We start from the raw sequence: 60,948 nt of genomic DNA, 5'->3' as shown, positions 1-60,948 counted from the left end.
CTATGCAGCGTGCTCAAGTGAAGTATTACTAAGTGCAGGCTATAAAGTAGCATACCGATTAGTAGATTAATAACAGAAATATCTTTCTTGCTGGAAACAAAGATCCAGTCAGATATACATACAATGCCGGGAGCGGATTGCCAGAAAAAAAGTATCCTTCTTTAGCAACCCTCCTACAGCTAGTCTATATTATCAAGTTTATGCGGCAAAAGCCAAACAAGAACTCATACTCACCGTCTTGAAGATGTAATGCAGCACAAAAGGGAATACTTTCAACCGGAATTTAACTTACCAAACAGTTTCTGTCGTCTTTTGGTTGATTGCATCCGATGGTTTTCATTAGCCCAATGAGGGAAAAGTTTGCGCTAAAGCTAATGAATAGAGATACGGAAGGCAAAGGAAGTAGGAAGGGCCAAGCATTCGCTAGAGATGATTAGGATACCCATTACATGGTTGAATCTTATTGTTTGCTTACATTTTTGATGGTTTATTCAAATATATCAATATGTATTACACGAAAAGGAAAGGAAGCAAAATGTATACCAGAAAGGGTCAGTCCTGCTACAACTCACAAAATCAAATTACCAAAGCGAATATATTCTATAAATATTAATGAACATCTGAAATAAAAACAAGCATCGTTAACTTTGTTATCATTCCATGCTACGAGGGTGTGTGTTTGCATCTATATTTGTGTGCTATTTTTATCAATCTTTACTGACCATCCGTACCGGCTCCAGCACTTGGCCTTCATACTTCCAGCTCATTTATCACCATTATCAGTCAATTAATCATGGCCATTGACAAAACTTTTAACCGGGTGTAATGACTTTTCCCATTGGCGAACCTACGCAGATTGTTCCTGCCACTAGCGTTTTACACTGGACGAAAAGTAGGTTCACTGTTCGCGTTCACCATTGCGTGGATGAGGCTGAACGTAGAATGTATTTACATTTACATTGCTCTGCGATTACAAAATTATCGATAAATCAAATTGACGTATCGTTCCGTACTATTGCAGTGTAATCTGCCGCCAGGACGACCAACATCAAATCAACGCACACGATAATGAAGCTGTCATTGGTCATTAGTGAATTTAGTTTTCTGCATGCCGTTGGCGTGGTGGGTTTAGTTGTAGTTTAAAAAAGTAACGATACTATTGGCGACTATCGCTTTGCTATGCTTCGGTGCTATCTTACAGAAGAGATTTAAAATAGAAACAGTTTATTTTTCCCTTATTCCGCAATAATTCATAGGGTTGGATTGATTTATTGAAAACAAACAAAAATATGAAAAATGAAGAAATTACAAAAGTATTTTACATAGTATGTTATGCTTGCTATCCGTATTCTTCAATGAGTTAAATGAATATTGTTTTTATCTATATATTTAAATTATATTTAAATTATTTTAACTAAATCTAAATTTATTTAAATTATAATTATATCTTCAGCATTATTTGGATTGTTTCCATTTAATTAAGCAGAATAAATTAATATATTTCAATTAGTCCAGCATTGATGCATTGGACCACCCTTGAATTCATCCTATCAAAGGTCTGTGTTAGACTGATCGTCTCCTTTGAAAGTAGAGAGACTCACAGTGAACAGTAAAAACGTTGTATACGCAATACAATATGGTTCCCATATATACGGTGCTGTCAAATACAAAACTGATTTGTTTATTTGAATGAAGATATGCCTAGTTCACGTTAACATACTAATGCTATACTTCATTTCACATAAACATCCCTCTTTCATAGTGTCAGATAAAAGCTGACATTTCAACCTATCAGTAGAATAATAGGGCCGGTTCCGTGGTACAGTCGTCAACTCACGCGACTTAACAACATGCCCGTAGTGAGTTCAAGCTCCGTACAGGCCGTGCCCCACAAACGTCGTTAGGACTGAATATTCTGCTATGGAACTTAAGGGAAAGTAAAACAATATGCATCATCAGGTATGTATTTTCCATACCCAATTGGCATTTGCGTTTGGCTGTATGGAATTTCGACAGTGTACAAACTAAGATACATTTCAAACTCGTTATGTTATCCATTTTTCTGGTTGGACTTGGAATTATGGTACTTTCTTTAATTAAAAACTCCATTTTGTCTTGCCCGTCTCGAAATATATAAATATGTTATATAATTATAAGATAAGAGGTTGCGAGCTTTAGTGTCATCGCTTTTCAACGCCAAGTTCAAATTTGTCAAGAGATAGTTTGACTTTTTCATTTAGATTTAAACAATGTAAGGCTTTTGCCATTTGTTAACTTAATCTAGCTTAACATAACGAAAAAATAAATTATGAACTATTATTTATATCAAAAAGAGCTCTTAGAAGAATGAACTCAGATTTTTGGGGGTTTTCTTTGATCCGTTCGGTAATTTCATATGCGATTTCAGTTAGAGGTTTAGTACCAGTTGTATCATACAATTCTTCGAGCCTCATCCAGCGTGGGGCATGGTAAAAGCGATGAATCAACGTTCGCCTACATTATTCTATGGCTTAAATAATTTATGATGATAACCTTATGCAACAGTTTAATATGAGGTTTTATCTGGAGTGTTGACATAATTTCAGCCGCAAACTGTCAAACTTCATGTACAGTTCTGGCTAATGTCGTGAAAGGCCCCAATGTTAGTTTTATCGCTAAAACAACCTTGGACTAGCAAAGTCCCGGAAGCTATGCAATATGCCGTTTAATTTAGTTTAAATGTTCCCCTTGTAGATCACAATTGTACATCACATTTGCATTATTTGCATGGTTATAGCATTCTACCAACAGCACGTACAAATCCTCATACTTTTCAGTGCTATCTTGCAGCTGCAAACATGAGCTTGCAATTTGAATTTACCACCGACTGTGCAACATATTTTCATTTACATCTACATCTGCAACGCTATCTTAAGTTCATTTACTCACCAAATTACATCGTTAGAACAACAAGCTCCTTCCTTCCGTGGATGAACGGCGGCTTTGGTAGCACGCTACGACCAAAATGACTTGCTACTGCTACCAGGCAAGAACCTGCTCCTGTCTGTGCTTTGCGTGTTAGACAGCTTTTGGTGACAGCCTGCTTAGAATTGTTATCATTCCATTAAACTGGAAAAGATGCTACCGCAACGGCAAAGCACACGTCTCTTTCAGCAAAAAAAAATTTGCCCTTCTACTTTCCCCTTTTTGCACCACATCGCGTGCAGGACAAAGAATGCATGCAGCTCTGTTGATGGAAGGTGAAAAGTGATCGCACGCTGTGGAAAAAGTTTTTCCTTCCTGCTAGCCTTTCACCAACCCGTGAAGCTTTTCACGTTCTTGCGCATTGCTTCTTATCGTAATGATTATGTGAACGTTCGTTCACTTGTATTCGGCGGCCTGAGTTTGCAATGCAAAACATCGAGATGCAGCGGAAAGTAGTGCAAGCGCAACTATTGTTAGAAACATCCCCGCCACTTTGGCACGATAGTTTGCGATGCCGTAAACCAAATGGTTCGTTTCAAAAGTCGTCCTTGTTTCCGGTTGAACTAACGGTAGACAAATATTCACATTTCAATTTCGCTACCGAAGAGCGGCCAGCTGCAGGGGTGGCGAGGAAATTCGCAATATTAAAAACTTTTTTCCACCCTGTCAGACAATGTCACTAAAGCCCGGCCCGAACTGGCAGCTCTGTGCTGCCGGCGGTACAAAGTTGCACACGGGTGGGCGAAACTTTTTGCTTCTGACAAATGTCATCAAAGCTGCCGGTGGAATCTTTCCCCGCCCACTGTAGAACGGCAATTATTAGTTAATCGAATGGAATGAATTTCAATGCCTTAGGTGATTTGTCGGAAGCGATATCGAACAATATTGCCTGTGATTTGGGTGGCGGCATGAACTACTCATTTCAATTACATGCACTCAGCATTAACCCTTTGTGCACTCAGCATTAAAGATGAACATTGTTATAAAAGGTTATAAACGCGTGATTACGATCGCGTGAGAAACTACACTAGTTGATTGAATTTTCATCCGAATATTGCGTCGTAATTGAATTAGAAATCGAAAAGTTATAAACCCTCCAAATGCGCTGTCTACCGGTTGCTTAGAATATGAATATTACAATCATTAATTATAAAAAAACACAGGTCTCCAATGAAAAAAATGATAGAGTAAAATTACTTTACGTACATAGTCTTATTTCAAGTCAATCAGATTCATAAAATCGAATAAATTGATGTTGCCGTGCATCCGGTTGATTTGAATAGGGTTGCAGCTTTTATATGGTACATTACCGAGTGGGGCCTGTAGTCCGTGGAGGAGGAAATAAACGTTATTGTTGTTAGCATTATTTTTCTATATCCTGTTTGTAGTGCTATACGGCAATACTTCACTCAACCGGAACTGTGTCTCAAGCCTCTAGAAGGATAACAGACGTTCTGCATTACTTACCAATAAGTATATATTGAACATGTCTATCAATAAGTCCACGTGTAATATATCTCTCAAGCAAGACAAACAGAAGGAGAGCTACTAGTGGCAACGGCAGAACAGAGGATGAGGTGCCTCAGCGTCTTTGCCAGCGTATAGAAGTTGCCAGCGTTGTCAATCGTGAATTGCTACAAATTAACTGGCAGCGATGGTCTGTCGGCGGAGCTCTTTAAGATGCGTCAGGCGAGACTTACTCGCGTAAGTCATCTAATGTATCATCTGATCGAGACCAGATCTTCTCGTAGAAATATTTACCGGAAGAGCGAATGATTAATGTTATCCATCCAGACGTATGTATTAATAAATGAAACAATTAATGAATATATTCGTCACAGTTTTCAATCACATCCACTCAAACAATCTTGTCTCTTATAATGTTCTGCAGACATGATACTAGTGCTTCTCTAGAAATACCGAGAACTCCTGATCTCAATCAGGGATGAGTGATTTGAATCTCGAGTCGAATCTTAAAAGATTCATTAATCTCTAAATATTCACGAATCTTCAAAGATTCATGAATCTCTAAAGACTCACGAATCTTTAGAGATTAATGAATTTCTTGAGAAAATTAAAATTCATGTATTTCCATTGATTCATGAATCTGAATCAGATTTACCCAACACTAATCTCAATGCACCACTTGTTCAATGGCATTAAGGCGGGCTACAATATCATAGATCGAAACGATGGCTTGTTGGATGCCAGTATGAATGAGATGAGAGAATGGTGTCCGATTTGTTCAAAGTGTTTGAGTAAACGTGACGTACTCTCCTCTCTACTCTTTAACTCTGCAAGGTGTCAACAAATTTAAGACATCCTCGACAACGCATTAGCGGTAGGCAATATAATATATCCGCAGTTTTGCGGATTACATCGAAATAATCGGAAAGAAGATTTCAAAGGAGTGTACAATGTACGTCCAATTGAAAGAGTTTAGCTTGTGATAGGATCCGATTGAGCAGCAGTATAGATTTGGTCGAAGATTCGCATAACAGCGCATTAGCAGGAGATATTTCGGAAAACGCTTTGTTCAACGAAATCGAGCTACATTTATTGAAGGCTCTGGGAGTATTTGTGCGGCTCATTTACCGGAACAGATTTGGCAGCTTGCTACGATTGATAGTGATCTAATCATCCTGTCGGTCATCCAGGATGGATGGATCGTGAAAGTGTTTATCACTGAACCTTTCGGATATCAGGAAGATGCATCGGAACTATTGTTGCCCTGACCATGTCAATAATGCACGTGTCTGAACAGGAATAGGAAAATTGAAAGAGAGCAAAAGCAAGAGAGAAACACTCAATTCAACTTTCTCTCTCTCTCTTTCTCTCTCTCTCTTTCTCTCTCTCTCTGCCTCTCTCTCCCTCTCTCTCTCGCTCTCTCATTCTCTTTCTATCTTTCTCACCATCCATCTCTGTTTTTTTTTCTCTCTCTTTTCTGTCTTACTTTGTGTCTCTCTCTTTAAACAGTATTATTGATGCCGATTGTTAGGAAAATATGCATTATTCAGATTCCCTTATTGATGCATGATTTTCATTATCACTACATTACATTGGATAAAATGCATGGAAAATGCATCATTAAGATTCCCTTATTGATGTATGATTTTCTCCATCGCTACATTACCTTGATATTATCGATAACAGCTTTATTTCATATGATTACGTTAAGGTTCAGAAGTGTAAAATATATCAACTGATAAAGAGCAATTATTTTGATTCCTCACTGTTACATACTGTGAACATCTCGACAACCTTATCTATTCGGTGGGTGCAATTAAGCCGCTCAGTACAAGAATAAAACAAAATTCTTTGGATGCAATGAAATATGTGCTTTTTTCCACCAGATAGTTCGTACAGAAGATAAAAAGAAACCAATTCTCAGATAAAGTAAAACGCGTGTGACTGATACATATTCATTTACTCTTATCGAAACTTTATCTGTACCGCTGCACTGTGATGTACTTTAATGTTTTTCAAAGTGCCTATTATGGGACACTTTTACGAGCATTTTGCCACAATGATAATGGTTTACATCCTGTTGAAGATTGAACTCTATCTACCTTATGGAAATGCTGGTTTACCGATGATTTTGAATCTTTTAGATCTTTTCTACGGAATGATACTACTGTACCTGAATGCTGTCTAGTGTGGCTGTCTGACACGCGTTTAAATAACAACGAACTTACTTTATGCACATACATGATAGCTTATCACGATGATGTGCTGGATTGGTGTCGCCAGTAAAGTATGACACTCGCGATACTGTTTGAACAGATTGCACTGTGTTGCAAGAAAACAAATACTAAATGGGATTTCTTGTGAAGAAATGATACATAACAACTCTGGTACTTGGAACTGTATATAGATCTTGTACGTGAATCGATCACAACGAGATTGTAGACTCAAGTCTTTTGCTACAGAATTCTTGAAGAAATAGGTATTCTCAAATAAAATAACAATACTTTAACTTTATCTTGGTATTTTTTCAGTGTTTATCATCTCGAAAGCTTCCGTTACAGATAATTTAAAGATTTAAACAGTTCATGCATGATTCTGCCTCGCACACGTTTCGACCTTGTTACATCAATGCCTACGGAATACATTTAGATAAGAACGCATGTGGGAAGAACATGTTGAAAAGATACCGTTTATCTGTCCTCTTCACTCCGTCGCAAATTGATAACATGCAACAAAAACACACAGACACACACGTCTATGCATGTATACATTTTGTCTCAAAATTCCTCTTCTTTTTTGTGCATGTCTGCCCTCATACTGGCTCCTGAATTCTTCTCTTGCCATGTTGTCCTTAGCGAGTGAGGCATGCAATCCCGATCCTTCGTGTTGCTACGCACGCGATCACGAAAATAAGAAAACATATCACACAATCATCAACCCGACCATCTTACTCCGGAGCGCTCCGGTTTCCCCTCTGCCCGACCCGATCGGCCGACGGTAACCGACTAAATATTGTTGCGTACGATCGCTCATATTTAGTGTGCCGACGGAGCTCGTGTTTGTCGGATCGGCACGCCGCGTTAAACGGCCACACAGGCAAACGGCAGTAATAGGCCAGTTTTGAATGCTTTTCTTCACAAAAAATAATTTCTTGTTTAAGTTTGTTAATCCTGCCGGATGCAAGCAGCTTATTACTACTCTTAAATCGATGATCCACGAGCAGTAGCATAAGCTAGTGATGCTGTATATTTCATCATCGCTAAACGAACACGATCGCGTCCAAAATGCCGTACTAGACTGATCAACTATACCGGTTGGCGTGTGCAGGTGCTGGAAGCAATACATCATCACGTGAGTAAACGAGTCACTAAGGGCTGTGATTATGAAGCCCACGGGGCACGGAAGGTGTGAAAGTGGTTAAACCTTGCAACCAGTTTGCCCGAAATCGGCTGGAAAGTGATGAAGAGGAAGTAAATGCGTTGCAAAAAAATATGGCGAACAATGCTAGTGACCTTAAACGTGACCATTGCCTCCGGTGGCTCACAAACACGTTGCAAAAAACTACTAAACCACACGATAAAGTGGTAATTTGCTGGAAGATTACCGGCAGCAATGATGCATTACGTTGTGTTGTGTTGCTTTGTTCGAGTTACAATGCGTGTCAATTTTTTTATACGCTTGCGTTTGATTTCAACAATTCGGAATGTGTGCGTGAATTTGTGTTCTAACCTGTTTGCTTTGTATGTGAACTCAAGTTCAAAAGAGTGTATGTATGTGTTGTAAGTGTGGTTTACAAATCATTTTCAAAACATGTTTATTCACCAAAACTGCGCATGTGAGCCGATGCGGGACGTCTCATTACAGTGTTTTGTGTTGAAAAGGAATAAAACAAGCTGAAGGTAGAAATAAAAACAATCGTTTGTGTGCCACTCTGTGGAACTGAAGCTGCAAACGTAAATCGAAAATAGATCACACGATGCCAATGCCGACCGATAGCAGGATGCGAAACGTAACGCACGCTTCAGCCGGTATGATCTTTTTGCTTAGATACGCGCGTATCTCTTCCTAGAGAGGGGAGAGGCTTTACACCTAGACGGTTGAGAGACACAGACCACAAGAATGTAGCAAAATGCTCCACTCTTCTCATGTTTCGAGGTTAAATGTCACTTACGCAAATGGTTTGCCCACTTAGCGCTGCCGAAACGAGGCTTTTCCAAAGATCCATCGGCAGATTGTTCGGTTTTCTTTTTAACTGCAAACGCACAAAAACAAAAACCTAAAAAACAAAACTAAAATTGTGAAACAGTAAGCTGTGCTCCCGATCGTTCCATTTGTCATCGGAGCATGGGGACACGCGCAACGACCGGCTGTCGATTGAAAGTTAATTATATCCATTTTCCCGCTCCTGGGACGTTCAACCCTCGGCTTAGCTGCTTGCCTACTACCGAGCTAGGTAGTACAGTGGTCGGCGAAGTATGGTTTTGAGCCGCATGCCATTATTTGCTTCCTAAAACCATTATTCATTTTGCTGATACCATGATTGATGATGATACTATATTACTGTATTACAACTTGAAGTTTATCATTGTAATGATATTTATTATTATTATTTGATGATATTTTGCATGGCCGCTATTTTATAGATTTATACACGTTCTATTTCATAGTTGTCCACCACTGAGCGCGTGTATTGGTGATCAGTTTGTATCATTGGCGTATTTGCGTCACGAAAACACGTCAGAGACGCTACAGGTGAGGAGTAAATTGTTTACCGACTGTGCCTAGTGAAGTGTTTCGACTGCGAGAAAGTGTTTGAAACGAACCGACATCGACATAGCATGCGTTGCAAAAAAAAGGTAAAGGCAGGAATTTTGTAAGCACGTGACATTGGCGACAGTGAAAGTGGTTACAGCGAACGACGAAACCACGTGGGCACGTTTTGCTACGAAAGGCAGGAAATAATTCCGGTGTTTAAAAGCAAATAGAGATAACAATTACCACGTGCATTAGGTGTCATTCATGGAGCACGGTGTACAATTATTGGATTGTCTATTTTTTGTTTCTTCAATAAAAGAAAAAAAGTCATACTCGTGTCTGTCTGTGGATTTTTTTGTTCGCAGCTAAATGTCGGAATCGATTTGAAATGTGCTGCTAATTAAAAATCTTTTCATGGTGAGGTGTGCATGTGTATCCAAAGAACAGTAATCCAACGATACGAGCTTTCAAAGTTAAAGATTTTAGTGGAAAAGCTACGAGTGGAACAATACATCTTCAACAGAATCATTACGTTCTATTCAAAATGTACAAATGGCTGAGCAGAGACTTTAGACAGGGAAAAATCTACATTAAAATATAATAGTCGGCAATCATCTTTTGTTCGAAACACAATTGCTGACACAATAATTCACACCCATCAAATGTTTCCACGTTCAACCAGATACAATAGGACAAAAACATTTAATTTGCTATTATTTCCTTAAAATCGTTAATGCATGTTCAATATGCTTTTAGTTTAAATTCTGGTGAATTTTGCTTACTTGACTCATCTACAGAAATACGTTTTTATCCATTATAATAGAAATTACTTAGCTTCCGCAACGTGTTTCAAACTAACCGTTCGATAAGTAGTATCTCTTGCGAATAATTATATTCATGTTATTATAGAGAACTGAGCTCCTAAAAGACTTTATTGAAATAGTAGCTGATGGCAATTATTGAATGTACTTGTTTTTACTATAATATTACTTTTGTCATTTAAAACTAGATTGGGTTGGTTGTTTCCTTTAACCTTTTACGAAGTTTGATATCTTATTTTACAGAACGTTGCAATTGGCCATCATTATTTTGCTATTCATTGCACTTTACAACGTTTTTTTTTGTCTTAATTCATCTTATTTCAGTAACTACATTTACCGTTTTGTGCTCTACTTTGTGCATATCATCACAATGTGGAGGCAATTTAGCTATCAGAGTTCGTAACAATTAGCGTCATCCATTATCTTGCATTATAAAACGAGAGCACGTTGGAATGGTGATCAAGGTAGTGTTAATTGCCTAGATCTTAGTGTCAATCATAAACGGAATTAACAGAATGGAGCTGGTTGATACTAGCGCTTCAAATGCCGACAGTTAACATTGCGAACATCTCAAATGATTCCAGTGGTTGATGTTTGGTGCTGAAATTTACATCATTTAAACTGGTCGATAAAATTTATTTCTTAAACCATAAAAACTACGTAAAAATAACAACATGACCATTCCTGCAACTGAACTCCGGGCTAATGTTTAATTCAATATTATTTCCAACATTTGTTTTGTTGTTTGATGCAGGGAAGCTGAAATCTCTGGGAATTTCGGGTACGGGAAGCAACTTTTTGTAGATGTAGCAATACAGAAAAGGAAAGCACATAAATTTGACGACATATTTTAAATTTAATTAATTCATATTAATTCTAGCTGCTTGCAGCAACTTCAAATCTGTTTAAAAACTGTAAAATGTTTATTAAACAATTGATTACAAATTTATTGCAATGTTTTGTTTCGCTGAGAGAGAGAATTGAATTTACTACTGGTATATTCTTGTTTTATCACACAGCGTGACAATTACTATTATATATTATTTTATAACACTCAAATATCTAGATCAACGATAGCTTTGAAATGCGAGAGGGATTTCTATTTTACATACAATCAATGTTAAGCATATGCAATTATTGGCAATATGTTTGAACCTTTTTTTTTCCTTCCGTCAAAATTCGTGGGGGTTCTGCATTTAATCAAAACTGCTCACAAAAGCTTTATTGTCAATTAATCAAGCGCGACAGCATACATCATCCGTGGTACACGCGTCCATAACCTTACCGTCTATGATAAGCCGCATCCGCCAAGCACGCGTACGTCTTAACGAATGCACGGTGCGCTCGTTGAGAATCGGCAACCGACCTGGCTTCAAACAACACTTGGCACAACAATACATACCGCTTGATAACCGCCAATTGTTATCGATAACACGGTGGAATAGTAGATTGGTCTTGTAAGGGTGGGATGATCGTAAATGGTCACGGGAAGAGCATTTTTCTACGACATTCGTGACCGAGCAGTGGCATGGCTCTACGGGGTTTAAGATAAATTGTGCAAGGGAAGGACTGTTGTACATCTGGTGATAAAGTGTGTTACCTTTCATAATTTCCAGCAAACAACCGAAAGCATCGTGTCGTCTTACGTCTAGTGATTGCAAGCTAGTTTCTTCTGGAAACTTTGAATACCCTGTAAGACTGAGGACATTCTAATCCTGGCACCATGGCACGGAGAACAACACACATTCCGCTCGTGGCGATAGTTCTTGCATCCGTCTGTTCTAGCCTTGCCGCACCGAAGGCAGGTGGTTTGGAGCTTATCATACTGCACAACAACGATATGCACGCGCGGTTCGAGCAAACTGGCGCGTACAGCAACGACTGTCAACCGTCTGATGTGGCCAGCAACCGTTGCTACGGAGGATTTGCACGCGTAGCGCACAAGTGAGTATCGTGATCGCGCTACTGCAAAGCGCACGTTTCCATAGCGCTCGATGCTCATGCATAAAAACTGTTTATCTATGTCGGCAGAGTTCGCGAATATCGAGCAACAGAGGCGTCTGGTGGTCTTCCAGTTCTGTATCTCAATGCCGGCGATACTTACACCGGGACGCCATGGTTTTCCGTGTTCAAGGACAACATCACCGCTGCATTCCTTAACATACTGAAACCCGACGCTATCGTACGTTAATTGCCAAACATCATAGCAGTGTGCACGACCTTTCTGACCACACTGTACACTATTTTCAGTCCCTCGGTAATCATGAGTTCGATCTGGGCGTCGAAGGATTGGTTCCGTTCCTGAACGAGGTTGACTTTCCCGTGCTGGTCACTAATCTTGACCTGTCAAAAACGCCTGAAATGCAAACGAGCAGATCGTTACAACGTTCCATCATTTTCACGAAGGCGGGCGTACGGATCGGTGTGATCGGATATCTGACTCCGGAAACGAAACAACTGGCCCCTATCAACACCGTCGAGTTTCTGGATGAAATAGAAGAAATCAAGTAAGTAAACTGCTGATAACAAGCTTGCATCATAGGTTGTTGTGACGTCGATTGCATAATGGCAGGCTGGTTTAAGATCATAAGCTAGCGAGCAAAGTAATGCGCCTTACGCTATGCAATTTGTATTGCAGCTTCCATTACATGGTGCAATTTTCGTGTCGTTTTTTCAGTCGTTATACTATTGCTCATAAATTGCTGCCTAAATTCATACTTTTACATCATTTTGTCACTTTTCAGCAAAGAGGCAACGTCACTAAAAAACCAAGGCGTCAATATTCTGATCGCTCTCGGACACAGCGGGCTGGAGCGTGACAAAGAGATCGCTGCACAGTGTCCCGACGTAGACCTCGTCATCGGTGGCCATTCGCACACCTTCCTCTACAGCGGTACCGCCCCGGACGTGGAAGATCCGGCCGGCCCATATCCGGTGATGGTGAAGAACGCAGCCGGAAAGGAAGTGCCCGTAGTGCAGGCGTACGCGTACACCAAATATCTCGGCTATCTGCACCTGCAGTTCGACACGGAAGGTAATCTGATCGAGCTGGACGGAACGCCCTTACTGCTCAACGGAACAGTAGAGCGTGACTCGGACGTATTGCAGCTGCTGGAGCTGTACCGACCGGGCATCCTAGCACTCGACGCACAGATCGGCTATTCGAACGTGTTTCTCGACTCTAGTCGGTGTCGGTTCGAGGAGTGCAATATCGGCAACATGATCGCCGATTCGCTGGTTATAACGTATGCGACGACACGCGAGCAGAGCAACGACGGGTTCTGGACGGATGCTGCCATCGGGTTCATACAGGGCGGTGGCATACGAGCGTCTGTCAATGCCGGTCCGATAACGATGAAAGATCTCAAGACGGTGCTTCCGTTCGGCAACGCGATGGTGGTGACGGATATTACCGGGGCTCAGCTGCGTCAGATGCTGGAGCAGAGCGTGCACAGGTACGATGGGGTGTCCGGGTACGGGGAGTTTCTACAGATGGCGGGCGTCAATGTGGAATACGATCTGTCGCGCCCTCCGATGCAGCGTGTGGTACATGTGAAGGTACGGTGCGCCCGGTGCCAAGTACCTGCGTACGAGGAGCTGCAGGACGATGGGCTCTACCGTGTCATACTGAGCCAGTTCCTGTACGATGGAGGCGATGGGTACGAAATGTTGCCCGGCTCACCGAAACAGCTGCTCACCTTCGGTGAATATGAAATAACGGAAGAATATCTGAAGCGCTACTCGCCAATTTATCCAGCGATCGAATGGCGCATCCGGATGCAAGGACAACCGGAAGTTACCACGACCGACGGTCCGGGGGGAGCCAGCACTACCACCATGATGACGACCACGACCGAGAAGGACAATGGTGCGGGGCACACCCACAGCCTAACGATTTCCACCGTTGGAATGACGCTATTGGTCACACTGCTGTCACGGCATCTACTATAAAAGCTGGTTTATTAAGGTGGAATACTTGGATTTCAAGCATTTTCAAGCCTTAACTTCGGTTACAGTTGTCAAGAAAAACAGTAATCTACATACATATTGTGCAGAAGGGTTCTCCCAACTTTTATTGATAAGACTGTGCGTAATCTTTTGTACTAGATTTCATGTATCTTGTTGTTTTCGTACAAAAAAAACCAAGGTTAAGGATTGAAAATTATTAGCAATCGAAGTGTTCCTGGACCTTGATTACCGGATACGTAGAATAGTAAGAATTCATCAGCACAATCCGGGGATGTTTATGTATAGTGTACAAAAGGAAAGGGTATTTCCCAAGTGGGAAGCACATACACGATGATTTAAAGCACGAGTAAGCGAACAAAATCACTTATCAGACTTCTCAAACTTCTCACTTTGAGATTGAATTGTAAAGGTAAAGCTGTTGTAGCATTCAGAAACAAAGTACAAAAATAAAACAATATTGAAATACATTGCGAATCGTGGAAGCGCAATGAAGCAGCATGGTATAACAAAACCAAAGGCGTAATGAAACCTAATGACTCACTTAATTGGCTCTATCGTTTTAAGGCTTTAGCTTTACTTACATTACCTTGCTATACATTCAATCCCAATTTAGAGTTGCGTGTATTGTATGATAAATAAACGAATAACTCGTTTAATTTTGGTGTTCTTGCATTCTCTTACAGGGAATTTCAAGTCAATTTTTAATGTGTGCTGCATATTTTGTCGCTCACGAAACTTATTTTAACATCTACGAAAATAGGTCAAACGACACATCATTGCGAAGCATGAGTCCTCCCTTTTTTGTAGTTTGAATGATGAAGTCTCCATAGGCAAAGCTCAATATGACTGTTAACACGACACTCAATAGGGCTGATACGGCCCCCCATACTCCCCGGCAAGTTGCGTACTTACTTCGGGTAGCCAGCCGTTGCCTGAGTTTTGTAAGCGATTCCGAACCAATTGTACGATCAGGATGGATAAGCGCACCACGAAAACGGTGTAAAAGAGTTATTAACATATCAGATACGCAAAGGTCTAATTCAGAGTCTAAGCCGGCTGCATCTTACCTTGAGCGGTGCAGCCCCACCATCCTAGCACCATCACTAGCACCACACATTGCAGCCTCCAGATGAACAATGTTTTATTCTTTGACATTGATAAAACTCTCACAGGCGACATATATTCTAGGTAATCGCAAACACGCTTCTTGATGAAGCTTTTTGATTCTTAAGCCTGTATCAAACGTCAACGTATTCTGGCGGAACGTTGTACACTGTGCGTTAGAAGCAGCACGGATCAACACGGATTCGTCCCAAACTAGTCGACTTGCACGACCTGGTATTTCCATTTCTATAACGAAGCGCTTCCGCTGCAAACTAGTTTGTGTTATCTTTTGCCGCGACTATTGGAATAATGTGCCTAAATACTAGAATTTTAGGCGTTTTTTCTTATGCTTCGCTGGCAAGAAACCGGATAACGTTTACCAGGACGTATTTGGCAGCGATGACATGATTGTAATGCTTACTCTATTTATAGAAGTTGAATCAGTGGAGTTTTTTATCTGTTTCATATATCGGTTCTCGAAATCATTTTCATATTCTGTTATATGTTCTATGGTATCGTGATTTTCCGTGGTGAATTTCACAATTATGCATTTTATCTGAATCGCTGTTTTTTTTCTAACGTTTCGACCGATATTGTACTCTACTCGATTTTTCAGTTCTTATTTCGCAGGATATTTTTGGCGTTATCTGAATTGGTCATGTTTTGAGACATTTTATGTCATTGTTTTTTACCTCGCTTAAATACGATCATTTTATTTCAAACTCATTCTTAGCAGATTGCACACATTATTGTTTTTTTTACTGCTCCAAGCATAATTTTAGGAATATATTAAAAATTTAAAATATATTGTCGTATAATGTTATGAAAAATAAGTTCTTGCCAACATTACACTAGGAGCATCCTGAATGATATTTCTACCAAGCGATAGTATTGTTGGAAATTGAATTAAATTGAATTGTAGTTAGTTTAGAAAATTGGAATACAGTAGAACGTCGATTATCCGGGTAGCTCGGGACCGGACGGTTGCCGGTTAATCGATTTGCATGGATAATGGTCCAAGAAATGTCAAATTCATATAAAAATTATAAAATACACTAGTTTTATATTAATTTACTTTGAACCAATCGATTAATCGTTAGTAGAATATTATTTTAATCAATAACTGTAGGTTTTACAACTGTTCATGAACAAAAATGAATTTCGAAAACACCACTAGACACTACAGAGCTGTACAAAAAACTGGTTGCCCACTTGGCTAACGTTGCAAATGTTCGCTGTACGCTTGAACAGCTGTCACATTTATGGGCACGGTTAAACCGCCCGCCGGTTAATCCGCCCCCGGATAATCGACGTTCTACTGTAATGGAACTTGCAAATTTTTATGAATTGTGTCAAATGGTGAAATGTTTCAATTGAATTAGATCAGTTACGGATTAGGATGAAATGAACTAGCAAATGAACTATGTAAATAAAAATGACAAGTGAATAAACAGTAGCAAATTGATTGGCGCAAAGGACACAACGGTTTATCCATTCTCCTCGGTTTTCGGTGATCCGTATATCACAACCAGCTTTTTTAGTGATAATTTATCACAAGTATTGTGGTGATATTTTTATTTACCACTCTCACATCGCATTAGCACCCCACACGTTGTCCTCTATCCAGTCTATGTAGTGTGAAACCTTCGTGTAGATCGCCTTCGCATTGGGACCGCCACAAACCCCTCCAATCGACGTGATACCAACCACCGCGAACGAGCAGGACCTCGGGTAGGTAACCACCTGCAGCGGTCCACCCGAATCGCCCTGGCAGGTATCGCGGCCCTCGACGATGCTACCGACGCACAGCTGCCCATCACGAACGCCCTGACGAAACTTTGGATGGCCCTTAAAACTGCGATTACAATCACTGACCGGAAACTCGTCCAGATTCACCTTCATCATCACGGTGGACAGTGTAGTGCCGAACGTTTCGTTATACCCGAACCCGGTAGCAATGTAGCGCGTACTGTTGCGCTCCTCCGTCTCCCACAGACAGGCTGGCCGGATGTGTTTTGATAGAATGATCGGGTACTTTAGCTTAACCAGCGCAATATCATGGTACGAGCGTGTGATCAAGTAGTCCTGATGTCGCCGGATGCTTGCAATGTCGCTATCATATTCGTCGTTTGATTCCGACTTGGTATCGTACTCACCGACCCGCACGATTACCGGATCACCTTCATTGAAACAATGAGCAGCGGTCAGGATGTGCTGATTGCTGATGAGCGTACCACCGCAGAGAAAATCGTAACCTTTCTCTCCATCCTTCTTAGGATAGCCTAGTATGGCGTGATGCGGAAACTCGCCGTACTTTGCCTGCTCCCCGCCGACGATCAGCTGGACGACGTTGCTACAGTTGTACACCTCGAACCGGATCGGTTTCGAATTAATTGTGAGCGGTACCAACGACGACTGGTTGACCACTATATTTCGGTACTCTTCACATGCTGCGTAAGAGGGAAAGTACATTTACGCGATCGATGAACAACCACATTACCGCAACGTACTTACTTCGGGTGGTCAGCCGTTGACCTGTGCGTTGCATGCGTTTCCGATCAAATCGTCCCATCCGGGAAGGCGAACAGTGCATTACGAAAACGGTGTAGCAGTGTCATTAGCCTGTTATCAAATACAGCAAGTGGCTTCTTTGCCGACCGCATCTTACCTTCAGCGATGTATCCCCATCGATCTAGCACCAACACTAGCACCACACATTGCACCCTCCAGATGAACATTGTTTTAATCTTGGACACTATTAAACACTCGCAGACGGCACAGGCTCTGAGTAATTACAAAGACCTTTCGTGATGTCGAGCTCTTAGTCGCGTACTGTATCATTCAGGACAGAAGTTGCAACTTGCCTTTCCGATCGCGCGGGTCTCTATTTATATTAAATTTACACCACTGGGAACATGTTTATGTTTTTAAAAACGGTAGCAAACTATACCCACCACTTATCAATAGACATATTGCACTAATTACCCACACATCTTGACACACATCTTGTGTTGACACACAATTGACCGCAAACAACAACAACAAAGCTCCTACCATTAATCTCCAGCATATTATTTTTCATGCGATCGCTGATCCAACTTCGAATTAATCGATGATTGTAAATTATATTCAGTTATGTTACTATAATGGGCGAAGTGTCTGAACTAAACGCGACGAACGAAATTTCACAAAACGAGCAACAGCTTTTGCATTATTATTTATTATTTTGCATCATTACCGTTAATGTTGTTAAAAAAAACGACCAATACGCAAAGTACGATGAGAGAGGTTTCCTAGGGTAGTGTATTGTTTAGCTTTTTGTTTGTTTTGTTCCTCAAACCAATTGTTTTACTTTACATACACGTTATATGGAAAACAGCTTTTCGCATAACAGGTGAGGCACTGGAACGCGAGAATCCCATGTACTATGAAATGTAACTGACTTACTCAAATGTATTTAATAATAATAATGGTAATATTTTCAAAAATAATGGCCAAATTTGCACAATAGTGGTAACACTAGTTCACTACAGACTGATATGATTGCAATGTTTATGCTATGCTGTATTCAATATTTTAAACAACCTTGCATTTCTGACGGTTAAGTTACGCAGAAGTACAAAATGAGGGCATAATTTATATCCAACAAGCTATAACACTCAATTCAATTCCAATATACAGCCCAGCAACCATGTTACCAACATGGGATACTTCTATCACTATAGTAAAGGAAACAAGTAGTCAGGAAACAAATGATATATTTTACTGTCAATACGTTTTCTATGATGGAAAAAGATAATTTGTTTCAATTTTTAAATAGATCAACAACAGTGCTGAGAAATTAAAAAAAAAACATTGCACAGTTAAAAGGCTTCTCAAATGCTACCACGAAATTTGATTGTAAAGGTTGCTGCTTTAACTCACTTAAATGGTCATATGATTCACGGAAACATTTAATTGTCTATTTTTTTAATGAATAAATGAAGAACTCGTTCATTGTTTTGTTGTTGTTTTATATGCTTTTACCAACGAAATGTGCCAAACTGTCATTCATTTTGTCACCCAAATGCCATCGATCAATCACACATCATACGTAACACCACCACTCTCACATCGCATTAGCACCCCACACGTTGTCCTCTATCCAGTCTATGTAGTGTGACACCTTCGTGTAGATCGCCTTCGCATTGCCAATGCCACAAACCCCCCCAACCGACGTGATGCCAACAACTCCGTATGAGCAGGACTTTGTGTTGGTCACCACCTGCAGCGGTCCACCCGAATCACCCTGGCAGGTATCGCGGCCCTCGACGATGCTACCGACGCACAGCTGCCCATCACGAACGCCCTGCTTGAACCGACGATCACCCTTAAAATTGCGCTCACAATCGCTGACCGGAAACTCGTCCAGATTCACCTTCATCATCACGGTGGACAGTGTAGTGCCGTACGTTTCGTTATACCCGAACCCGGTCGCAATGTAGCGCGTACTGTTGCGCTCCTCCGTCTCCCACAGACAGGCTGGCCGGATGTGCTTCGATAGGACGATCGGGTGCTTGAGCTTCACCAGTGCAATGTCATCGTACGAGCGCACGTTCGAGTAGTTCGGATGCCGACGGATGCTTGCAATGTCGCTGTCATATTCGTCGTCTGTTTCCAACTCGGTGTCGTACTCGCCGACCCGCACAATTACCGGATCACCGTACGCGAAGCAGTGAGCAGCGGTCAGGATGTGCTGATCGCTGATGAGCGTACCACCACAACGGAAATCGTAATCCCATTGGTTTCCGTTCTCCTTGGAAAAGCCCAGCAGAGCGTGATGCGGAAACTCGCCGTACTTTGCTTGCTCCCCGCCGACGATCAGCTGGACGACGTTGGTACAGTTGTACACCTCGAACTGGATCGGCTTCGGCTTAATCGTGAGCGGTATTAGCGTCTGTCTGTTGACCACTATATTCTGATACTCTAGACACTCTGCGCAAGAGGGAGGAGGAAAGTTATTGTACTATACGCGATCGACGATGACCCCATTGCCGCAGCCTACTTACTTCGGGTGGCTAGCCGGTGACCTGTGCGTTGTAAGCGTTTCCGAACCAATTATACGATCGGGATGGATCAGCGTATCACGAAAACGGTGTAAAAGTATTATTAACATATTAGATACACTAAGTGGCTTCTTTGCCGACCGCATCTTACCTTGAGCGATGCAGCCCCCCCAACCTAGCACCAACACTAGCACCACACATTGCAGCCTGCAGATGGACATTGTTTTGGGATGGACTTCCAGGCGGCACTAGCACTGCGTAATTGCAAAGCCACTTCTTGATAAGGCTGTCCGACTCTCAAACACCCATCAAACGTCACCGTCGTTCGGCGGCAAGTTTTACACTGTGCGCGAACCACGACACGAAACTTCCCCACACTGACCGGTTAACGAATCGCGGAACGGTCAATCAAATGAACTGGTATTTCCACTTCTGTGGCGACGCGTCGCTACTGAAACTAGTTTGTGTAATCTTCTGCTACTACTATCGAAGTGATGCGCTTCAACACTGAACTGTTTGGGTTTTTTTTGTTCTTCTTTGCTTGCAAGAAACCGGCTACAGTTTTGCTGAAGGCGTTGGTTTACGATGGTCGCTAATGCTAATTCGGTAGTCCCTTTGAATACTGTCGAATTTCACAGTGTTTGCCGCTATTAATAGTCACAATGAATTTAAATGGAACATATTCTTCTTCTTCAAAATAAATAAAAAAACGGAACAAACTCGTTATGCGAGGCTCCACTGTATTCATGTTAATATTTGCCCCGTGATCATATGTTGAAATATATTTATGTTTGGATGTACAGTCTCCAGTCCTGCAAGATTTAATATTGCTATGATATGATGATAGGACTACCATGGAAGGTCATAGTAGAATATTCTGTATTTGTTAGCGAAATGGAGTGTGGTCGGCTAAACTATTTCCTTCTAAAAGAATCTTACAACGCATTTGCACCCAAAACGTTTTCCTCTATCCAATCCAAATAGTATGCTACTTCCGTATAGACTGCGTACGATTTCCCAATTCCACACGATCCTCCAAACGATGTGCCAGCAACGACATGGTACGTAGACATTAGTCATTAGCTCCAACGATATCCTTGCCGGGAGCATTGCTCCCTACACACAGCTGATCCGATCTTATGTCAAGGTTTGTAGTGTTTTTATAGGAAAAATCGTTGCAATATTCTTTCGGAAGTTCCTCCAGCTGTACGACCATCAGCTTGGGTGACAGTTTGTCGTCGAAAACGCTCCTGTATCCAAATCCGAACGCAATCAGCTTTGTCGAGGGGCGGCTTTGGCGAGGTTGTATCCACCGTGTCGACCCACAGACATGCTGGTCGTATGTGTTTCGACAGCTGCACCGGACGTTCCAGAAGAATCTAAGGAATATCATTGTATGGCTGGCTGCGTGGATAATTTGGATGTCGGCGGTAACGATCGATGATGATCTGCAACTCACCCACGGTTGGGGCGCTAAGATCATACACACTGACAATATCGTACGACCACTGGCTCACGGTAGGAAAAGCAATGGGCGGCATTTAGTACGTGCTGTTCACTGATTGGTGCTGCCACTACGTGCTGCCGGTCTGGTGGTACAGTCGTCAACTCGTACGACTTAACAACATGCCCGTCATGGGTTCAAGTCCCGAATAGACCGTGCCCCCATACGTATGACTGACTATCCTGCTATGGTAACAATAAGTCACTGAAAGCCAAGCTCACTTCACTAGTGAGTTCAGGCCAGACCTTGACCGACAGCGGTTGTTGTGCCAAAGAAGAAAAAGTTCACTGATTAATGTCCCTCCACACATTAAATCATATTGGTAAGGATCGCGGTAAGCTTCGGGTATCCTAACACTGCTTGGTGTGGAAAATCGCCGTACTTTTCCGACACGGCGTCACGATGACTTGACGGTGGTCTTCGTACTCTAATAGGAATAGGGAAGTGGTTGTATTTCCAATATCTTGCGGATTTACGCTACTTACTCTTAACTGCAATCCGCTATTGAGAGACATTAAACATTAGCAAGGAATGTTTTTCACCACCATCTCCACTTTACCTTGTGTAATGTAGTAATGTAGTGCGTGAGCTCTACAAACACTAAAACAATGGGATAATGCTCCTTTCTTCCAATCATATTCACTCTCTTCTGACGATCGAAACGTTGTTGGCTCTTAGACTTTTAGACGGAGTGATGAACCTAAGAAAGTTGATAGCAAACTAACCAGGTTTGTGACTATTTTAAAATTGGAAACCTGGTTGTCTCTGAATCCGCATAAGCCCAGTACCGCCAAACAATCGAAAGGCTTTATTTAATTCAATTGAAATTGACATTAGTAATTGCACTCAGACTATTTCATTGCAATTCAGCTGATCATGCTGTATTATGCAACATGCATGCATCATCATAATAGTATGATTTTACGGCATTGGTTCCAGTTGATCGTAGGGAAATCCCAAAACCGCAATCATCTTGATCAGATTATACTGGGATACGATTCATCATTTGCACATGTACGTCTTGTTTACCATTCATTCGTAGTATAACATATTTACATTTCAAAGGGGATTGCTTGGATCAAGATCACATGCAAACATTACAACAAATCATTTTACTATCGCGAACCTATTAAAAGAAGCAAATGGTTGTGTGCTCTAGTGTCTTCCAGGAATTAAAACACAGGAAGCGGGCTATCTAAACATCATCAAGCAGAAGGACATTCTAGAGCTAAACTAGCATTTATAATAATTCCAGGATGGTTTATTAGTTACTCAGGCATCGTTTATAATTCCAGGAATGTTTATCAGTTATTCTGAAGAAGGAGCCAAAATTGCTGCAGATATAAAGTGTAAATAGCTTATTACAATAAAGCAAACCAGCTGATTGTGGTTTAACGTAGCAAATATAAACAAATCACTTACATATTGATGAATCTTATTTCGATTAACATCGGATCTTAATTTTAAGAGAAGGTTACCCAATAACTGATTTTGGCCACTCCTATGGTAAAGTCGTCAACTCGCTCGAAAACGTAGGAGTAACTATCTTTCTGTGAATAACCTTCTTTCTATGAATTGGTACATGCTTTGAACGACTCTAACTGTTGCTCCAAAGAAGAATAACTCGATAACGACAAAATAAGCGCTAAATGTTCAATAACTATCGTTATAATGTTTTTATTCAGCTAGTCCATACCATACAACGATCAATAACATTGTTGGTGTGATTAGTCTTCAAACAAACTCGATACGTATTCCTTGGAAATATTTGATAAGTTGAGCCAAAGCAATTAAAATCAAAGCAACACCAACATGTATATCAAATACTATTAAACACCCCACACAACTTGCTCGATCCAGTCCAGATAGTGTGCCACCTTTGAATAGATCGCCTTCGAATTTCCAACGCCACACGCAGCCCCGGTAGACGTTACGCCGACAATATTGTATATGCAGCTTCTCGGTTCCGTGATCGTCTGCAGGGGTCCACCCGAATCGCCCTGACACGTATCCTTACCCCCGATCAAACTGCCCACACACAGTTGCCCCTCGTCGATTCCATCGCGAAACTTGCGATTATCGCGGAACAGCTCGCCACAATCACTGGACGGAAATAGATCTAGCTGCACTTTCATCAGCTTGGTCGACAGATCCGTGCTTCCTGGTCCATAGATAAATCAAATGAAAAACTTCCACACCCACTAAATTATTGTCCCAACGTACCTTCTTCCTGTTTGCCAAAGCCCGTCGCTACAAACCGGCTCACGTTCAGTGTCGGATTGGTCCACAGGCAGGCAGGACGTATAACCTTCGAAAACAATACCGTCTCATTCAGCCGCACCAAGGCTAGATCGTGGTAGGAGCGGGAATTACGATACTTTGGATGGCGGATAATCTCGGCAATACCGAAATCGAGCTGTGTCGTCGAGTCGACGGTTAGATCGTACTCGCCCAACCGCACGATCACCGGATCGCCGTAGCTAAAGCAGTGCGCAGCGGTCAGGATGAAGCGATCCGAAATCAGCGACCCACCACAGCTGAAGCTGTACGGTTCAGGTGAGCCATCTTCACGCGGGTAACCCAACAGTGCCTGGTGGGGAAATTCGCCATGTTTAGCTGCTTCACCGCCGACAATAAGATCCACCACGTTCGAGCAGTTGTACGATTGGTAGTAAAACGGTTTCGGATTCAGCGTAAGTGATATGACACCTCGCTTGTTTGAAATTATTCTACGATATTCATCACACTCTGCAAACAAACAAAGCAAACGAGTTGTTTGGCATTGTACGTTGCATAGATTCGGGCGCATTACTTACTCTGCACAGATATCCTCTTGGCTGCAAAACGAAAGACAAACTGCACGTTAGTACACGGCTCACTACTTCAGCACAAATTTAACGTTCATCTTTACCTGTCTGTCCATCACATAACGATATCAGATGACCCAGTAGCAGAAGAGAAATGTAGCCGAATAGTTTGCCACGCACCATTTCTTGGAAACTGTAGACCACGCTGTTTTTGAAGTGGACAGAGGTCAATCAATCTGGTAATGATGCTGGAGCTGTGCTTGATAACACGCTCCGACACAGACTGATTGCTAAACAACCCAGCTTAATGATGGAGCACAGTATGTTGGTAGTGGTTTCATGTGCTCTTTCATGAGTACAGTGCTTGCCGAGAAAGAGTGAACGTCTCTCTTACCAAACCGTGATATTATAATGTTAGCTATAATCGAGCTGGAAATAGCCTTATCAACGTGCGAAGAAACCTCGCCCTACCAGTTGTTAATGCTAATCCCATGTGTCGGTCCATGCTATTCTTAATGACCTTTCTTCATCATCCCGCTTATCACCTTCAGTGGTAGAGGCCGGTTCAAGCATCAAGTCAGCTGACCCCTTTGCCAAAACATTGCAGTTTGAATTGGTTCTGCTGGTCTTGACGCGGAATTAGGGTATAAATACGGTATCAGTTCGCTCCTGGCTAAGAGAAGTGCTGCAACGCACAAATCGGTGAGCAAAGATGGACATCCGAGCGAGTTTTATTTTGGGTGCAGTTTTGCTGTTTGGCTGTCTGTACGAAACTCATGGTAAGCTTTTGGGAAAGTTATTTTGTATCTAGTGTAATCTTTTGCAATTTTTATTTTTTATGACGATTGCCGCATCATTTAATCTCCCAAGGTCTCCGATTGGCGGAACAGAGTGAGTACTAACTCCGGATGATATTCGTGAACGTCTATATCTAACAAACATTCTTTTACACTCATCTCCGAACAGAATGTCAAGAATATCGCAAGACCATAGCGTCCTTTCCGTCCAAAGTGATCGGTAGAACGAACGTATTCGATACACCTCCGAATGGATTACCGGCCCGGGAGGGTGAATTCCCTCACCAGGTGCGCGTCGGACAATGGTTCTACGAGGACGAGGACGATACGGCATTCATTCTGCGCTGCAGTGGTGCACTTATTAGCGATCGTTACGTGCTCATAGCTGCCCATTGCCTATGGACGCTGGGCGACGAGGAGGTTTCACTCGGCCGACATGACTACACTCGCAACGGCACCTTTCCAGAGCTGTCCATCAAACGAGACGATCTGATTCTTCATCCCAGCTATGACGAGCAGACGAAGGCATCGTACAACGATATCGCGCTGGTGCGTCTTGCCCAGCCCGTCACCTTTACCTCTCACATCTATCCGGCCTGTCTCTGGACGGAGGAGGAAGCGGCCGAGCCGACAAAGCTAACATCGTCCGGCTTTACGATGGGCAGATTGGGTAAGTTACGAGTGCAGTATGTGTTGATTTAGCAGCTTCTAATCGGCTTTCGGATCGTAGTCAATGACACACAGGATACACGGCTGGTGAAGATACAGGTGAGCCGCGTCCCAAATGCAGAATGCTCGCGTGAGTACACGGACAGTGGCTACTACCCGCAAGGCGTCACCGATGCGCTGCTGTGTGCCGAGTCTCCAGTAGAGTGGAAGTCTTTGTGCGAAGGGGATGCCGGTGGGCTGCTACAAACGCTTGACCGTGACTCTGCGGATGTGTATCGGCTTATCGGTGTGGAGGCCAAGGGTCACGAGTGTGATCAGTCGCACCAGAAGTTTATCTTCACCAAGGTCCGCCAGCAGCTGGATTGGATTGAGAGTGTCGTTTGGGGTACGTGAGTAGTATTGCTGGGGTTGCAATGGGGAAATTAGGGAAATAAAATAACCATCTTCGGAGTACCACAGAAATGGTCCAATAACGCACGACTTTTGTACAAATCTTATCAATTTATTCATTTATACTCTGTTCTCGTCCACGGCTTTCAGTGCGCACCGGCATTGTTTGTCCGCAAGCAACGGCTACCGGACGGACAAGCCCTGGCTACACAACCTGTCGCTGTCACTGCACATGTCTTGTCTTACAATGATCTCTCTCCTTCGTGTTCAGTTTAAATCACAAGAATTCTAGTACACTTACGCTATTCGTTCGTATTCTGTTACTTGCTTAATGCCTTAATCTTAATACCATCGCTCGCGCTACTCTTCTCGTGTCTTGAAAGGTGGGTGTGCTGGAAAGCAAGGGAATAGGGTTGAATGATTTTTTTATGGGAATGATTTCGCAACATGTTGAACGACTTCGCATGTCAGCCCACTTCTCCAATGGCGTCAGGCAAAGTAGGAAAAAGGTTGAAATGGGAAATTCGGTGTGAAACGAATCAAGTGTAAGCGACGTTTTAATTAGTGCCAGCAAGCGATGGCAGCAACGAGTCCAATTGCAACTCCTGCAACACCGTCCTGAAACGGACCAAGCCAGCAAACCGGTTGGCAACTGGTAAAGTTAATCAAAAACTCATTTTAAAATGTTTGCCAAAGTGTACCGTATGCCTTCCGGGGAATTCAGGATTACGCGGTAATGATGAGCATGGTGGTGGTGATGGTGAGAATGAGTTGTGATCTACTAGTATGATGGAATGAGAAAGTGTGACATTAGTGATGGCAACGCCGGGTTACAAGCCATCGGAGAAGGGGTGGGTTCCCTCGAGAAGTAATATCCCGGATTGGCCCAAGCGTTAGTAGCTCGGAGCCTATCGGGATGGTCTGTCCTCAGAGAGAACCACCAAGTGGGAAGCGCATGGAATGAGCTGTTCACATGCAGAATCTGTGGGACATACGAAGCACCGAATCGGTATTAAAAACACTACGAACGAAACTGGACGGATGAGTGGTATATGCATGGTTTAAATGCGTACGGTTCTTTTTAAAAATAGTTTAACCTAACGTTCAAACTCTCATCTCTATCTCTCTCTCTCTTTCATCCGCTTATTTAAACCCCCGTTTTGTGAACTGTCCCCGTACCTTAAGGTTTATCTTCTCTGACTGAGCGGTTCGCCAAGGACGCGCATCGTGTTAGCGTACGACGAATCGATCTGCGGCACCACCTTTTCCGCCGGGCGAATGTTCTTGATCAGATCCGACAGCGACAGGAAGCTCTGGCGACTGTCCAGGCGCAGTTCGCGATCGCCCGCCCCACCCGACAGCTGCTCAATCTCCTTCGTGATCTGCTTCAGCTTCTGCTCGACCGGGATGTCCTCGGGCAGGACGGACCCGACCGCATCCTGGCCGGCGGCGAGCGCCTGCTGATGGTGCAGCTCGGCCGCCTGCTCGTCCTCGTCGTCGCTCTCGTCCTGCTCGTGCTCGTCCTCATGCTCGTGCTCCTCCTCCTCCTGCTCAACCTCGTCCTCCTCCGCGGCGACCGCATTCGCGCTGCTGCTGCTGCGCCCGACCACGTTCACCTCATCATCCTCCTCCTCGAGTTCGTGGTGCTGCTCGTCATCTTCCTGGTCGTGTTCGAGCTCCTCATCGTGCTCCTCCTCGGCGTCATTATCGTGCTGCTGCTGCTGCTGCTGCTGCATGGCGGGCCGAGCGGAGGTACGATCCTGATCCAGGATGTCCCCGTTCAGCAGTGCAGCAAGCGGGGACGTATGTTCAGCGGTCAGCTGGGCTGGCATCACCGTCGAGATGGTCGAAAATTGGCGCGCCTCGGCCGGTGTCGTTGGTGGTTCCGTCGTGGTGGAAGTCGTGGTCGTTGTCGTGGTGGCGGCAAGAGTAGTGTAGAGCGACGTGCTGGTTGATGTTTGAATCGGACGACTGTCGAAATAAAATCAATCGAAACGAGCCAAAAATGCGTTAGCTTTCTGCGCACCATATTGGTAGCTTTGTTTGGAGGTAGGTTATCGTACAGGGTACTGTTGAGCGGGTGAGAACTACACACTAATGAAAGCAACTGGATGACAGACTACAGCGAAACACGTGTAACACCTTTTTCCTTGTTAAATTTAATCCCTGAATTTAGCATACATTTCTAACGCGTGTTTTGTACAAGCTCCAACGCTTAACGCCGCCCTCCCATTTGCCCTAGCGGTGTGCGTACCAAGTGTGCGAAAGGTGTGTTGAAATTAATGTAGGGTTTTGTTTTTGTTTTATTTTTATTCAAGCTCATTTTGGTTCTCCCCTACATTAAATGAACTAACTCCAAACCACCAGCCAAATGTTAATACAGATTAATGTAGAAAGGAAGAGTAGTGAAGCGATGATGAAGGCTCTACAAACTACGAAAGTGTGCTAGAAGATTGTCTCACCGGTGCAACGACAAAAAAAAGAACAAAATGCATTTTTATTTTAACAGGTGAAGCAAGCTGTTTACACGGTTCAAACTTTGCTCTACAAGTAAAGTATACGTGATATAGGTAAAACTAGCCACACAGCTGCCTCACACTCTTCCCCTCCACTCGACAAGAAACGGGAAGGAACAAGCGCTAAGCGTAACAGCTTGTGGTGCATTAGTGTTTCATTTAGTGAGCAATTATGAACTTTCTATGTACGGAAGGTTAAATCAGTGTGGCGAATAGAGACAGACAGCGGGTAGAGACAGGTGGAACTTAACATTAAGGATGGTGGAAAGGACGTTAGCTCACCTACGACACGGTACCGATCGCAATCGCAACGATGAAGTTTCGTTTCTGTATTTGCTAGGATTTTTTTACGTGGCAAAGTGTGACAGCAAAACAACCAAAAATCCCAATGCTCGTGAACCTCGGTACTGGTGTTTTTTGTGCATATCGTACATCGATGTTACGTTTGTTCACTTTACATAGGACACGTTTGTTTTGTTTTTTCACGTTTTCGGGTCTGCATTTGCATGCCATCAGCGTGGGTTTGTGAACAAAGTTCTCTTAGAGTGCGCCATCAAAGCGTAAGAGAGGTGAGCCATGATGCCAGTGTTGCTTTAACAAATTGTGATGCCTGTTTATTTTGATTGGAGCAGTGATTCCTTTCGCGTTTGCTTGCTGCGTTTTTCTGCTCCATTATCCGCTCACCACTACCGGCTCAGCATTTGGACGGTGTTCAATGTCGTCAGTTCAGTGTTTTTTGATTGTCGAGTTCGGTTTCGTTTTCGGTACTCGTTCGATTACATAAGACTGTCGGGGACGGGGATATGGATATGGCCGGGATCGGGAGGGAGTTTGGTTTTCGGTTTGATGTCCATCGGTTGATTGGTCTGTTTTGCGAGCCGTCTTGAAATGGGGAAGGACAATTGGGCAAATGGAGAAAGGCTCTTTGTGTTTGCTTGTGTGTGTGTGTGTGTTTGTGTGTGTTTAGTTGTCCAGTCAGTGCATTTCAGTCCTCAGGGTTTGGGTTTGGGACAATATTTACCCCTGCGCGGACGAAACCGGAATGCTACCGTAGTTGTAGTAGTAGCATCGCGTTTGCTCGCAGATGAAATCTTTCACGGCCGAACAGTCCTCCGGGGCCCATCGTAGGCTCGGGGCCTTCAGGTGCACGCAGCCCTTCTGCAGTCCACTGCTGCTGTAAATGGTGAAAACGATACAAGTGTGAAACGTTAGCCACGTGGTGCTTGCAAGGACTTGTAAGGAGTACACACACGCACACACCCTCCAGATGCTTACCTGTCGCGAGCGGTGCGCTGGGGTGAGGTGTTGCTGTTGTGGTCCAGCGGGTCCATGCCGACGGTTTCCGGCGACTTCTCGAAGTAGTCAAACGTGGCGTTGAACGGCAGTCCGGTGCTCATCCAGAGGAACATGCCAGTGCCGAGCCGGTTGCCCGACGTCCAGAAGTTGTACTTGCCGTAGCCGGCGTTCTGCAGGTACTCGGTCATCGATTCCACCTTCTCCTTGGTCTCGAACGAGGCGAGCTGCAACCCGAGCGACCGGCAGTACTGGTAGGCGAGGAAGTAGTTCAGCTCGGGCGAGTACGGGTTCATCCGGCTGATGAAGTACTGCACACCGTCCAGCTGGATCGTGGTGATACGCTGTCCTGTAAGCAGACGGGGATAGTCAGGTTTTAGTGCACTGTTATTGCATTAGTTATATCGGAGCTTTGTGTTTTACATCAGTCGGGACAATCTCGAGTGTGTTCTTTGTTTGTGTCAAACCACACGGAAACTGCGTTTCGAGAGCGACAGCAGCACACGCCAAAGCATTTGCCATCAACGTTTCTCCATCTAACGGATGCTGGCGCGCGAACCTGCCCGTACCGGGTGTCTTCTATTAAATAGCTTGATTGTGCATCTGTCCCCTCCACTCGGGATTATTTGTCTCAATCGTGGCTGGCTGGTGACGACACCAAGCAAGATATTACACCACCAGCTTGCGGTTTCAATCTCCTTCGCCAATGCCCGCCGAATGTCACCTTCAATTCCGCTGTAACAATCTTGCGCCAAGCGCCCAACAGCGCTCCAGCGGAACGTCGCCCGGTATTATTTGCAGGTTAATCAAACGGATTCTAATCCGATTGCTCCAGCTCAATGGACGCATTGAAATGCGTAATGCTTAACCAGACAAATAGCAAAATATCGAAAGCTTCTGTACGGCTTGAGCTAATCTGTAACATTACCTCGTGTTCAACATTTACAAAGCAACGGGCATTAGTTTGAAAAGTAATCAAAACCCCATTTTTCTATCTCCTAACTGCCAAGAACAACCGCAGCATTTGGGATTGAAAGTGCATTGTTGGGGTTTTTTATTTTATTCCCTCTTCCTTTTTGCTTCATCATCCTGCTAAAAGCTCTCAAGATTTTGGATGGGATAATATTGATTGAGTTCGATGTCAGGCGCGCGACATCAACACGACAAACAGTCCCGCTGACACTCCCTCGATAGCAAAGGAAGAAATATCAATTTCATGATAAAACGCTGTTGCAGCCTCTCCGAACACCCTCAAACACCACCGAAAGGAAAATCAAACATCTGCTGTGGCCCCACATGGCAAGGGAGGGAAAATTATCTCAAGAATTGATTCCGTACCACGAACTCTGGCGCCTTGTTTTGTGCTAGCGTTTCTAACGTTTTTTTTTTTTATATTGTACTCCATTCCATTTCGGCTTGTGCCATTTTCCAGCAACGTGCATCATAGATTTAGCATAAATCTGGTAAGCCATCTTCGGCAAAATTGGTTTACTTCCTACCCGATCGGATCGGCCCGCCCGGCGGTATCTTTATAAAGATTCCGCGGTACTAAGGGCGACTGGAGAGGAGAGAAGAAAAAAAAAACACGTGGCTACCTTTGTGATATTTCTTTTTTCTTTATCTGTCTTTGTGGTGCGTTTTAAAGGTTAAACAAATACAAATTTCGGAATTTTCATCGTACACATAGGCTCAACATCTGCTGGACTACTCACACACAGATAGATTCCTGGAATGGAAATGCCTAACTAAGATAGCAAAAACAGCAAAAGTGCATGAATCATGGTACAGTACTAAGAAATCTAAAGTAAAGAGCATAATTTTTCCACCCCATTCTAAACAGCAACTTCTGTCCCTTTCGGAAAGGTTAATTCATGCACTACCCATTTTCCTCGGAACATTTGCGTATGCGGTTCAGCCCAATGTTACTAAATATAAGCGCAGCCTCTCGTTCTAAACCTTTTTACTCCCACAGCCTGTGACAAGATCGAGCCCGAGAAATGATTTGTTTGTGGGAGTACTGCTGTAGCACTAAAAGTACAGCGTACTTATTTGTTGGAATTTTTTGAACATGTACGCGGAAAGGTAACATGGTGTTGAACATTGCATAACTTTAGGCGAAAGCACAGCGTGCTTAGAATTCTTAGCACGTGCTGTAGGGCTTGAATGTTGAGTGCGAGTTAAAAATCAAGATCTTTTTTTTGCATCGCAAGCGTTCACTATTATCTGCGGCAAGGTAGAACAAACAGTCAAAGGAAAGAGTACAAACAGCAATCCGACCAGAGTTCAAAGCAATATTAATCCCCGTAGGATGCATTCATGCTGGATAAGCTCGACTATTTAGTTCAGTCTGCAGTAGGATTCAATCATTGATGTAATCGATTGAAGTAATCGAAGCTGAAGCAATCGAATAAACTTGATATCAGTGTCTGAACTCCCTAGGAAAAAAGGATGGTCGACTATGAAAGAGAAAAACCTTTCTGAGCGAGTTCTTTGACGTGTAACACAATAGCTTTATATAAACCCCAACATCGAACGCTGGCGAAATTTGCCAAACGTTTTGCCAGCAAAGGTACTCAAGTCCCAGCCACAAGCAACAGATGATTGATTTTTCCGATAAATTTGCTGATCGAAATGAAATTACAAATCTTATCGCTTCCAAAAAGGCTTTCCTTACTGTTCCACCTGTTGCTCGGTGCAGGTCATTTTGTGTTCGTGTTTGCGAGACACTTCCGGTTCTTTGAAAATTCATTGAATTGTTCCTAGATGATCGTATGTATTTTTTATAGGAAAAAGCAATAGAGTCTTTCCCTGGATTGAATAGTATGCTACGAAAATATGGCGAACCGTGAGTCACCGGTCTAAAAAGAGCAGCCCAAAAATTTATGTTTAGGGTACAAATTCAATTTGCTCCCCTTTTTACACATCACGGCCGCTCTGTGTCACAATGTGCTTGGGTATCGGCAAACTTTCCAAGCACGGCAAAGCACGAACAATATAATCGAATTTTCGTGGTACGATATGAGTAAGACAAAGCTCAAGAAGTGAATCTCACACACAGATACATACACACACACACAAAGAGATTCATCATTGGCTGGGTAGACGAACGTGCGAACATCATCACTTCCGCTGGTCTGCTCCTTGGCTCGGCCCACCGAGTCTGCAGACTCTCCGTGGCAGGATCGCTGAACGCCCACACCCTGCCCATCACAGACGATGCACGCAGGGTTTACTGCGATTCGTGGCTTATGGGTAAAACCGAATCACACACCCTGTTGAAGGTTCATGAATTATGGAAACACAACCTCCCCGGCGGGCCGGAGATTGAACGCCGGCGGGCGAAAAAAAGAAGAAGAAGAAAAAACGATTGAAAGAGGCAAAGGTTCACGAGTCACGCGGAGGGCTGGCACGGTAAACGAAAGAAGTGGCTATAGAGAAGGAGACACACACACAGATATACGGACGCGGTAATAAAAACGATCATTTCCGGTTTCCTGTCGTTGGTGCGGCACAGGTTGGCAATGGAGAGCTATCCGTGTCGAATCAGCGTTTATTTAACGCCCACATAGCATTATGAGAATTTATGCGCTCAAGAGTTTTTTCGGTAGAGGACTTTTGCCTCTTTCCAATCAATATTAACGGCTATCTAGCCCAAAGGAGCGTATCAGTTCGTGAAGTACTTCCAGCAAGATTATGTATTCTTACCATTGTACTGGAAAGTAAAAAGGGCAACATTCAACTTAATGGATCAAAGCATCCAAATTAAACAATTTCATCTCCAAACTTACTCAAAGCCTGAAAGGATCTAACCGGATTAACACGATATAATATGTGATATCAGACATTTCTCACACATTTCCTTTGGTTCGATACTTTTTCCAGCGCTTTGATACGACTGTGGACCTTTTATGCTAAACTCGCCCCAAGGAATTTCCCGAGCCGGCTACACTACGCGGACAGCAATGTGTGTAGCTATCTGTTGTGTATTTTCTTTCTTTTCTTGTTTGCAACCAACAATTCGCAACTTGTTGCACTGTGGCTCGATGGAACAACCCAAAACTCGGCCGCCCTCATCTTTGTATCTGTCGCACCGGCACCGACCCGGTTCCGGCGAAACTAAACTTCAGCCCACTAATGGTAATCGATGGGGGTACAGTTGCGTTTTATTGACTCAACTGTGCGCTAAGAATATCTAATGAGGCCCCCCGCACCCGTTTCGGATTCAAAGTTCTGCAAAGTAACGAACGCATCTTCCTCCTACCCCATCTTCGCACCATCACCATTCCAAGAGACCACGATCTGGTGGATGTGTACGCGAATTTATGAAAGTAGACCTGGCGAGAAAGAAGCAAAACCAGAACGCAGCGAAGCCCATTCTTCTCAACCCGAATACCAATGGTTTTTCGGTGTGCATTTTACTTTGCCAGCCGTGTCATTCACGGTACGGTTGGGGATACATTCGATGCTGGTATGTGTTTGGTTATCAAATTTTGAAGTAGCGGGCGGCACCACGGCGAAGAATGAACGTGGCCGCTACAGCCCATAGCACTCGCTCAGGTATGTCTCGGTCGCATCGGATCTGTTTCTGGTTGGAAATGGCAAGGCAAGGCACACAAAATTACCCGCATAAATTTCCCAATTTGCACGAGCTAAAACATAAACATGTCAGTGGGATGGGAGTAGAAAGTTCCTCCCAAGACCCGTACGGGGACCTAAACAGGTAACGGTTTAATTCCCGCATTGAAGTTCGGCACTGGCCGCACCGACACTAACGGGACAGCTCGAAAAGTGGTTTCGAGCGATAGAATTGCAACTCGGATTAGCAAAGACGGGATAAGTCGGACGCATCGGGTGTGTTTTTTTATTATGGCTGTATGCTTTTATTGCTTTGACGAGCACAACAATTAACGTTCTTATCGTTTCCATTTCCCACAACCATCGCCACCAGCGGTACGATCGTTTGCGGCCTCAAAGCATTAAACCGAACCGCTTTAGAGCTTTTCATCGATTCCAGCTAACGGATTCTTGAGACTTTGGAAAAAAGCCCATGAAATGTCATAAACTTACGACTGCTGCCATCTTCTCCATACACACATATGCAAATCCAACGTTCCACCAGAACCGGATTGGCGAAGGGTGCGCGAATCGAAATTGCCCACCCGCTAGGGTCCCGCGATCAGCGCCCGTTGATCGTTGCGGCAGGTGAGCCGATGGCAATTTTCTACCACGAAAAACCGGAAAACCGGCCACCGGTTCAATCGGTCAACTGAACGGTTCTTTCGATCAGCAAGCATTCAAAATACTTCTTTTTTTTTTTCGACAGGATTGCGATGGTCGATTTGAGGGACATGCAAAAGGGGATAGGAAACATAAAACAGAAACAAAAAGCCAAAGATTGCTATTTGGGCTGTTTTCGCTTCCTGGCTTTCCCGGTTTGCCGGAATATCTCCATCACGAACACGGGTTCTAGCGTTCTCCGTTAGGGCAGGATCGAGCGGAAAGATAAGACAAACGATGCGCACATTCTCGACTTTGACATGATTTGAGCGTCTGGTTCGTAACAGATTGGGACCCAACAAATGGCCCAATGGATTGGCTCCAAAGGCGAATGCGCACCGCCATAAAACCGTCCTTCAAAATATTCGGCAACCTTTCTTTCTTATCACACCGATCTCGGGAGTTTAAGGTGAATGTTTGTTTATTTCGTAGCGATAAAATGTTTGCGAACACTAGAGACGCTATCCCGGGACCAGCGCCAGATGGTGCGGGAAGAAAACAGTGCGGTCGCTTTTAGGAAACAGAAAAAGAACAAACATCAGGCACACACACACGCGCCCGTACATCCTGCAAAAACAACAGAAGTTTGTTTTTCCTTTTCTTAAGAACATTCTCCTCTTCTATCAAACGCCTTCATTTTTTGTGCGTCAATCTTTGTTGTGCCCGTTGTCAATAAAGATCCCTATATTTTCCATTATTTGTCTGTCATTCTTTCCCACTCGGTTGAACGGACACCGACCACTTTGGTTTATTTTACTGTAAAAGCACAATTTATGCCTTTCTAAAGAAGTTTTATATCTTATTGGCGTTCTTGGGACCAAATCTAATCAACGAAACCGTGCACTTAATTACCGACTTCCTGTCGTTGCTATTTCTAGTGCCGTTGGTTCACGTTTCCGAGCGCATTTTTACTGTCCATAGTGGAAACTTTGTGACCAGCTTTTTAGTATGAAGATATGGAAAAAAGGCGATGCTCCATTCCATGCCGACAGCCCTTTCCAAGCGCTGTGGTATTAAAAGTCCAAGAATAGTGCTGAGAAAACCGCAACCACCGTCGTGCCATGCAATAGAACTTTACCATTTACAGTTTCTACAGACCACAGCGACAACTGCTTATTCCAGCCAAGAAAGGGGAATGGATAATGTACCACACTGACGGGCTAGCAAAGTCAAACATAAAAAAGGCAACAATCGGACACCATTTTTGTAGAAGAATGGCCGTGTTCTTGCTTCTCCCCGTGCACTACGGATAAGATATGTTTCGTTCGTTCCTTACCATTGCAGTAAAGTTGACAAAGAACCGCTACTAACGGAACTGCCTTCCAAAGTTGGTTTGACAGCAGTGTGGCGTTCGGTCCGGTGAAGAATCTCTAGCATACAATATCCCGGAGGGAGCCATTGGCTACATTCCCTCGCATGGAGGCGACCATTCGAAAGGAATGTGGTGAAAAGTAGTATGTATTAACCCTTCATATGCTAGGGCAGGAATATTTCAATACTTTTATGTGCTATTCAATTTAATGATCAAAATAACCTACCCGTGCGATCAGATGGGTCTACCATCTATACCATGCTAGGTTTATAAGTGATAATACTGTCCTGAACTCGAGTTAGGCGAGTCTCAATCGCTACCGCAAAATTGAAAAAAAGTTTCCACTCGATTAAACTCTTCTTTGCTCTAACCGACATTCAAGGGTTCAAACTCCAACTTGTGGAGCTTCCGCGTGGAGCAGTACTCATCCCATATCGAAGTTGTTTGTCTTTGCAGGTGGTCTTCAAAACCCACCGCCCCCAACTCATTGCGCAATGACGTTCTTCACCGAGTTCCGTCACCGTCATCTGCTTGGACTGCTCTCTGTTCTGCCGTCCAACTGACGCGGGTGTCTGCGTGGTGTCTTGGTGCAGCACATTCATTTCCTTCCAGTGTGCAACGGACACCCTGGCACGGTGTATAACGTCCCATTTACGTTTTACGTGCTTCGTCATACACACGGGCCATACCAACTCGAGTTACTTATGGCAGCACTCGGAATTAATGAGCTACAAATCGCGCACAGGGACACCTCGGGTAGAAGCAGATGCTTGCCAACTGGCCTGTCTTTATTTCAATTTCACAGTTGCACAAAAGCCGGTAAAATACTGTCACACTGCGGGCATCCACGCGGGCTTGTCTCATTGGCGATTCTGTGCAGTGCGTGACGCGCGACGGGCTGCCATCGCCACCAACGTGAAGCGTGAAGGTGATCTCTTCTACTGCTAGCGTCCGTTGCAATGGTAACCGAGCAGATTCGTGTTCAAAAAGGAATAAATTTAATTTCCGATGCCCGAACGAACGAACGACTCACGATGGTGAAGGAACTGTAGTCACCGCGGAGCGTCGAAGCGGGGTGCAGGAATGCCCTCCAACCGTACCGTAATAATAATGGCATAGCTTTAGCGACATCCGGCCAACGGGAATGGATTTTTGTTCCCGCCACTTCTCGGACGGAAAACGGAAATCGGCGCCCCATCGAAAACCGTTCCACCGGACACGTCCCGGGCAGGTGAGTGAGTATGGAAATGTCTCGAAGTGGTTATGCGTGGCTTCTTTTTTGTGTAGATACTCTTTTTTTTTGTTCCATTTGCACTATCGGACGTGAGCATGTGAATGTGAAGTGTGTCATTAAATCGGAAAACTCATTCCGCATCGGAAGAGTGGTCCGACATGGGACAAAAGCGCGCCACGCTTCACCGTCATCAATGCCGACACTTCACCCTTCATTGGAGAGTGTCATTAGTAGCGTGTTGGTGGTTCACGCGATGGGAGTGTTGCTTCATTAGAACTCCAAGCTTGCGCCAGTATTCTAGTGCATCGTGCTTTCCAGGAATAAATTAATGAAAGCTTGCTCTTCGCTCGTCTCTTGTATCCTTTTTTTTTTGGCATGGTAACACTTTTCATCTGTTTTCAAAATCAATTCATCCTCACTTATACCGATCGCATAGAATCGGGTGTGCCACTTACCTCCTGCGTACGCCAGCACAAACACCAGGCACAAAATGATGGACTTCATGTTGGGACGATTCGTTTGATTTTGCGCAATGGGATGACGCAGCACTTGACCGGACGTCAAACGATTAGGTTAATCACAGATCGCTAGCACACAAGCACCACTTAGGACGACGGGTTTTTCTCCACACCGCCAAGATACACGCTTTCCACGCCGGGGTTCAACAACACACCTCTCAAGTAAAACTTAACGCCAAGCACCAAGTTCGGTAAGATCACAACCGCCTAAGTAGCAACTGTTCGGGATTGGTGGCGCGTCAAGTCAGCACAACTTCTTCTGGCAATCTCACAAAGTCCGCAGCAGCAGTACCGGAGCACTAGAACGAAAACGACCCGCTTCTCTCGGACGATCTTGCACAATTGACCGCAGCTGGGCTCGAGCAGTCCCGCTTAACGCATTTCCATCGCGCATCCGATGGGACCCCCGAGGGGCAAAGGGGGCGAGCGGCGGAGGGCGAGAGAGAAGTGGCGAGGATGGCACCGATGGAACGTGAAGATGAGGCACACGGCTGCAAGGGTGCTAGTTTCCCGCGGGATAAATACACCAACGACGGTTTGCCTTTTGCTGCTCTTTCTCTTTTCTTTGCTTTCTTTCGCAGGGCCTGTGCGGGCTCTCCTCTCCTATCCCGCTCTCAGCTCTCTTTTCACACCTTGGCACACAGTTGGCACAAAGTTGGCTTGCACTAGCCGAAGACGTTCTGAAACTACCTGCCCGGCTACCACCGCCGCCACGTTCCGCACCGAGATTCATCCTGGACTTTGCTTCCCCTGCACACCGCCCGCCGAACCGTTGTTAGTTCGCTGTTCTGAGCTGTCTGCAGCATTTCTCTCCCACTCTCTCTCTCTCTCTTTCTCTCTCTCTGTTTCTTCTCTCTTTCTGTATCCATCTCTCTTTCTTACTCTTATTCCCTTATTTCACTTCATCCCTTGACACAGCCATGCCGTTTCCACCCTTTAGCTCACCTGATTCGCCGACGATCGAGAACGATCGCGTACAGTCGTGCACCAAACAAACGAGGACAGCGAACCCTGCACCGTCGACCGTGTGGTTCGCGTTCGCGTTCGCTTGTTCTCAGCATCCCTCACCTGAGCTGCCTCACCTGGTAGATACCTTCTTTCTCAAGTTGCTTTTTCTTTCATCTTCTCTTTCTCTTACAGCATTTTTCTCCCTGTGTATGTGTGTGTTTTTCATTTCTTTCCTTTCCATTCCCTTGCAAGCGCTTCATTCACCTTCCCGGCGGTCGCCGATCGTCAGTTTTCCTGCCACGGCAAAACCGTAAGCGAAGATGTATAATTTACAACGGCCGTTTGACCAGACCGTGCCGTTCCTACCCTCTCGCATTGTTTGCTCTCGTTCGCTCGTTCGTCTCAGGCCGCGAAACGTTAGAGAGGCCCATTTGTGTTCATTTTACCTTCTTGGCTTTTCTTTTCTTTCCAGTTTCGGTTCTTCTTTGCCCTGCGCACCTCAAGTGTAGCGTTCTTTGCGTTCTTACTTTTTCATTCCCAATTACTACTACTACGTCCGTTCCTAACGCATTCTGTCCTGTTTTCGCAAATCTCCCCTTTCACGCTGTTCTAGCACTTTTTATCTTCTATCATTCTCTCTTATTGGTTACTCTGTCTCTTCCTCCTTCGCTCAAGTCAGTTTCCCTCGCTGTGCCTTTCGCGACTTCAGCAATCCCGCTTCTGACACCTTCATCATCTTCAACCCGCCTGTGGCTGAGGTTCTGGTCGTTTTGTTTTATCTTGCTGCCATCGCCCGGCGCATCTTCAGTGTTTAAGGTGCGGTTCGAATGCTTCCAAACCGCAAAACCCTTTGGCAATCGATAAGTGTGTATGTGTATGTGAGTGGTTTTATTCATTTTTTTATATTTTTTTTTTTTCATTTTATCAAATAATGCTCCCACCGACTCAACAAGCTCTCGTTTGATCCTTTGCATGTCTTTGACATTGACGGTTTGGGATGATACCTTTTCATTATGCTTTATCAATGGATTCGTTAATCGATTGTTTTAAACGCAGTTTTAACCAATCTACAGCCTCTTTTAACTCTGATAAACGATTTTATAAAGGGTTTTATTTTATATTCTAGTCATACATTAGCAATGTGTCAGCATTACCGATCTACCGTACAATTTTATGTCAAAAAAATAAGCTACCATATTTCTAAACCACACTTTTGTTCTGATCAAACTTGTAAAGTACCTTCCGGGCATTAGCACTCTATCAAATCACGCCACTGTCATAAACACTCACCGGGTGACAGCTCCTAAAGCCCCTACGGAACCCATAACCGTACCAACTCTTCCCCAACAACAGCGCCCGAAAGCTCGGAAAGCAATAAAAACGCCCGAAACACTTCAAAACAATAATCTCGTTAGCTGGCGATGTGAAAGAGAGCCTTTTGATGGCATCGATGGTAAGGCCCGTAGCACAGGCTCTACCGCAGCGATGCACCGGAAAGCGTTAAAGTAGCTTAGATAAGAGTAATGTGTGAAAGGATGAAATTGTAGGGGAGCTTTTGTGTGAGAGAAAAAGGGGAAAGGCGTAACACCGAAAAAGCGAGGGGGAGGAAACTATGAAAAACGTTCTGAAACCGTACCAGAAGAAACGCTTTTGCTGGAAATGCATCTTCTGCACAATGCACGGAGGACAAAAGGCTACAGTGCCGGGCAAAACAAACAAACGCAACGAAATGGAATAAGCAGCATAAGCATAATCGGTACACGGCACGGTGCAGGATGGAAGGTGGCTGCACTTTCGGCCCCGGCGTATGTTTGTCCCGCGATGGAGGCATCTCTGCACCATCTCCAACGCCTGTCCACAGGGTCCACAGGGAGGGTAGGGGGGTGTTTAAGAGACGCGACAGGAAGGTGTACGTGTGGAGCACGTCAAGCTGGTCAACAAACTAACAACAGCATTCTATAGCGCTGAGCATTACGCGTACCGGCTCTTTGGCTGTGAAAAGTCAAGCCAGCGGGTATGCAGCGGGCAGCGGGTTTACGGAGGTTTATCAGCAAACATGGAGCCACAACAGCGGCACACCCGGAAGGCACACTGGAACCGGGCATCGTAATAAGCCACTCCGGGAAAAGAGATTCGTTTGCATGAATCTCGATTGGTACGGTAAGCAAAAGACGTTTTTGTTCTTTCTTTCGTGGGACCAGACCACTGCTGCAGCAGTAGCACAAAGCACAGACCTAAAGTCGGTTTTCAGCGTTCTATGGTCTTTGAAGAGATTTCTGACGTTGTGGTGTTAAACCGGAGTTCTTCAGGTTCGAGACATTCGGGTTCTTTGGTGAGGGAGTCTGAAAAGTGCCAAGAGATCAGCATTTCTTGCTTTTGGGAAAGCCAACAACTAGGAACGTTTTCTCACTTATACAGAATTATTAATACGACAGTTTGTTTAATCGATTGTAAATACCACTACAATGAGAAATATTAGTTGTTTTTCTTATGTGATCGTATGGTAAACTATATTATTCAGACATGCGTTGAGTCAACTAAAAAGTGATGGGAATAGGACCAATTGAAGGACAGACATTACGACTGATGACGATTCTAGTGTCAATGGAGAACAGTATAACAAAAAACAGAATACTTTGAAAAACATTGATTAATTCATGATGAGTTTGATTTTTTTTGTAATTCTGTACTATAAACTCAACTTCTTCTTTGGATTTATTCCAGATAGCTATGTATCACTCATGTGTAAGCTGAATTGCAATAAAAATCAGTTCTAGCGAACAAGAAACGTTTGTTGTTTTACTTATTCAGGACACAACATAAACTGTATTGGCCTTATTTGTTGATAATTTAAACAATAAATGAAAATGGTCTTTAATACATAATGTTATCACATCAAGGCACAGAAAACTAGAGTGATTCGCAAAAATTCGATGCAATAAATATTATTATTCCAAATAAGTCTTCCCTTTGAATCAAATCTTCTGCTTTCTTTTCCACGAGCAAGATTACACCTTTTTTTCTTACACAGTAACTTTTAAAACAGCTTAAACAACAGCGTTATGCTCCCGAAATTCCCCACCTTTATTATCATTTAACATATTGAAGATTCGTGGTATAACGATTCGCGAAAGTGTGTCATATGTGTGTCTAATTAAATGTGAAATAACCTGAACTCTGCGAACTTGCAGGAGTTATCAATAGTACAAGAAAACATGTATATTCTTTGCATGTTTGTGTTCGTGTGGTACATTGATGCACATCGATGATACCGTTAGCGAAATTCATTGCTTTGTAGAACCTATATCAAAATTAAAATATGATGGTTTCATCAGTATGCATCAGCAACCAAAGTACCGAAAGCCTTTCTTATGATTCTGACCCTTCGGCCGGTTCATGCAAAATGTCGATCAATTTAACAATTTATCTTCATGTATCCGTTTCGTGTCGCTTTACAATTTGCATTCTTTACTATCATCGCACGCTTTGCGATGATTCGTGATTGTTCCCAGCAAGAGGGCAAACACACCGAAAATAAAACAACAAGAAATCATACACATTCCGAATCGTATCCCGTTACCTTTTACCACGAATTTATTGCGCAACAATGTCACCGATAGCTCGCGGTCGTGACAAAAACCGTTCCCAGTCCCTTGTTTACAGTAGAACCGGCTTTGAAGCGGATTATCCCGAGCCAAAAAATCAGCCCCAGTAACTCCATCTCCGATCGGACAACCGCCCAACGGATCGGATCATCAACCTTTCCTCACCGTTACAAATCGGCCGAATTATTTGGGGTTGAAAATGGAAGTTTTTCCTTTCCTCTACGTGCATGATCAAAGCATACAGGCCCCCCCCCCTCGATCTGATCGCATCAGAAGCGTAACAATTTGATGGCAAATTGGATGTGTGCGAGAAATGCCAGACGGGGATCACCGTGGCGTGGACGCATTGCGATCAGAGATGCGTGCGTGCTGTTGGGAAGCCTCAAATTGATTCCCCAAACAAACGATGGTCCGCGGACCGGGGCATGTACCTTTCTCTCCATCGGTCAACTTGCTACATCATCCACCCTGGGTACGGCCGTTGGATTGGTCTGGCTTCCTAAGTGACAGTGTCAATAAAACCAGCATCTCAGCCGGTAGGAGCTACAGTTTCGGGCTGACAGCAGAGCATCAACAGCGCGTCAAATGGACCTCAAACCTCGGGGCAACAAATCATTCCAGGGCTCGGGCCCGGGGTGCCTGTTGCGCTTTTGTCTTGGTCGATTTGTCGGACCGGGGACGGCACGCACGCATTCTCGCGTTTGGGTTGGTCCAGGGGCGTAGAAGAAAATTCCTGCAAACATAAACAGCCCCTCCATTCGACTCCCCTTGTTTGACCGGGCAGCTACACTGCTCACACGGTAAAAGCTTTGAAAACAGCAACAAAATGAACAAAACCCCTCAACATGAAACAAAGCACGATGAGTTCGATCCTCTCAACAAGCTCCACGCTGGGGCAAACATTCCAGTTGTTGTTAATAACAAGCACCACAAAAAGACACACACACACACAGTCTCCTCCAGCGAAAGAAAAAACGTACACCCAAAAAAAAAGGAAAAAAGGTAGAGGGATGAAAATCAGCACGAAACAAAATTCTAAAATTCTCACTCGTTGCTTTTCCATTTGTTGCTGGTGGAATGCTTTTTTTGTGCAACATGTAGCTCCACACAGATTTGTTTAAACAGGAAAAAAAACCTGCCTTGTTTGCCAACAAGAGCGAAAGGCGAATAAAGGAAACAAAAAAACATAAGAATATTACGCGCGAGACGGGTTTAAAATACACAGACATACAAACAAACCCAAAAATTACCCCCAACCCCCTCCAACACAGAAACTGCAACAGCAAGCAATCATGATGGCTCTACAACAAAAGGAGCACAAAAACTCGCCAAACATTCCCCAACCATACGGTCTGTTTGGTGTACAACCAGAAAACCAGATAAACAATGCCCCGGAGCGATGTGATGAAATCGTGCTGCGGTGGGTTATGATTTTCCAGCCCGAAGCACCCAAACACGGACACGATAAGCGCTTTTTTATGACTCACGTCTTGAACTTGACACTGAAAGTGATCTGCCCTTTTGCCACGCTCGCTTGTTCGCACAGCCGATGATCAGCCGATCGAGATGCCGGTGTCGTGTTTGACTACATCAGATTAAGTTTCCGTGTCATATTTTGACCGTTGTGGACGGCTGAGGTGTTAGTTCGTGGCTTTGTTTGTCGAACTCCTGTCTGTGTGATAATGTTTAAACTTTAAAGGATTTTCGAAGCCAATCAAAATTTTCCCAATGAACAAAAATCACTTTTTTATTTCATCATCACGCTCCATATGTAGTTATTGCTTTATATTATTTTGCATCTCCTTTTTTCTTCTTTGCTCCTCTGCGTATGCTTTGAGAGTGTGCAAAATATGGACAAGACCAACTTCGTTCAGGAGCGTGCGCGATCAAAGAATGGCACCCCGTAGCGCAGTTTGTGGACATCGTCTGTTGCAGCATTTACAACACTTTGACACTATTAGACAACAATTAGAGCATTTACATTTACTATTAAGACGACCCTGAGCGACTTGAGGTTCCAATGGAAGCTAAAAATGAAGATCGAGGGACATGTGGCTACAATGCAGCGTTAGCTTGGCTGAGAAGTTTATGCGACAGGCCAAATAGTGACATAGTACCTGAGCAACATAAACAAACATATTAGGAAGTAGAAATCATCCCTCAGCTGCGTCCCATCGAAATTATCTGGACCAACATGATGCAAAAGCTCTACTCCAACAATCTCGTGAAAACTGAGAGGAATTGATAAAAATAGTAGGTAGGCCTTAATAACATTCGTACACGCATGTCTTCGTAAGCCATGGCAAACATTCTCAATAACTAACGAAAGTCAATTCGCAAGGTCGTAGATTTTGCAAAGTTTTTGCAAGCAAACTTAAATACTTATCGTTCAAAGGATGTTCAAGGAAATAATCTATTATCTCTCTTTTTGTTCTACATCCAGCCGAAAATAGTTCATTTTTTAAGCATACATTAATGGATACAAATGAGCGAAGTTTTGGATGTATACTAAATAGCTATCCTATTTGCAGTAAATCCCTGTGTGCAGCAAGTCCCCGAATAATAATAATGTATCTACAGAAAATATTATTTGATAACTATTATTCACTTATCATTAATATTTGCTGTTAATTTGTCTAAAGTGTATATTATACACTTCTTAAAGTTTCTCATGTTTTATCACCCATTTCATTTGAAAAAAAAAAAACAAACAAAATTGCTCTTTAATTATATAAACACATAAAACATAAAACATAAAACATAAAACACATCAGAATAAATGATCAATGCCGTAATACCATTGAATGTAAATAAACAAATAAAGAAAGATAGATTAAAAAAAAAAAACAACCAATACTCGCGAGAGCATCCACCCATGCATCAGAAATACAGAAACTATCCTATTTTTTCAACACACACGTTTTATGCTCTAATCTCTTGATTAAATAACTTCAATTGGATTGATTTCATTTTCTTAATTACACATCGCTTCAAAACACCAACACTCGATATGCATTATGCACAATTGCTCGATGGTTCCTGTTTGTAAGCGAAGCTTAAAGTTTTTCAGTAAAACATAGCAATTACCCGCAAGCTTGTTTTTTTTTTAAATAAAATATAAGTTGTATTTTTCTCTCCTCCTCCAACACGCGTATCCTGGGCGCCGTTGCTTGAACACTCTCCACGCGTTAATCTGCTAATTGCTTTCCACCGGACCGTCGTCACCAGTTATGCTCGATGCCCGTGCATGGTACGCACCAAAGCTTGACCCAGTTACAGGACCGTCACCGTCAAGCAGCCAGAAAGAACCTTATCGGTGGATGTGATTTTTGTTTTCTTTTCTGTGTACTTCCCCACTGGCCAAACATAATCCGTCCCCAATTCATTGTGACATTTATCCATTAAAATTACTTCTACCACGGTGCTTGCTCTATCGAGCGGACGTTGCCGCTGACAAACGCTGAGTGCAGCGAGATTTTTTTTAAATGTCCAAATTTAAGCTAGGCAAAGAAGAGTTAATGAGCGGTAGAAAATGAGAAAAATGGAATATAACTGTCACATCGGCATAACGGCACCTTAGCACGTTGTTGTACCACCCCGAACGGGCTGGGAACGGGCTCGCACTGCCACACCGCTCGACCCACAAATGCAACATTAATTTTACCGATTTAAGCTTTTCTTTGTTTTTGTTGTGAGGATTTACCACAACAAATGTTTAAAAAAATGCACGGAACATCACTGAAATAAAGTGGCCGTGTATGTGCAAACACATAACTACAACAACAAGTAAAACAACAACAACAAGAACAAGTAAAACAACACACAACAAAACCTAACAGGACAATCACACTAGGCAACCGGAATCCGACATGTTTCAAATGCATGTCGTTGCATTTTAAACCTGGCTTCGGGGCGAGTTGCTAGGCTGCGCGAATGGAGTTATGCTGTCAAGCCATCCGGCGATGGCATCCAGCATCCAATCAACCATTCTCCCCGGCGAATGACATCGGATTGCATTTTTTCCTAGAAATATTCCCGTTTGGCTCTTGCCCGATGTGTGCGCGCGTATAGACGTGTGTAAGTGTTTGTAGGACCTTTGGTGGGTGGTTTGGGGGCTTACCGTTGGGTGGCATCGGGTTCTTTGTTCGGTAGTTGTCAGATTAATTTTCTTTCGTTCTATCTTGCCTGCATTCGAGCCGGTGCCGGTGGCGATCCCGTCATGTGGGACGCGTTTTTTTCATACCCCGCTTTCTAGTTGTGCTCCCTTCCACCAGTTACGGGGTTAATTGTTCACTGGATTAGTGATCCTGTCCGTCCACCACGTGCCCGCTGCAATCCCGCGAGCCATCGCAAGCGGTGCCCTTTGCTAACCTTGGCGCGGTATGACCCTCGCATCCCGGCTGATAGACTATTATTACAGAGGAGTTAGTTTTTTTCTCTCTCCCCAACGGCGCAACGAATGGTTACGTCTAGCGTTACTTTGCTGCGTTCGGAAAAGCTGGCCGTGCAGTTTTAATAATACCAACATTGCCTAGCTTTGACCTTTGACCGCGATGAGGAAGCTGGCCTGCACCTATGCTTCTGTGCGTTGTGTCGGTGGGTCACAGATGAATCGGGGCAAAATAGATGGGGAAATAATTTAGCAGGATGATGTTACGTTAAGCTCTGTCTTATCGTCAGCTCTTCTATTCGCCATTCATGTTTCCTTTTGAACAGGATTAATGTACGGACACTATGAAATCGGTTGAGTAATGCCAACGGTACGGTACGGTAAACTTTAAATGCATTTAAACAACAAAACCTGCTGTGCTATCAACAATGAACCAACAATGAATTTATGATCGTATTGTATCTTATACAAATATTAAGATATGTTCAATTGCTAAACCAAACAATTAATCCTAGTGTTGTTGAAAAATCACTAATAATTACAATGTCAACAGGTCGGTATTGTATTCTCCATTCCTCAAACCCTGCAAGATGGCTAGTAATTATGTTAAAAATATTCGAGAAAAGTTTTTAGTTAAAGATTTAGTTCTCGTTGCTCTTTCGATACCTTGGGGCTCCACGCGACCGTTTAGTTTGCGTAGTGATTATTCCCCCCCCAGACTACGGTACGCTTTCTCGTTGAGTTTACCCATTTATCCTATCGTTTTGTGCCTGAAAAGGGCTCCCCACAGTAATGGGATTGATCCACGATTAAACATAGAAGTGTTTAACCTTGTAGGGTGCAGCTTTACTGCACAATTTGATTGGCAAACTGCGTACAAAAGATTAGAATCACACTTGTATTTTTTATAACAACCAAAATCATTTAAAAAAGAGATCTAAAGCTACGAAAAATAGGTGTAAAATAGCGTAACTCAAAGAAAATAATTACAAATTTATACTAAAATGTATAAGTTTATGTAAGAAATCCGATAGAATTCGTATGATTTACAACCAAAGTAACAAAATTTTGTTTAAAGTCATTGTAAATTCGTGCTCGTAAACATGAAATGTTCAGCCTCTTAAAGTGATGAAATTCTACACGTTTCCACAATCTAATAGGGCCAGCGTCCTATCCGTACCGGGCAGCTTATTATGTATCCGAATGCCGAGTCATGAACACAAACACTACGGATGATTATCCTCGGTGATTAACGGAAAATGTGATAATGCTGGTTGCCAGGAGTATGAACGTGCAGCAGAGCACAGGGAGGGGCATCAAACGAGGAATGCGATGAGGATCGAAATGAGAGCCGGTACCGAAGACCCAGACTGGCCCCAAAAAACAATGGTTCGTCTCGGTCGGCGGGCGGGCAAATATGTAGTCAATTCATCCATCATGCTGGAACGCCAGTCTGGTCGAAATCGATGGATTAATGAGCTACTAAATCCCACCATCTGGAAGGTCGGGTCGGGCATAGTAAACAAGCGAGTTCGACCCACATCAGTTGCAGGAACTGCCCACTACAACGGCCAGCTGGGTGAGTTCGCAAACTGTCTGGGAGCCGTGCCGTTTGCACTGTTAGCTAGTGAAGTAATATAAAATCAAGTGCTTCATGCAACAAGCTGTGTTGTGTTTTCTGAACTAAGCAACTCTTTGCGTTGCGTTACGATATGCTAATAGCCAATAAAAGCATGCTGTATGTCATTTTTTACCTTATCTTACTGGTAGGGAACAATCCTTTGTAAGCAATTGAAAGCCGACCCACTAGAGCAGGGAAAGCGAAGCGCATGCACTCAAATAAATTGTCAACAGTTTATCAATGCCAACCGGTAAAACTCGTTTCATCTCGAAAAGCGACTACAAGAGCCGGCCGAGATGAGATAATCAATTTATGGGCACCTGGTTTTCTTCTAACCACTTCGGCCTGTTTACAGTAAACCAGCACAAAAGAGCTACAAGCAATACAAGGATAATAAAAATAAATCATGCAAGAACGCATGTGTTCGATCGAGCACAATCCGCACGAAGGCTTCATTCATGCTAAAAGCTCGGTGCATGGCAACATTCCTAGCATCATTGTAAGCATGTGAACACGCTTCACAATGTTTATCATCCTTTTTTTGGCGTCTTGTTTTTGGGTTGGATGGAAAAAGTGTTATTTTTATTTCATTGTTATTCATAGAAGCATCCTGAAGAAAGAATTAAACCACAACCGTGCCAAGTGGTCGGAGTTTGTTGAACGCGCATGGCAAGCTGGGCTCGCCCGACCGTGATGAGACACGAAACAAAACAAACACCCAATCGCACCTCACTTACTTCTTTCGAGAGCTCGGTTAAAGAAGTTACATTCTATCGTAATGAATTTAGAGCGCAATTTATTTTCCCTCACTTTGCACTCGCCGTACGTTCTCACAAGGGATTTTCCTTGCGCTGAAGTCATCTGCCGCACGCGGGGAAGCAACCGCTACGCGGAACGGTTTTAATGGTAGTGTACTAAAAATCTTCACCCAACGTACTAAAACCGCTGCCGTACTGCAAAAGCATGTATACCGTTCCATCCTGGGACCATTTTATTCATTTTCCCTCACTTTTTGTTCTTTATTGGCTTTGTAAAAATTAAAATGTAGTTGAAGTGAGGCTAACCGTTCTGGGCTGCTCAACCGCGTTATCACCGTAACTTTGTCCTTGTTGGCCCTTATACAGCGTTGTGGCCGGTGCACGAGCGTACATGGAAAGTGGTTGAATCATTTATCACATTTGTGCTAGTTTACGACACCAGACGGTTGCCCGCAACAACATTTTCGGGGCTAGCGTGGTAGCTATTCTTGGTAGGAACGTTTCGGCTGCAAAACGCTAGATTCATCTAGGGCAGACTGGTAAGGATACGAGATAAAGCTCTCAAGTCCTTGACTTCCGGGAGATAGAGGGACGCGTTGAGCAAAGAGAAAAAAAAACCCTTTTCCTTCTTGCGGAACGGTTTCGCTCGGTCTCCAACGGTACGGATTGAACTCGGCCCTGGGAAACATTTTCCCGCGCAAAACTCGAACGAACAATTGCATTAAGATGTTGAAAGAGTAAAAATATTTACATTTTCCGGACTTCAGAAGCTCCACGAAGTGTATGATAGAAATCACGGGCGGGACGAGAAAAGTAAGTGAAATGGAAATTCTACAAAAAAAATACAAAGAAAAGCTTGATTCGCTGCATTGAGAAAGCCATTTAGCACTACCACGCTCGGTGTGGCATTCTGGAGTGAAAGGAAACCTCGGCCAAAGCAATCCTAGCACACATTCTATGTTGGGTGGGGTGGGGTGAGCTTTAAATTATGCCAAGCACGAGCCTTCATCTTGATTTCGTTCGTTTGCACCAACGGTCTACCATTTTGAAGCCAAGAAACGTGCAAAGATTGGCAAAGTGGTTGCACTCTGTAGGGCACACCGAAAAAAAAGGGACAGAGAGACTGTGCGTTTAGTCGAGAATATGCTTTCACTTTCAAAGCGACCCGAGTGCTTGACAATCGAGAATGTGCAATATGACGTGTTCTGTCAAAACTAATTGAAAACTACTGTTCCCTTCAGTAAGTAAAGCTGTAACATTTTGTTTTTTGTTCATTTTTTCTCACGCCGATAATTCGTTTAACATTGACTATTAATTAATGTCGTCACTAGTACGCTTTATATTTATTGACTCATCCAACAAATTTGATTATTTTATATATACTGGAAATAAAGAGTAGATTATGTTTTACTTACTTATTAGTTGAGTACATTATTAAGCGTTACGAATTATATTTTGCCGAAATATCCGTCAAATTCCTTTTCAATATGACCATCTAATTGCTGTCAGCTGCAGTGCTGTACCTTTATATCTGGTATTTAGTTTTTTCACTTCAATTAAAAATCTGTCTCGAAAATTTATATAAAACCAACATGTCGATATACGTATACGCAGTTTAGGAAAATACATCGTTATTTCCCGATTGACAATGTCGTACAACCAGATTTTTTTTTGTAAACGAGATTTTTAAACGAGATTTGTAAAATGTTTTCAAAAGCGCGATCTGATTATTCATAAAGTTTTCAACACCTTCAATCGATAAGAAATACTTTTCTTCAAATTGAAAACTCAAAGATTTTTATGGGTTCTAAGATAGCATGTCTTATCAATATGTGGCAAACGCAAATAATCAAAGCGTTTTACCCGGTACATTTGGCATCCTCCAGCTAAGATCTAACTGGTTTGAATGGTGGTCTGCACAATATAAAAAAGCGTAACGAGTTTATACATAACAAGGTCGTAAAAATGGGTTTTAGCAACTATGGAAATGTCACAATTACGGTATAAGCAAGGACATAATTTCTCCCAATGTTGTTCTAGATGATGGTTCAACAAAATTATCAGATTCTGAAGATAAATAACACACTAAAGATATGTTTGAACTGGTTTCCTTTACAACCGCCAAGCTGCATTGCAAATGTCTTAAACAATGATAAGCAACTTTTTCGATATGCAGGTCATATTTGTAACAATACTGTCTTGGCGGGCTACATGAACATAATTCTCGAAACGATATAATGATTAACTTTCAACATATGATTTTTTAATATATTCTGACAGTCTCTACAAATCTTCATACAACTGCTTAAGCGATTTCTGTTTAACGTTGTGTCTTTGATGTTTTCTATGTTCTACATGTATGATATATTCTACTGGGATCACTTAAACGTCGTGCATCGATGGTTGTTAACAGTCTCATCGTAGCCATATCTTCTTCTTCTTCTATTCCGCGTAACGTCCTACGCGGACATGCCGGCCTATACAGGCTTTCGAGACTTAATTCATTACCACGAAGCCGGATAGTCAAATCCTTGCTACGGGGGGACAGTCCATTCTGGGCTTGAACCCATGACGGGCATGTTATTGAGTTGTTCGAGTTGACGACTGTACCACGGGACCGCCCCCGTAGCATCGTAGCCATATCATAGATATCCATTTCATCAAAATGGAAAAACCTAATATTAGCTGTTGTGCCATTGAAAATCTCCAATATCCCAGGGAAGCCCCGTTTTATCGGTGGATTTTTCTCCAAAAATAAAACTACCAGATTTGGTACATCCCTGCTTGCGACTGTTGATGAGTATCCTGTGTAATGTATCCCTACGAATGATAATTGCTAGTTAGATTTTTTTCATTTTATTTGATACCGTTTCATTCCTGAACCCTTCTGGGAACTTGCAGATCATAGGTAAACCATAATGGGACACGATTGGATGTAACTAGTGTGCACTAGTTTAAGTTCCGTACAAGAGTTTCAGACTTAACCATGAAAAATATGTCTCCCTACCACTGGATCTGAAATTGGCACACAACATTGTGTTTATACGTCTACCGGTGAACAGGGAATGAATAATTGAGCAATTGCAAAATGCTTCTGACGATAAAATACCCATCATCCTTGCATTATAACTAAGCCCACCTAGGCAGCAGCCTAATGTATGCATCACGCCTGAATCAACCCGCTCTCTTGCCGCTTTCGCGTTGCCATCTGTACGCAACCCCGGACACATGCTGCACCTGACGCTCTAGAACGATGCACGGTGAGGATGCATTCGTAGCGTTCTTTTGTAAAATCTCCAGAAACACCATTAACCAGCACTCAGGCTTGCTATCACAGCAGAAGCGAGAGAAGAACGAAAGGTGTAGGGAGCTGATTTTCTGAACTTCGTTCCCAACTCCCTGCGTGTTCCTTTACACGTTTACATTACGATCTTTCTGTCGTCCGTGCAGCGGAATGAAACCGTGAAGCACTTCCTGAAACACCACCATGTTTGCACTAAAGCACACAGGTAGAACCGGATGTGCGATTATCCTTTTTTTACATACCTGAAGGTACCTAAAGGTAGCAAAAAAAAACAATGCAACCTATCGGTACGGAAAGAACTTAATGGTGAGTCCAGTGAGCTTCTTGTACCGGCAGCAGAAGAGATCGTAGCGACATTATCATAATAAATTTTAAAAATCATGCATAGACATTAGCCATGCTGGACTCGCTGTCCCGGACCGGTGTTTACAGCGCGCGTTGTCAGAAGATTCCTTCTTTCTTTCTTTATTTCGTCTGCCCTGAAGGATGGCAATGCATAATGATTATTATTAACGTACAGCAAGTAATATGTCTTGTTCACTGGAGGGATTGTTGTTGCTTTTTGCGGCCCTGCCCAGAGCCGACCTGCCCTACAAAACCAGATGTTTATCATCAGGCAACATTCTTGGCAGCAGAAACATTGAACTGCAGCAAAAAAACAGCTTTAGCTGGAATAACAGAGCTTTAGGTTTAAAAAAATATGTAACCAAACATTGATTAAAGTAAAAATTTGCTAAACATCAATGAAAAGGCATAACGACATTAAACGGTAACGAATTATGTAGGGCTCACCAAGTAGCGTACAACTTTGTCCCCATAATGGAAGATTGTCTTTGCGTCACTTCTAACTTCGATCTTGGCATGTTCCATGTACCTCAAAAATGAACTCAACTTACGAAAAAAAAGAAAAAAAAGAATGCATAAATTTTTCAATTACTTTTTCTTGCTTACCAGTGCGACCTCGGAAAGTTTATCGGCGTAGGAAGACCCAACGTTGAGATTTACTTTGTTTTTGCTTTTAATATTCAGTGGATCTTTAGAGTCATCGTGCGACTACTGTTAATGGTACCATCGACACTTGTATGCTTGCAAAGTGTTTGCGTACAGTCAAGTCCTTTTTTATTCGTGTACCTTCTATCCGGTGGTTTATTTATTCGTGTCGTTCATAAAGGACCTTTATTCCATGGCATGGAACTACGCAACTTTGGTTGCTTATATAGCGTCACTGTATCATGGTACCACCTTGCCCTTTAGACTACTTCTCGTGGGTCCGAAATTCATCCTGTTTCAGTATTCTTAACGTTACAAAGATGGTCGTGCGAAGGAATATGAACCGTCAATGATTCGACGATTAGATGATCAACTTAAATGTAGGAAGAGTGATTTAAAGTTATATGGTTTCAAACCTAAACATTCTATCTCTTACAAATGCCTTAGGATCTGACTTAGGTAGGGTATTACCATTGACGGACAGCAAGGCTTCAATTTTCATAAAGATGCAGTGCTGGTGTATCTCAGCAATTCAATATAGCGGAATTTGGGGCAAGAGTGCCACCAAGTATTTTTCCTTAAAAACTTTAGTTTAATGATCAATTGTGTATACAGTTGGTTGCTTTCCAATGACTAGGTATACTGAGCCGAATTTCATATAGACCAATCGATATTTCCCATTGTTTTGAAGTGATTTATGTTGAGTTTCAAAATTGAGCAGAATATTATAATTTTTTAATCCAACCAAATAAGCTCTCAAAAATCATGTGACACCACCGTATAGCTGAGAAAACGTGAAATTTTTTGTGGGATTAGTTGAAAAAAAACTATCTTTTTGTCACTGAAAAAATTCAAAAACAACTTTTGGGGCAAAAGAGCCATCTCTATTTGGGGCAAGTGTGCCACCATCTTTCATAGGCGCGAGCTATCAAAAATGTAAACATTGTTGTAGCGTTCAGCGGTATGGTGCGCTTTTACAAGCGGATTCTACTCCGGAAAAACAGACCAGCAACAACCCATATTGCGATACAGTTTGTGATGAAAAGGGGTTTATTGGTGACTCAAGACATGTAGGAATACATACACTAGTGGTACAAACGTAATAATTTCCAATCATCAAAGAAATACGGTTATTTTAACCATGTGGCCGTCTTGCCCCATACGAGTGGCACTCTTGCCCCATACGAGTGGCACTCTTGCCCCATAGCCCAAAAAACAACGTCTTTTTGGACCCTTTTTAAAACGCTTTAAAAACTGTTTTGTTTGCAGTTATAACTTGAAATGCTTAAGGTGGCACACTTGCCCCAAATTCCGCTACATCCTGAATATTAACAATTTTAGTTTCTAGCTCATTTCAAAGGATGTTTTAAACCAGTTTCCGATTCTCTTTTTGTTCATTGTTCCTCATAGTACTACAAATTATTAAACATTCAAATTTTCGTCAACAAACATTTACACATTTTATATGCATTTTCCGAGAATGTGGATCTAATAAATCCCGTTCAAATGGCACACTATAGTACACTCAATACATCGCAGTGCACTACAAAGTAATTTGAAAACGACTTGTTCAAAAAATATAAACACAAAACAGCATTCCTCTAGCGATGCGTAATTTCTTTAAGCTTTTCTGAAGGATGCGATAACAAAGTGAGATATATAGTGTACGCATTTCATAACCTAAAGCTATTCGCACGCTTTACGCCTACAAAGTACGAGACCGCTGCGCTCAGAAGCAAAATCGACCATCTAGTGGAGGAGCGATAAATGAATGTCAATGATGCCCCCGGCGAAGCAGCACTACACCGACTCGACACCACGCACACGATATCGACCTGATAAAAAGTTACGACACACGTTCCTTGGCACATAGTCGTCGATCCTGTTAGAATTACTTACAGTAGCCGTACAGAGCCGTGCGACTAGTGGGAGTCGAGGCGAATCGTGCTGTGATCGGATCACGTACACTTGAGCTAAGGATTATCACTAAAACTATCGTTCTGCTGTGCCACAGTGGTAGTAGACGGATAGTCATAGTTCTGGTTCTATGAGTTGATCGTGCTTTAGAGTTTGTTTTGTTAATTAAATTATTTTTGATACAAGAACTGAGGACGAGAGCTTCGTCACACACCTCAAAATATGCAAAAATATGTATCATTGGAACATTTTCCATCAAGTAATTTAAATTTGTGCAACATTTTAGCTATTTAAGATATCCTACTTGCATAATAATTATGTGAACAGTTTAACATGTTCTACCATTTCTATTCTTGTAATCAGAATGTTATAGCCAATGTACAAACGGCGTGCGGTATTTATGTCACACTATTACTGCAATATCGATGACCATCTTTTAACCCAATGTGCCTTCCATTTAACGTGTGTTTCCCGTACGTCCCTAACGTGTGTCGTGGTACTCGTCTGACACGACTATTCTTACCCTGCGTACGTGACGTGTTTTACGCTAATGGATTCCCCGGGCTCAAACGAACGGACCTGCTAGTGCGACACAACCTAGAACGCCCAGAGCAAGCCGCAAAATAAATGCATTTCCCATAGCAAATGTTTTAATCTAGATAAAACCCTTACCTTTCTCACCGTTCTCCGTGCTCCATAATTAAAGGGCCGAGTTTCGGGTTAAAGGAAGCAAGGTACACTTAACTGTTGCAATTAAACGTTGCCGATAATCGTTGGTAGTGATTGAAGCGGGTATGCTTGTACCGATGATTTTAATTAAAAAGATCAATTCAAACCTATGTGCACCATTGCAGCTCCAATCATTTGTGGAGAGACGAATGAAACAGAGATGCTCAAAAGCCAAACAACCAACCAACCATCGGTTGGGATTGAATCATATCATTTGCCTCATTAAATGAGCGTTCTTCTTTCACCACCAGAATCACTGCCAGAAAACCAATTCAAATGTAACAAAGAGCCAATTGAAATGAATTCTGATATTGGAAATTTGATTGAACCCTTCATAGAATCGCACATGGGAAAGGCACCATTATCCACATCATCAGGCTCGGCTTATCCTTCTTTCATGGAAAGTACGGACAAATGTTCGAGTTGTTAAGGAGACACATTGGCGTTGAATTGTCCCAGTAACCGACAGTTCTTCTTAAAGCTTAAAGGAGACAGGAAGCGATTCTGTGATGCAATCAAACTCAGCCATGTCAATGAACATATTTTTCCCACGAAACGGATGTGGTGAGTTGCCCGTCTCATACCGATAATGATATCACACGCCCATCAAACAGTCCTCACGATTTCGACCCACAATCGGTCAAAATCTTCACAGGCAAATCGATCGATTAGCTTCATCAGGTTCTCGCGTCCGGTTGAATCGTTCCTGCAATCGAACCGCTTGAAGGAACAAAATCACTGACATCAGCAAACTGTCATTTCACCTTACCAGGAAGTCACTGATGAGGCTGCAATTATGGTTCCATTTCAACGGTAAATCAATATCCCAATTCTGTGGGTGGGTGTTATTGAACTACCCAAATCCACCACCGCAAGCAGGTCGGATTAGTGTCCCGTGTTGATCTCGCGGCTCATCACGAACACACGAGTTGGGGCGCAAAAATGATTGCGCGTTAGTGCACCTTCTTCACCCACCTTCCCGAGGGCTGGTTCGAACGGCCGAACGGTTCAATGTGCTTCGGTTTGCCCCGCTTCGCGAACCACGCAGTGCCAATTTAAGTTCCATCACGTCGTCCATTACGCGATAGGGATCCGCTCGCTGATGTCGTGAGTCGGCTTCCAAAGCACTGTGGCACTGGAACGCAAGCAAAGCCTCGTACTGCTCGGTCCTCCACGGAGTCACACGGAAACTGCAACAAGGTCTAGGACCAACAGTGGGAGCAATGTTTCCACTCGATACTACTCTCAGTGTCGCGCAATGCTGGGCAAACCCCTTCGGCTAGGTTCTGCACAATCTCACAAACAATTTATAGAAACGTTCGTCGAAGATCAAACGATGAGCATGATGTTCTTGCGAAGGAATATTGCATTCCTACTACATACTCTAATTGGCCGGAGAAGATGCATCTTTACCCATCAGAAGCGTTTGATCCGTGACGGATAAAAGTATCACCAAAAAGTAAATGTCCTAACAGATATCCGTGAGAAAATAGCATTACAGAGTCAAGGCGAGTCGTAAAATAATTGCTGAAGTCGTTCATTTGACGAAGAAATCTGCTATTTCTACACTGCATTATGTGCAGTATATTCTACACGATTGTATAATTGTATCATACAAAATGCGTGACGAGAATTTCATCATTGTGAAAGTGTGAATAGAAACATTGATACGAATGAAAAACAATACATCACCGATATTGATCATGAAAATGTAAGGTACAATGGTGATCTAGCTCCATGTTATCAATGCAATCAAAACAATGTTTGCAAAATTGAACCAACGGAAATTCATGTGGTTTTGCTGGTTGTTTCTTTTTTCAAATAACATACTGTGTACAGTGACGATTCGAAACTCTGATAGACTACACAATATTGACATTGCATGGTAACATGAAACATTGACAGAGCTTGTTTGTTACTGTTGTCATGCAAACTGTGTTCAAAACAACATAAATTGTACATCGTGGAAATGTAGTTTTAGGACGATGTTGCGGTTTCTAGCAGAGAATAAACCACTCGTCGCTGTTGGGCACAATTTATTCGGTATCGCGTTTCAATATCATCACAAATAAGGAATTTTTTATTTGAGAGATTGTTGGGTTAAAACACCGATTTAACTATCAGCAATATTGGTGAGCAGCATTCTTTCATTCATGATATGGTAATTTCCAATTTTCAAAAACTTATAACTCACCTACTTGTACTGCTTTGCTTGTACTGTAAAACTAGAGCCAATTTTCACTAAGTGCTATCCTTTCATTTCATCGTACATCCGTTTACCTCGTTCCCAATATTAAAAGCTTGGTCACATGTCTCATAACTTTTATGCGGTGGAGCTGATAGTGTTCAAAACATTATTACCAAAATCTCTCCCAAGGGCATCTTGGGCAGCTAAGCGTAAGCGATTACCCTCTCTTTCAAACCCATCCGAAATATGATAGATGTGTCCCTCTGCAAGGCACATTTTATTAAATAGTACCCTTTTACAAAGGTCAAATGTTGCATTGGGTGAATAAGTAGAGCTATGGTCCAAATTGCATCATGAGATGAAAAGTTTCAAATGTTTGTTTATGGCTAGCGTATCTTCACGAGCTGAGTAGATTGTTGCCATCTTCTTTGGGGCCCGTTGGGGGTGTGATTGACGGGCACGGGGATATTCAGTGAAACCCCAGTCCAACCATCCATCACCAAGTGGAAGGAGACATGGTTCTTCGTTCAAGCGACATAATTTGCTTTAAAAAAGGGGGCAGCGGTAAGTGAAACAACTTTCTCGAGCACTTTGGGACTGTGCTTCTTGGAAGAGCGTACTTCTAGCACGGGAATCAATTCATTTCGCAATGTGCTGCAGGGACATTGATCAATTTAGGAGAGTTTTACAGCATAATGTAACTTTTTCCCCTCCTTAGTTTATCGGTATCGGTTGACGATTAATGGAGCGGCATAAATAAAATACGAAAATTGTTGCACCCTGCAATATCAAGATGATAGGTTTGTGCATGTTTTTAGTTTTTTTTTTTGTGGGACTTGTGGGTTATTTTACTTGTTGGTCACAAATGGAATTTTCGTATGTTTTGTATCATTGTATGATTCTGATTCAAATTTAAGGTATAATAGATTCTGTCACTTTTAAAGCTACTTGTTTTTTTTAAACTAGAGCTGATTTCGCAAGAGTAACAATGTTTTAAACAAACCCAGCGAATGAAAGGACATTGAAGTAACACGATTTTGCGGAAAGGATAAATACATTATGTGAGCACCTCAAAAGGACTCTTAGTAACGTCTGTGGCGTGGTAATTTCATTTTTGGGAACAGAAAAAGAAGGGACAGGGTGCTAAGTCAGGTAAGCAGGGAGATTATAGACCGTGTGAGACGGTGGGTTGTCGTGATGCAAAATCCATGAGACGTCCTTCCACCAATCAGGCCGTTTCATGTCCAATTGATCGAGAACACTCGTAGGCTCGAGTTTTTCTCAAAACATTCTCACGATAAGCTTTTTGTAGTGTTTTCAATTATTCTGCTCACAAAATTCCGTCCAAAGCACAACATTTAAGACAACCTATTTGTTTGATACTTAATTTCATCGTTAAAATAGCCCAGGACAACAGGTAATAGCAAATATCATTATACATCAAATTCATACTAATTAACAGATAATATTAAAAACATGCGTAGCAGCCGAATGTTTCGCCAACATCTTAGTGAAGAAATTAATAAAATGCTTGTGAGATTCTCTATTTTAATCAACAATTATCGATGCTCTAGTGACAGAATGTAAGTACTTTTGGTACTTCTAACTTGATATGAGGATAAATTGTTAATTAAAGGATCAATGGTTAAAAAAAACTATCAGCGTTACTGAATTGTTGAATAAAAGGATGTACTGTTTATACTTTTCCGCTTTAAGGCTTTATATCAGTCGTCGGCATTTATTCGACTCGTAAAAAAGCTACTCCCCTCTGTATGTTTCATGTTTGACCACCATTGTACACATAAACGGTTGTTCTGAAACATCAAAACAATGTAACAGTGTAAACATCAAAACAATGCGATACGGTCGTTTGCATTTCACCGAACCAAAACCCACGGTAAATATTTAATCGTATCTCAAGCTTATTGGAAAACTTCCATCGTTGGAAAATGAGCTTAAATGCCAGCATTACAGTACATAGCACGCTCAACCTTCGGTTCACTCACACTTAATAATGTTAAAGCTAACGATGTGTAATGCATTGTGTGAAAAATAT

The 60,948-nt window shown here is 42.8% G+C and overlaps 6 protein-coding genes across 8 annotated transcripts; 2 read left to right on the top strand and 4 right to left on the bottom strand.

The window, feature by feature from the left end:
• Positions 1-7,457: 7,457 nt before the first annotated feature.
• On the top strand, positions 7,458-14,633 carry LOC120894835 (protein 5NUC). Of its 2 annotated transcripts, none has more exons than XM_040297681.1 (5): positions 7,458-7,782; positions 11,624-11,951; positions 12,039-12,189; positions 12,258-12,514; positions 12,752-14,633. In XM_040297681.1, exons 2-5 carry the CDS (start codon positions 11,731-11,733, stop codon positions 13,956-13,958), a joined length of 1,836 nt encoding a protein of 611 aa, XP_040153615.1. In that variant the 5' UTR covers positions 7,458-7,782; positions 11,624-11,730; the 3' UTR covers positions 13,959-14,633. The 2 variants fall into 2 exon arrangements, with proteins under 2 accessions (XP_040153615.1, XP_040153616.1); XM_040297682.1 differs by lacking the exon at positions 7,458-7,782 and adding an exon at positions 7,832-8,459.
• Positions 14,634-16,334: 1,701 nt separating this feature from the next.
• On the bottom strand, positions 16,335-20,605 carry LOC120898200. Its single transcript, XM_040303725.1, has 6 exons — positions 20,277-20,605; positions 20,129-20,149; positions 19,192-20,054; positions 17,749-17,872; positions 17,595-17,615; positions 16,335-17,530 (listed from the first exon to the last, which is right to left on the bottom strand). The coding sequence occupies exons 1-6, from the start codon at positions 20,344-20,346 to the stop codon at positions 16,668-16,670; spliced, it is 1,962 nt and encodes a 653-aa protein (XP_040159659.1). The 5' UTR covers positions 20,347-20,605; the 3' UTR covers positions 16,335-16,667.
• A 2,670-nt stretch (positions 20,606-23,275) lies between these two features.
• LOC120894541 (serine protease snake-like) lies at positions 23,276-24,733 on the bottom strand. The gene is made up of 4 exons (XM_040297190.1): positions 24,541-24,733; positions 24,446-24,466; positions 23,853-24,377; positions 23,276-23,790 (listed from the first exon to the last, which is right to left on the bottom strand). Exons 1-4 carry the CDS (start codon positions 24,617-24,619, stop codon positions 23,459-23,461), a joined length of 957 nt encoding a protein of 318 aa, XP_040153124.1. The 5' UTR covers positions 24,620-24,733; the 3' UTR covers positions 23,276-23,458.
• An 81-nt stretch (positions 24,734-24,814) lies between these two features.
• On the top strand, positions 24,815-26,379 carry LOC120894542 (serine protease snake-like). Its single transcript, XM_040297192.1, has 4 exons — positions 24,815-25,215; positions 25,307-25,327; positions 25,403-25,903; positions 25,964-26,379. The coding sequence occupies exons 1-4, from the start codon at positions 25,149-25,151 to the stop codon at positions 26,293-26,295; spliced, it is 921 nt and encodes a 306-aa protein (XP_040153126.1). The 5' UTR covers positions 24,815-25,148; the 3' UTR covers positions 26,296-26,379.
• A 4-nt stretch (positions 26,380-26,383) lies between these two features.
• LOC120894543 (ribosomal biogenesis protein LAS1L-like) lies at positions 26,384-29,291 on the bottom strand. Its single transcript, XM_040297193.1, has 2 exons — positions 29,091-29,291; positions 26,384-28,263 (listed from the first exon to the last, which is right to left on the bottom strand). Exon 2 carries the CDS (start codon positions 28,122-28,124, stop codon positions 27,480-27,482), a length of 645 nt encoding a protein of 214 aa, XP_040153127.1. The 5' UTR covers positions 28,125-28,263; positions 29,091-29,291; the 3' UTR covers positions 26,384-27,479.
• Positions 29,292-29,396: 105 nt separating this feature from the next.
• On the bottom strand, positions 29,397-38,801 carry LOC120894544 (C-type lectin 37Da). Of its 2 annotated transcripts, none has more exons than XM_040297195.1 (3): positions 38,380-38,801; positions 30,084-30,450; positions 29,397-29,979 (listed from the first exon to the last, which is right to left on the bottom strand). In XM_040297195.1, the coding sequence occupies exons 1-3, from the start codon at positions 38,426-38,428 to the stop codon at positions 29,826-29,828; spliced, it is 570 nt and encodes a 189-aa protein (XP_040153129.1). In that variant the 5' UTR covers positions 38,429-38,801; the 3' UTR covers positions 29,397-29,825. The 2 variants fall into 2 exon arrangements, with proteins under 2 accessions (XP_040153129.1, XP_040153128.1); XM_040297194.1 differs by having other exon boundaries at positions 29,397-29,982; positions 38,380-38,800.
• Positions 38,802-60,948: the final 22,147 nt, after the last annotated feature.

The sequence above is a fragment of the Anopheles arabiensis genome, chromosome 2, assembly GCF_016920715.1.
Source record: "Anopheles arabiensis isolate DONGOLA chromosome 2, AaraD3, whole genome shotgun sequence".
Lineage (NCBI taxonomy): Eukaryota > Metazoa > Arthropoda > Insecta > Diptera > Culicidae > Anopheles > Anopheles arabiensis.
Note: the sequence above shows the minus strand (reverse complement) of the source record. Positions and strands in the feature narration are given on the sequence as shown.

Excerpts from the sequence above, each read along its gene's own strand:
- LOC120898200 (XM_040303725.1), bottom strand. The coding sequence starts at position 20,346 with ATGTCCATCTGCAGGCTGCAATGTGTGGTGCTAGTGTTGGTGCTAGGT. Across the intron at positions 20,055-20,128 it reads TCACCGGCTAGCCACCCGAA|AGTGTCTAGAGTATCAGAAT; the intron begins GTAAGTAGGCTG and ends CCTCTTGCGCAG. Across the intron at positions 17,531-17,594 it reads TCAACGGCTGACCACCCGAA|CATGTGAAGAGTACCGAAAT; the intron begins GTAAGTACGTTG and ends CCTCTTACGCAG.
- LOC120894541 (XM_040297190.1), bottom strand. The coding sequence starts at position 24,619 with ATGGTGCGTGGCAAACTATTCGGCTACATTTCTCTTCTGCTACTGGGT. Across the intron at positions 24,467-24,540 it reads GTTATGTGATGGACAGACAG|CCAAGAGGATATCTGTGCAG; the intron begins GTAAAGATGAAC and ends TTCGTTTTGCAG. Across the intron at positions 24,378-24,445 it reads CAAGAGGATATCTGTGCAGA|AGTGTGATGAATATCGTAGA; the intron begins GTAAGTAATGCG and ends GTTTGTTTGCAG.
- LOC120894543 (XM_040297193.1), bottom strand. The coding sequence starts at position 28,124 with ATGCCAGCCCAGCTGACCGCTGAACATACGTCCCCGCTTGCTGCACTG.
- LOC120894544 (XM_040297194.1), bottom strand. The coding sequence starts at position 38,428 with ATGAAGTCCATCATTTTGTGCCTGGTGTTTGTGCTGGCGTACGCAGGA. Across the intron at positions 30,451-38,379 it reads TGTGCTGGCGTACGCAGGAG|GACAGCGTATCACCACGATC; the intron begins GTAAGTGGCACA and ends GTCTGCTTACAG. Across the intron at positions 29,983-30,083 it reads CAGCGCACCGCTCGCGACAG|CAGCAGTGGACTGCAGAAGG; the intron begins GTAAGCATCTGG and ends CACCATTTACAG.
- LOC120894542 (XM_040297192.1), top strand. The coding sequence starts at position 25,149 with ATGGACATCCGAGCGAGTTTTATTTTGGGTGCAGTTTTGCTGTTTGGC. Across the intron at positions 25,216-25,306 it reads CTGTCTGTACGAAACTCATG|GTCTCCGATTGGCGGAACAG; the intron begins GTAAGCTTTTGG and ends TAATCTCCCAAG. Across the intron at positions 25,904-25,963 it reads CTTTACGATGGGCAGATTGG|TCAATGACACACAGGATACA; the intron begins GTAAGTTACGAG and ends TTCGGATCGTAG.
- LOC120894835 (XM_040297681.1), top strand. The coding sequence starts at position 11,731 with ATGGCACGGAGAACAACACACATTCCGCTCGTGGCGATAGTTCTTGCA. Across the intron at positions 12,190-12,257 it reads TACTGAAACCCGACGCTATC|TCCCTCGGTAATCATGAGTT; the intron begins GTACGTTAATTG and ends CACTATTTTCAG. Across the intron at positions 12,515-12,751 it reads GATGAAATAGAAGAAATCAA|CAAAGAGGCAACGTCACTAA; the intron begins GTAAGTAAACTG and ends GTCACTTTTCAG.